General features: G+C 35.4%; 3 protein-coding genes and 1 non-coding gene across 4 annotated transcripts; 3 read left to right on the top strand and 1 right to left on the bottom strand.

Annotated features, from left to right (window-relative positions):
- Positions 1-14: 14 nt before the first annotated feature.
- On the bottom strand, positions 15-99 carry TRNAM-CAU (transfer RNA methionine (anticodon CAU)). The gene is given in 2 exon segments: positions 15-50; positions 62-99. It is a non-coding gene; the product is annotated as a tRNA-Met (tRNA).
- A 14766-nt stretch (positions 100-14865) lies between these two features.
- Positions 14866-19710, top strand: LOC114195388 (uncharacterized). The gene is made up of 6 exons (XM_028085840.2): positions 14866-15343; positions 15472-15595; positions 15803-15929; positions 18024-18060; positions 18201-18468; positions 19330-19710. Exons 1-6 carry the CDS (start codon positions 15161-15163, stop codon positions 19416-19418), a joined length of 828 nt encoding a protein of 275 aa, XP_027941641.2. The 5' UTR covers positions 14866-15160; the 3' UTR covers positions 19419-19710.
- Positions 19711-44046: 24336 nt separating this feature from the next.
- LOC114195032 (uncharacterized) lies at positions 44047-45153 on the top strand. The gene has a single exon (XM_028085429.2). The coding sequence runs from the start codon at positions 44047-44049 to the stop codon at positions 45151-45153; it is 1107 nt and encodes a 368-aa protein (XP_027941230.2).
- A 23951-nt stretch (positions 45154-69104) lies between these two features.
- LOC114193084 (protein TRANSPARENT TESTA 1-like) lies at positions 69105-70565 on the top strand. The gene is made up of 2 exons (XM_028082781.2): positions 69105-69466; positions 69902-70565. Exons 1-2 carry the CDS (start codon positions 69152-69154, stop codon positions 70277-70279), a joined length of 693 nt encoding a protein of 230 aa, XP_027938582.2. The 5' UTR covers positions 69105-69151; the 3' UTR covers positions 70280-70565.
- Positions 70566-72089: the final 1524 nt, after the last annotated feature.

The following is a 72089-nucleotide window of genomic DNA, read 5'->3' on the forward strand; positions in this document are numbered from 1 at the left end:
AAAATTCAATGTATTGGGGTGAGAGAGGCTCGAACTCTCGACCTCAGGATCACTCAGAAGCTATGAGACCTACGCGCTAGCCAACTGCGCCACCACCCCTTGTTGAATGCTTTATTTCTGTATATAAATAAACTATTCCTTATTCAAACAATTTTCTTCCACCGATGCTGTTGTATAGAAACCTTTCAACTTTCTTACTAAATTCTCAACCCTTGCAACTTGCTTAGCCTTTATTTGCTTATGCTAATTCAGAGACAAGGCGTGCAAATAAACCGGAAGATTAGAATTTCAAATACATAGAGTTCGATCTATGTTAATTTTTGAAAAAAAAGGATTGGACTCGAGGGATTAAGAAAAATTTTTCCACACTTAAACTATGAAAAAAATATATGAAAAGTTAATGTAAAACATGTATTATTTTCATCCTTGTCCTTATTCTTTGAAGAGATAATAAATAATGACAATCTTCACCGTTTATATTTGGGTTAAATATATTTTTAATTCATAAAATTTGATTAAAATTATTATTTTTTTATTCGAAACTTTTGATATATAATGATTCATAAACTTTGATATATTAACTCTTTATATTTTGTACATGTGAAATGCTTTTATTTTCATTAGCATAAGAAAATTCATAAAATCAAATAAGTCTTTCTAAAATTTTACAAACCATCTAATAAGGGTTCTTGTAGAACATGCGGCTTACCTTCGATAAATTTTATACAAAAAATAATTTTCTGTTTTTTCTTATTTAAAATTTTTCATCTTGTAAAAGTAAAAAAAAAAAAAAAACAATGATTATGTCTTGGTGATAATCGACCATTATGTCTATGTCTATATCAAGACTTGCACGCCAATAACATACCAATTAGAGATGTCAGAAAAATCCGTATTCGTGTAACAGAAAAGAATAAGAACAGAAAATGAGAAGGGCTCTTAGCAGAGGAAACTGAATATATTGAATAGATGTTACTTGACTTTTACAATAGGGTGATAACATGTATTTATACACAGCAATACTAACAAATTAACAACAAATTGACAATTATATACCAACTAAGCATAACAGAATGACAATTGTTAACAGCTGGCTCTACACTAATAGCCCCCCATAAACTCAAAGGGGTTGAGAATTACAAAAAGAATCAACAATATTGAGTTTGGAACGTAAAAACAGAAAACGGCTAGGAGATAGAGGCTTAGTTAAGGCATCAACCCACTCATCTGTTGCAGGTATATGAAAAACCCGAAGCTGTTGAGTTAAGACTTTTTCCTTGACAAAGAAAACATATATTTCCATGTGTTTGGTGCGAGATTGTAAAACTGGATTGTGAGTGACAGCAACCGCACTCTGATCATCACAATATAAAGCTGGCACAACGGAGGAAACAACTAATTCAGTAAGAAGAGTTTGGATCCAAGTAATTCCAGCTACAACGCTTGCTAAAGAGCGATATTCTGCTTCAGTGGAGGACCTAGCAACAACAGTTTGTTTCTTCGACCATGTCAACACGCAAATTCGTCCGGGTTATTAAAAAATTATTTCCAAAATATCCAAAAAAATAAGTGGTAATAAATTGTCTTATAAATAATAAAATTTATTAAAAAGTTTTTCTTTAAATTTTTATTTTATTTTTATTTTTAAATAATAAAAAAAAAGAGATTTTGTTTTCAAATTAAAGATTGAGTTAAAATAAATCCATTTTTTTTTATGTTTTCTTTATTTAATTAATTGAAATTTAATAATTATAAAAAAGGGGGAAACGATTTTGATTAATGTAATTAGGAGGGAACAATTGATGTTTTGATAGCAATGTAACTTCCATCAGTTTTTAAAGAGCACGTTAATATAGAGGGAGGAACTGCCATTTTGAGGGGGAGAAAAGGAGAAGATTCACTGTAATAGGATCATCTTCTCACAATTTTCGTCCAAAAAAGTTCATCCTCATATCAACATTAATTTACTCATCTCCATTTCAATTCAATTGAGAGCCATAACCCAGAAAAAAGATTCAAAGGTGTATATTAGACAATTCAGCGGCAAGGATAATTAAAGAACAAACACAAGGGAACGAAAAAGATTTGCGCATAGCAGGTTACACAATTTTTGCTCAGTTTCGTTTATTTTGGTAATATTATTTTCATCTCCAACTTTTAAGTTAATAAACCACAATCAAAACTGAAATTGGACCGAGAAGGAAGGGGTTTGAATAGAGAGAAAAGGGGTCACGGTGATGTGTGGTGTTGTGGAGTTGGTGGTCTTTGGCGGCACGTTCTGATGGTGGATGTCTACGACAATGGCTTGATAACATCGGAGTAGCACGATGTTGACCAGGCGGAGAAGAGACGCAAACATGGAGGCCATGCTGTGGTGCTCCGCGCATTTGAGAGAGGCGAAGCCGCCGTCATTGGAAGAACGACGGTGGCAGCGTGAGATAGAAGATGAAGTTGGGGGCATGTTTTTTTTACGGTGCTGTTTTAAAGAACATGAACTTAATTAGTTTAGAGTGTGTTTAGATAGAGTATTTTAATGAAGTAATTCATTTTTTTGAAGAATTTAGATTTCTTTGTAATGAAATGCTTTGTTTGGATACAGAAATTAACAAGCATTTCAAATGTAAGCATTTTTTTTAGGGATTTCAATTAGCTAAATTAGTAGAAATTCAAATACCCTCAAAATAGGTGGAATTTGAAATTCTTCTCACTCAACCTCACATTCTAGACTCTTTGGTAGGCCCGATGACACAAACGGGGCCGACGATTCAGACGGGTTTGACGACCTGAATGGGCTCGACGATCCAGACGGGTTCAACGACCCAGACGGGCCCGACGACCAAGACAGATCCAACGATTCGAATGGGCTCGACGATCCAGACGTGTCTAACGACCCAGACGGGCCCGATGACCCAAACGGGCCCGACGACCCAAACGGGTCCGACGACCTGAATGGGCTCGTCGACCCAGACAGGCCCGAAGACCCAGACGAGCCCGACAACCCGAACGGGCCTTACGACCAGAACGGGCCTTACGACCTAGAATGGCCCGATGACTCAGACGACGCAAACTATCTGGACAAAACTAATGATCTGATGAGCCTGAAAATCCAGACGGGTCCGACGACCCAAACGGGCTCGACGATCCAGATGGGCTCGACAACTCGGATGAGCCTGACGACCCGGACGAACCCTACGACACAGACTGCCCGACGACCCAAACGAGCCCTTCCAAACCTTCTGGCCCGACAACCTGGACGGGTCCGACGACCTGGACGAGCCCGACAACCCGGATGAACCCTTCCAAACCGTCAAGCCCGACGATCCAAACGAGCCCGAAGATTTGGAAGGCTCGTCCGAGTCGTTAGACCCGTCCAGGTCGTTGGCCCGTCTAGGTCATCGGGCCCGTTCGGGTTGTCGGGCCCGTCCGTGTCGTCGGGCCCTTCTTGATCGTCGAGTTTCCAAATTTATCATGAACTCAAAACATAATTAAGCCTAAAATAAATATTGTTAAAGCTAAATTTTATCTCACAATAAATTCAATTTTTTTTCCAAACAAGAAATTGAAATGTAAGGTATTTTAATTTCCTTATCCAAACAAATTATTTAAAAAATGAATGAAATTTAATTACAAGCAATTCAAATGCAAAACATTTCAATTTCTAAGTATTGTTGAAATGCTCCATCCAAACACAAGGTTAGGATTTTTTAGGCAGATTTAATATTTTCTTCGTGCACCCCATAATTAATTCTTACAACACCATCTTAATTGAGTTACTAATTTCAATCATTTGGTATGCACCCCATAATTTACTCTCGCACCACCATATTAATTGGGTTAATAACTTCAAATGTTTTCTTCTGCACCTCCATAATTTAATTTATATACCTATGCATATTTGCATTATAATATGGCCATTTGTTTTGTTTTATTTACTTCATGCACTCCCAAATGTAATAACCCCAAACCCCTTTACATTTAGTTTTATTTTATATCATGTACCTGCGTTTTCACTAAGTACACACCCCACTCCTTTAATTTCCTTTTTTAGTTTAGAATATGTTTACTTTATGAACCACGCGTTTCTCTATGTGCACCTCGTTTCCATATTTGTAGTTTTTCTCATACTCACTTATGCACTCTTATTTTCTATTTCCAATTTTATCATTTTTTAATCTCACATTTCGATCACATAATTTTCAAAAAATAATAGAAGTATTTTAAAATTGAAATAAAAATTAAAATAATTTTCTTTAAAATGATAAAAATAAGAATAAATAAAATTTAAAATTATTTTCCTTATTTTTCTTTTTAGTGTCTAATCGACCGTTCGCGTCACACGACACTTCTTTATAAATATAAAAATTATAAAACTAGTTTTGGTATCTAATCGACCGCTCGCGTCGCACGATACTTCTTTTTAAATATAAAACTCATAAAATAGTATTGGTGTCTAATCGACTGCTTGTGTCGCACGACACACCTTTTCAAATATATAAAAAAATCATCTAAATGTTTTGGTGTCCAATCGATCGCTCGCGTCGCACGACACTTCTTTTTTTTTGTTCTTCTTTTTTTTAAATACAAAAATCATAGAAATATTTTGGTGTCTAATCGATCGTTCGTGCCGCACGACACTCCTTTTCAAAAATAAAAATATAAAAAATGTTCTTTGGTGTCAACTCGGCCGCACGCGTCGCATGACACTCATTTTCAAAAATGTCAAAAGACAACTTTAAAAATTAAATATTCTAATCAAGTTTTATCAAGAACTACGTGATCCTTGATTCTCCATTGTGAATGGAGATACGTAGGAGCAGGGCAAGTCCTTGTCAGGTTCACTTCGCAAAAATTAAAAGGTTTTCTAAATCATTTTCAAATAGTTTTATAAAGAACTATGTAGCCCTGATTTCTCATTTTTAATGAGAATACAAAGGACCAAGGTTTTTACCCTTGTCGGGTCCCTTTCACTCAAAATATATGTTTGTTCAATATTTTCTTATTTTTATGGGAAAAATAAATATTTAAAATAAACACATCTCTTTTGCAAATTTAATTAAAGGTACCGCTTTTGGGTGGGCGCTGTAGGGTGTTAATACCTTCCCTACGCGTAACCGACTCCCGGATCCTAAATTTGGTTTTCGCAGACTTTATTTTATTTTTAGGGTTTTCCATAGTTTTCCAGAATAAACTATGGTGACTACTTCTAATATCTTTTTCTAAATGAAATTTATTTTTAGTTCGTCGTCCCGTCGCGATTTAGGTTGCGACAAACCACCAAGAGAAAAGATTGGGTCCAAAATAGATTGCAGCCCCTGACGTAGAACGACGATCATTAACATCAAAGGCCCAATTCGAATCACATACAACTTTGATGAGAAACGGTTTGGAGGAAGGAGCTGCTTGAATATGTAAGCCATGACTGACAAAGCCTTTTAAGTATCGCAAAATGCGCTTGACAACAACCCAATGTGAATCCAACGGAGTAGCCATAAACTGGCACACTTTATTAACAACATAGCTTAACTAGGGGCGGGTTACAGTAACATACTGAAGGGCACCAACAACTGACCTGTAAAGAGAAGGGTCATGAAAATGATATGTCCCATGTTTACTGAGTTTGTAGTGCGCTGTCATAGGTGATGAGACAGATTGGGCTTCAACCATTTTAGTCTTTTGTAAGAGATCTCTAATATACTTACTTTGAGTTAGAACAAGAGAGCCATCAAGAAGAGACTTAACCTCTATACCAAGAAAGTAATCCAATTTACCCAACTGTTTAAGAGAAAAGTTAGAATGAAGCTGAGATATAAAGCGTTTAACCAGAGAAACACAACTGCCAGTAATTATGATGTTGTCCACATATATTAAAACATACACAGTACTATTGTTATCCATGTAAATGAACAAAGAAGGATCACACTTGCTATCAACAAAATCAAGTTGTAGCATAATCTGTTTTAGATGCTGAAACCATTGCCTCAGGGCTTGCTTAAGACCATATATGGCTTTATTAAGTCTGCAAACCAGAGATTTATCAGCACTATCAAACCCAGGTGGTTGTTGCATATATATAGTTTCTTGAAGAGAACCATTTAGGAATGCATTATTAACATCGAGCTGAAACAAATCCCACTTGTTAGTAACAGCAAGAGTAAGAATCAATCAAATGGTAAAAGTTTTTATGACAGGAGAGAATGTCTCAGTAGCATCACAACCCACAACTTAATGGAATCCTTTAGCCACTAAGCAGGCTTTGTAATTGTTCACAAAACCATCAGCATTTTCTTTTATTTGAAAAACCCACTTACAACCCACTGGTTGTCTATCACTCAGAAGAGCAACTAAGTCCCAAGTATTATTATCTATAAGAGCTTGAAACTCTTGTTTCATAGCAGCAAACCACTCAGGATCAGCAAGGGCCTGTTTCACACTGTTGGGTTCACAGGTTGTTAACAGAAGAGAAGGGTGAATTTTGGGTTTAAAAACTCCAACTTTAGACTTGATCTACATAGGATGTATATTTTGTGGAGAGGAATGATGAAGAGAAGAATGACTCACAAAACCTGGATACTGACCAGAAACAGGAGCAATAACAACTGGCTCATGAGGAATAACAGAAGTAGTATTGGTGGATGGAGAAAGCTGACTGGTTACACCTGGAGTAGAAGGAGAAGACGAAACAATTGGAATATTGGCACTGGGCAAAGTATCCACAATGGGAGAGACAACAAATTTATTACTAGTGGTGGGAAATAAGTCATGAAAAGGATACTTCAACTCATTAAAGGCAACATCCTTGGAAACATATAAACGACCACTAGGTGACAAACACTTATAACCCTTATAAGAAGGAGAATAGCCTAAAAATATACATTCATGAGACCTGAATTCCAACTTGTGTTTGTTATAGGGACGTAGAAAGGGATAACAAGAGCAACCAAAGTTTCTCAAGAAGGCATAATCAAGAGATTTGTGAAACAGGACAGTGTATGGAACTTGAAACTGTAAGGAGGATGTGGGCAACCTGTTGATTAAATAAACAGAGGTTTGAAAGGCAAAGTCCCAAAACTTGATTGGAAGAGAGGCTTGCTTAAGAAGAGTCATTCCTAACTCAACAATATGTCTATGCTTCCTCTCAACAACACCATTTTGATGATGTGTATGAGGACAAATAAGCCTGTGAACAATACCATGATTTTGACAGTATGAAGACAGAGGTATGAATTCACCCCCCAATCTGTTTGAATGCTCTTTAATTTAGTATTAAACTGCAGTTCAACCATGGCCTTAAATTGTTGAAAAACGATGAAGGTTTCAGACTTATTTTTCAGAAAATAAATCCAAGTGAACTTAGAGAAAGCATCAACAAAGCTTATTTTTTTATCAATTAGTTTAAAAAAAAAATATTTTCTTTGTAAATTGTTATTCAACACTATTTAAATGAGTTATTTGGACTTTGTTTAAAATTTATGAATGTTATGTATTGTATTTTATTTGAATTTACGATTAAAATATGTTGTTAAATTTTTTTTTTTTTGTAAATACCCGCGAGTACCCATAGATATCCGTGGATATTAAAAAATTATGCGAGTACCCGCATAATATAAGTACGGGTACATGGCGAATATTTATCCAATAGATAAGGTACGGAGGAGCTACTACCCCTATCCGCCTTATTGACATCCCCAACACCAATCCCTTTTCGTTCTCATACCAAGAATAATTTTTTGTGTTAAAAATTAAAACCGCCAAAAAAGTTCTCCAAAGCTTTAGCAGTTTATAAAATAGTTTTCATTTTTAAAATATGCAAAACATTGAGTAGAAGGGAGAGTTCGTAAAGCACTGGTTTTAGCTCAAGCACAATGCGATACCGAATTTGTAGCATGTCCATTTTGAAACGTTCACAGGCTCAAAATTCACATAATTGGTTCCTCAACAAATGGGCAAATTCTTCCTGCACTCCCATGATCTCGCCCCGCATCTCCTTAAATTTAAAAATTCAAAATTACCCTTCAATTTAATTTTTTTATTTTCACTTACGCGAAACTCGAATTATACAATTTAAGAAAGCTAAACAACTATATGTTTATATATCAAAAAGTATAATCTGAAATATAAAATTTATATTCTAAAATATTAAATATTAAATATGTAATATTTAATTTTATTGTTCATTTCGAAATATAAAATAAAAACTATATTATGAAATGTACGGAAATTCAAAATTTATATTTAAAAAAGTACATATTGTATTACATTACAGATTCTGAAATCCAGCATGTAATTCTATATTCCAACAACTGTTATATTACATAAATGGTGAAAAAATGGGGTGGTTGAAAGATACTATCTTTTTCATTCACGATTTCAGGAGGCATGTATTTTGTCTAGATGCGCTTTTAATTTTTTTTCTTCCATATAATGCAAGCACAAAATAGGAAATGCGTGTAACGATTCCGGAGGAAAAGAAGATGAAAGAATGTGGTCTACATTACTTTTTTTATTAAAGGTAAATTGGAAATTTTATCATTTATATGAAGGTGAAGATTGAAATCATGGAGGTACAGGACGAATTGTCCCAATGGTCCATTTCTTTGTGCACTACATACTTTCCATGTGCACTCCCATAAGGGTGATTAAAAGATCAAACTATCATCACTTTTGTCTATGTGTTGAATCATGGTCTCAGGAAAAGAAAAGTTTTGGTCGAACCTTATTTTTTCATAAAAATTTTCTGATTGTATAATATGAAATTCATGTTACATTATCCTGAAATAACTAAATAATTTTAATGTTATACATTTTGAAATATTTTCAAATTAGACAATATAAAAGCTTTTGTTGTGAAAAAAAAAGAAACTTTTAAATTATACAGTCTAAAAGATTTTTTTTTATTTGAAAAATGACTTCGAAAGTCTATAATCTAGAAGTACTAAAATTTTAAGATAAGACAATTAAAAAGTTAAAAGTGACTTTAGCAATATAAAAATAAAAGAAGTTTTTAAATTACACAATTTGGAAATAAATAAAAGCAATTTTCAAATTATGTAATTCAAAAAAAAATTTATTTATAAAAATATACTTTAAAATTATATAACTTAAAAAAAACGTATTTACGAAATGCACAAAGAAAATATGGAGGTGAAAAAAAAAATTCCTAACTTGTGCCCTTGACTCAATTTTCGCTCATATTACAATACAAACTCATTTTCAAAAGTTATTCTTATAAGTCCAATAGGAAAACAAAAACTAAAAAGCACAATAAATAATATTTTAACGACTATTTATTTTTCTTTTTAGTAAATAGATTGAGCATATTTTATTCATTCAATGATAAAAAAATATTATTTAACTTTTTTCTTTAAAAACAGATAAAACAAATTATTATCTCTAAAATTATTTTGAATGATTGAATTTAATATTTTATGTATCTTTACTCTTTATATTCCTCAAACCTAATTTAAATTTAGTGTCTTATTAAGAAAGAATTAAAGGCACACGTTTTTGTTAGATTGTAGAGATTAATATTTATAATTAATTTTAAAATAAAATCATATTTTATTCTTTTTGAAATCCCACATTGTGAATTTTTTACATATCTTTTTCTTTAAATATATATATAATAATGGTGAAAATGCCATAATATTAATTTCTTGACAATAAATATCTCAGCTTTCAATTAATCACTCTTAAAATGAGTGACTTTCTTTATCTACTCGAATACCAAAATCTTTCTTCAAAACTTTTTTCGTTCAGCGTGCCAAATGACTTTGAGATAAGACTTCTTATTTTGCTATTTTCAATGGGACACATGACTTTGTCTACATCAGACATCTCATATTGTTCAACTATTCCCTCTTTTCATTTTAGTATAAAATAATTTATTCATTTATTTTACAATAAAAACATCTCCTTTCATTCTTAATTTTTTAAGATACATATAAATTTAAAAGAAATTTTTTTTATTTATATTTTTAAATTTGATCTAATTTGAAAGTCTTGCATGTGTGTATAAAATCTATCAGCTGTTTCATTATCTGTTGAACAAATTCGAAAAAAATAAAAGAAAATAAGATCCTATTTTTGTAATTATTAATCATAATAGAAAAAAAAATACATACTTTTTCATTTCGAAATCAATCATGCCCACAAAAGGTAATTTAGGCATGGGACATTAAATTTTGAGTCTAGTATCAATTTTGGATTGATTATGAAGTTGATGGCATGATGCCACACATTTTCTCAAACTTAACATTATCAAATGAAAATATTTTCTCCAAGCAGGAAATTAATCGAATTATCATTCCCATAGAATTCAAATGAGGTGAAAATATTTTACTTTTTTCTTTCCATTCACAAGAATTGTTTTCCTTTGGATTTTGCTGTATATTTTCAAAATTCAACTAAATATTTACAAGAAAATTTTCACAAAATATATATAATTTTAACAGTATCTCTTTTCCTCTCATCCTATATATATGTATAACACCATAGACTTAACCATATACCATATCTTGACTTTATAGTTCAAAGCCAAAGCTGGAAAACAAAGAACAAATCAATAAATTTCTTTTTTATCTTGATACACACAGAGCAACTATGTGTTTATGTTCATATTTAAAAACTACATTTCACATAACTTACTTTCCTTACATTGAAACAAAATAGTTTCTTCTCTATGCATTGAAATGTGTATAACTAAACACATTGTTGATTTTGGTCAATTTCAAATTAAGCTTATTCTAAGATACGATGATTGCTTTTATCATTAATACATCATTAACCCATCAAAACTTTGTTAGGAAGACCAGTATATAAGTATATATGTAAGTATATAATAGGTTAAAATATTCCTTTGGTCCATGTTTTTGTTGAAAATTCTCAAATAGGTCCTAAGATTTTTTTTAGTCTCAATTAGGTCCATATTTTTTAAAATGTGTAACAATTAGACCCATTCCGTTAGTATGGTGTTAACGGTGTTAAGGATATGCCACGTGTCAGCTTCTTATTTTTTTGAATTTTTGAATTTTGTTGAATTTTTTTTGAATTTTTTTTTGAATTTTTTTTGAATTTTTTTTTGAATTTTTGAATTTTTTTTTTGAAAATTATTCATGCCACGTGTCACATCAATATTGTGCCACGTGTCAAGTCAGTAAGGTGACACGTGTCAAGTCATTGTTTGAATATCAATTTGGTCCATATATTTGTTATTTTAATTATATTTCAGTCCATTTTTTTTTAATTTTCAATTTCATCCTCTCCAAATTGAGATCAAATTTAACTTTTATATAAATTTTATAATGATATTTTTATTAAACATTTTAACAATATTATGGACTGAAATGTAATAAAAATAACAAATATATGGACCAAATTGAGATTTAGACAATGATTTGACACGTGTCATCTTACTGACTTGACACGTGGCACAATACTGACGTGATACGTGGCATGAATAATTTTCAAAAAAAAAATTAAAAAAAATTCAAAAAAATTCAAAAAAAATTCAAAAAAAATTCAAAAAAAAATTCAAAAAATTCAAAAAATTCAAAAAAAATTCAAAAAAATTCAAAAAAATGTGGAGCTGACACGTGGCACATCTTTAACACCGTTAACTCTATACTAACGGAATGAGCCTAATTGTTACACATTTTCAAAAATATGAACCTAATTGAGACTAAAAAAAATCTTATGACCTATTTGAGATTTTTCAACAAAATCATGGACTAAGGGAGTATTTTAACCTATATAATAACATCTTTGTTTAGCCCTTTTCCTTTTTGGGCTAGCAAGGACTCTTCACTTCATTAGAGGACCATAGTAAGTTGGTAACGTGGATCATGTCTCAGTATATAATTCAAGCTTTCATTTATTTCCTTTTACTTTTGGTCTGCCAAAAGAAACAAGGAATATGTTTGCAATGGCTTTATAATTGCCAAGAATAACTTGCACATCTTCACATTTTTTATGACCAAATACACAAAAGAGGGTAGAATAGATTTTCACAGTCCCATTTCCTAGAAGGTCCTGTTAATTTTTGTTTTTCAGAGGTAAATGAGATTGAGACACATCAAAAATGTATCTGAATCCCCTGCTATTCATTTAAATTGCATTGTGATGTTGATGTTGCAGCACTACACTATACAAGTCACTGTACTTAAGGGACAAGGCTGGGACTGTGAGGTTGAATATTGAGTTGTGCACCACATAAAAACTTTGCAATAATTAAAACCCTCTCCACATTTGTTAGTTACAGTTGCAATCATGCAAATGCCAACCCCAATTGCTATGAGCCTTACTAACTTCCCACCCTCAAATTCTACTATACCCAGAATCTGTCTCCTCTCCCTAGCTGAATCTCTTAGCAAAATTTTTCATTAGGTATAATCAATTTTAGGCATTATTACGGAAGCTTCTATCTTTAGCTGATTAGATTGAGAAAGGTCTTTATCTTAGTTTGTGACAAAAAGGTAACGATGTTAAGTGTTTGAAAGGGGAGAGAATATATGCATTTATACTTGTAAGTTATGTATATGAAGTAGAGTGAAGTTGACAACTGGTGATTTGGTGGTATGATGAAGAGTGGGTGATTGAACATTGTGGAGTGAATGCTGCGCAAAAGAAGAAAGCATATGAGGAAGAATTAAGGGGAGAATATGAATGCATGCAAGGTGTTTGTGCTAAAACCTAAGACGAGATGATGATATTGGAAGGGTTAAAAATGAAGATTGATTGGTGGGAGTTGGTTGACGAAGGGCAGGTTGGGGGGTCATGTATAAATAATGTGAAAGTTCTTCCCAAAATCCCTTGAGTATAAAAGAGAGTAGATGGAAATCCAGCTCATAGTTCTTCAACACTGATATGACCCCACGTGGAGAGGACTGCCAGTTCACGGACTCGTTTGTTTTGCAGGGTTTTTTTAACATAAAAACCACAGGGTCCTTATAGCTGTCTCCTCGTCCCTAACGCTGGCAACAAGCAAGATAATGACTCCTTCTGCCTCTTTCTTTCTCTATGTGTGTGTATGTGTTTGTTACTCTGTTGTTTGTGGGGGTGTCTTGTGTGTTCCTAGTTGGCTTCTTTCACTGCCATAAAAACATTATACATGATCATTTTGGATGAATTAGGGTATCTTAAACACTAGATCCACACTCAAAACTTAAATCTTTATGTGTAATTCAACCTTAACCACACACCTTCACGTTCATGATTGAATCAAGTGAACACTATCAGATATTTGCAGATGAGATCAGTAGTTAGTGAGTAGTTTCATTCACATAGATTGTGATATAAACTATTTAGAAGATGAAATTCAATTCCATAATATTTTGATGTAAGGTCCAACTAAGACTTTGGAAGTGGGAGGAGGGAGATTTATATAAAAATAAAAGGTAAAAGAAATTCGTAGTTGAATTGAATAAAGTTGTTAATTTGGTGGCAGGAGGTGTGACTTTGAGGGTGGTGGGTTGTGGACAAGATAATGGTCTACCATTAGCTATAAAATAAGAGGGATATTAGCTTGGTATTAACAACTGTTAATGATGCGATTGATGAAGGAATGATACGATGGTGATGGATCTACATTATAGCTCTTAACAGTCTTTAGTTTTGTTTTCATTGTAGCCGGAAAATGGTTTCCAATCCAGCAATAATCACCAACCTTCAACAGAAAATTAAAAAAAAAAAGAAAAACAGAAAAAATGAATTAATAAAGAACAAAAGTATATCCTTTCTTTCAAACCTAACTGTAACTGTTCCCTTTCATTCTGGTTGATTTGCTGGTAATAGCTTATGATTAGCGGATTTGGGGTCATGTGGGATATAGTTTGGTCCCAACATAAAGAAAAAAGGTGTAACCATGATTGGTCCAGTTAATTACCCGAGCACATGATCTATGATCAAATATAATTAAGCAACAAAAGTTAAGTCAAATTGATATTGAAATTATTGTTTTTACTTTGTACATCAATATCTATATCTCATATGCGCATAACTTTTGCTGCAACAAACATTTTGGAAAAAGGAAGCGGACTGAGTAAAAATTTGATCTGCTTCATTCCATGTCTGTAGACCAAAGCTGCCAACGACAGCACGCACACCCTCTTGCTTATTATATACATCACACAACTTCTTCTTTTCATGTAAAAAGAACCATCTGATCATGATCAGAGGGTCCATATCTTTTGTTGTTGGAAAACTAACATTTTAACCAGTACCCTTTTGTTTTTTTGTTTGTTTCCTCACAATTATGCTTTGTATAATCAATATCAATATCAAATACAAAGGTGTGTTCAAACTTTGGTTAGTGAATACTTCTCCTAATAAACATTCATACAAACTGACATTATTGGAACTAATCCTTCCTACCCTTTTGCTTGTTAGCAGGGATAAACATTTGTTTTATAAAGAAGAGAATATAAGATCCATGTTTGAAAGTGAAGATAGGGTAGGGTGGTGTGTAATGTATTGGGAAAAAGAATGAGAAATGAGGGGAGAAGAAGAGAAGGACAAGGAAATAAGAGTTGTTTAAGTCAAAATGGAAAATTGATTGGATGGTGGGAGAGTATATTAATGCAGAGACAGAGGGGAAACACTTCAAGTGAGATAGTAACGCAGCTGTCACTTGTGATATACTACAAAGCCCACACCATCTCTTCCTTCTCTCTTTGGCCAGCAAATTAGAGTTTGCATCTGTCAGATCTCTTTCTCTCTCCTCCACCACCACCCTTTTTCAAACTCCCTTTTCCTTTTCTCTTAGAACAATAAATTATATATATATTTTTATAAAACAACTCCCTCTTTTTAATTATTTTTTTCCTTTTCGTATATTTTTGTTTTAATTAACTAACTCCTCTGTCACAAACAACCATCAAATAATAACGATACCACACCATCATAAACCATACCCACCACCCCTTTCCCTCAGCCTCTCTTCAAATTCAATGATTCTTGTGTCGTGAGGGGGGCGTTGTTGAATGGTGGAGTAGGACAACTACAAGACACGGTCACACGCAGAGGGAGAGAGAGAGAGAGCAGAAAACCAGAAGAGAAAATGGCAGTGACAAGTCAATAAGTAGAGATCAGAAGAAACAAGGACACCCTTTTGAGCTTAACTAGCTTTCATGCATAAACAAGGTCACCCTTTTCTTCCCTTGACACCATGGCTTACCCACATTACCGATCACAGTTCGGAGACACAACGTTCACTAAGGTCTTCGTTGGAGGCCTAGCTTGGGAGACTCCAACCGAAGAAATGCGCAAATATTTTGAGCAGTTTGGTGAGATTCTTGAAGCTGTCATTATCACTGATAAGAACACAGGAAAATCTAAAGGCTACGGATTCGTATGTTTCTCTCTCTCTCTCTATCTCTCTAACTCTTTACTCTGCCTCAAACTTGATTCTCTTTCACTGCAACATGTGTGTTGTTTGATTTGATCCTCATTACACACAAAACTTGTCCCATATAACAGGTAACATTCCGTGATCCAGAATCAGCTAGAAGGGCATGTGCTGATCCAAACCCAGTGATAGATGGAAGAAGAGCAAATTGTAACATTGCTTCTCTCGGAAGACCTAGACCATCACCACCAAGAGGTTAATTATTTTATATGCATTTTCTATCTTTCAATGTGATGAACATCATCATCATCATTATCACAATATCACTTATTATTATTATTATTATTATTATTATACATAGGATAATACATATATATAAACACAAACATATACACATAAATATAATATAATGTTTTGTTCCTTGATCAAATTTGTGGTTGTGTTGTGGGGGTGGTAATGCAGGAAGAGGTACATTCCAAGGAGGAGCACCAGGAACAGCTTCATACAGTGGTGTGCCGGCGGCAGGACCGCCGGCACTAGCACCGCAGCCGCCGCCGCCACCACCACCGCTGGTGTACCCGCCATATGGGTTAGTGAGTTAGCTTTGTACATTTACTGTGGGCATTTATTATTACCCATGTCTGTCACTCACAGTCAAAGAAACTGGTCCATGGCATTAATTGAGAACTGCATATAGACGCACACATTGCTGTCTACATATGTCGCTTGACTGCTCCCCCCCCAATTACAGTAGGTCTTGGTGACAGCGTGAAAATCCTCACGTATCATATCACCATTAAAAGTACACACAAGGCCAAACTTTCAACAACCATCATGTGCATTTCCTCCCCCTACTTTGCTTCCTCTTCCTTTTTTAACTACCACCACACTCAAAACCTTAATCAATTCAATTTTATTTCCTCCAATCTCATCACTTGATCAACTACTACATCAACTGTCAAAATAATGATAAAAGAAAGGTATTTATTACGACAAAAAACATTATTAAAAGAAAGGATATACTAAAGGTGACCGGTCGGATTATCTGCATTTATCTGTGTTTCTGATTGAGATTACTCATTGGCAAAACATGTTTTAAAATAAAGACCAATGTGACTCATTCTATGTATGTTGAAACTTGAAGGAAGAAAAAAAAAAATTACATTTTTCGCACTACAACCTGACATAGGGGTAAAATAGAGATGTGGGGAGGTTAGGTTTTCGTGTCTTTTAAAGAGGAGTGTTGCGATTCAGAAAAAATATTGTTGAGTTATTAATGTCATAAATTAAAGAAGGCCTAAGAAGATAGGGTGCTTGTAGATTTTACCTATCGATGAGAAACATTGCTTTGTAACTTATGTAATTGATGATGCATCTATGGTAATAGTAGAAATGTGGATGACAACAGGAACAGATCAATTAATATTTAATCCGTGGCAATGCATGTACATTTTTTTTATGTGTGATATATAGTGGTCCTGCGTCAATAAATTTGTTTTATAATCTTGTACATAATAAAATCCCTCAGCTCTCGGTACTTTTGCATGTCCTGTACCATCAAGTCATTTTCTCACCAGCAATGTTATTGTTGTCTTATGGGGTGTATTAGTTGGTAAATTAAAAGGTACTCTTAAAAAACCATGAACGGATAAACAAAAACAGAAGGGAAATTACTCTTATGTTAACTTCTTTCATTTTCTGAGGATTGTACGAGTAGGAGACACAGTATACAAACTTAAGTTTTTGGATGATATGTAACCGCAGAAAGCTAGTACAAAGAAATGTTGAAGATGAACAGTGTTACTTTATTTGTTTCTATTTACAACTTTTCTCCTTTGTTCTTTCTCTCAGGTGTTTCAAACCTCTTTTTCTTCGATAGTAAAGAAAAATAAAAAGTAACGTGGTTTTCTTATAGTTAATTAGGTTTATTTGAATTTGATATATTAACATTAGCCGAATCTTTTGTCCTCTAAGTTTCTACTGTAGGGTATTGAATTTCACTGTGTATATATGTTGTCTCTTGTTAATCGTAAAGTTGAAGATATTATTATACTGCAAAATAAAATATTAAGATTTTGAGCGGGTGGTTGAACTTTTTGAATCACCTAGAAAGTTCTACCAAATAATAGTTGATAATTCTTTATACGTTCTATCAGAAATTTCCTTCCTTAAACTCTACTCTGTCAGTTCCAACGAGGATGCATAGTTTATACTTTTATGTGCATGCAAAATTTCATATCATTGGATGCCACCTTGACCATTCTTTATATATATTGCTTTATTCCTTCCTTTTTCTGCTTGATGGGGCAACTACATGTTCATAATTCCTGAGCCACAAAAAAGACCCTTATCACTGAATCAGTCATAACTAATTCAATCTCAAGGACCATGCATACCATACCATGCCATGCCATGCCATACCATACATACCACACGCAATAGCACTAACTCTCATTACACATTGATGAATTTAGGGGTCCCACATGACAACTAATATTAATGGTTTTTTTTCCTCACTGGTTTTTGCTGGGAAAACCTAACATGTTAAGTTCAGTGTCAGTCCACAACAATAGGAGTCTTCCATTTTGAGCATTGCTTCTCAAAGAAACAAATGCACCTCTGCATTAACGTATTTCCTTCTATATTTGCTTGGTGATTAAATTGCTTTCAAATCTCTTTGCAGCTACCCTACCTACACCCCTGATTATGGGTACCATCAAGTAAGCATCTTTTCTCCCTCCAATCAATTAAGAACATGTAGTTTATTTTTTTAATGATGTCAGGTTGGTTGCAAATAATGGAGAACAGTTGTGTAACATTTTTGCTTGGTTAATGATTGTGCACATTTGTGTGAGCACAGGCCACATTGTATAACCCACAAATTCAGCAACCACAATACTACCAACAACTCTATGGACCATCCTCCTCCACCATGGGTTCCCCTTATTACTATGGCTATTCTGTGCAAGCACCAAGAAGTACCTTTTCCTCACCCCAACCACATCGTTTACCAGCTGGACCCTCTTATCTATACTACCCTACACCCATGGAACCCTCATTTTCTGCATATCGTCCACCACCTCAGTTGCAACCACTTCCAATAAGGCAACCCTCTCCTTCCCCTAGTGGTACTATTCCTTTTCTCTTCTCAAACTTTATATATACACAAACTTTTAAATAATGCATTCATTCACTCATAAAGAAGAAAAAAACTGCATTCTTGATTCTGTATTTGGTCTATCTTAACTTGCATTTTATATGTATGTGAGTTAAATGTATGCATAATATACCACACATGGTCACAGAGGAGTGTGGAGTGAAAGAGAGAGGTGCACAGAGATTTATGAATTATGATGCACTTACTGACACACAATATATATTATGATTTGGCTGTAACATGTGGCCATAGGGGTCCACATGGGCAACCCCAGCCCCATGTGAATGAGCTGTCTCGGTTGTGCCATGAACCGTATAATGTATGGGTCAATGTGGAAGAAAGTCATGACAGAGGGAGAGGGTCATCATGTAAAGTAACAGTGAATGCATGTGGTTTCAGTAGGAAAAAAAACATATATTGTGGTGGTTAAATTCTTTAAAGAACCAGTCAAATGATCTTGCTTCCATGCATTGGCCCACACTGCATGTTTGACACATACTACCACTGCTGTAACTTTTATTATTAAACAAATCTGTGCAGTAACCGAAACAAGTTAACTTTTTTCTTGTTCCAGATCACCGTATGACAGTTATATTAAACTATAATTGATCTGTGTTTTATCAAACAAGGAATCAACATGAACTCTGTACTATCTGAGTGTTTTTTAGTTTAGATACCAGTTTTCTTTTCAATTTTCATATTCACTTCTTCCAACAAGCACACACACTGATATGTATGTATATATATATTATTGTATAGAGATTACTAATTGATTAGAATTTGAATGATGAACACAATGTGACAATTGTTTATTATGATTGGTTGTGATCAGACTCACAGACTCAGCAACGTACCTCGTCCGAGGCAGCAGGTGGAGTAGTTATAACTTCGGAAAGTTCAAATAGCCAAGGGAGGAACTGATAAATATATATACCTGCTAAGTTTCAACTGTATAATCTTCAAATTAAATTTTATCACATTAATTCTTGATCTTTTTTCCACATGATCATATCTTCATTTTTTTGGTCCACATGCTGTAGCTTTTAGGAAATAATGGTTCTCATCAGATTAGTTGTGTTCCCCACAGCTATGGCATTCAAAAGTTGGACTAATCTACTTCATGGAGATTGTCTTCATTTCTCTTTTCCTTCTTTTCAAGGAGATCTTCACTTATATCATTTTTCCTAATTAATTCTATTTTCCTTTTAAGTTATACTTTCTCCCACTGTAAGAGCTTAACATGCATGGTGCATCCTCAAATAATACAGAAATTAATCAGAGCTCTTAAATAAGACATTTTGAATTTTGTTTAAGATCCCATGTCTTTAAATCACGGTTGGCAAGATGTTTATTTATGGATAAAATAAATTCTATAAAATGATATTTTTCTAAAAGAATAAAAATTGTACCGATTTTATTTTGAAATTAAATTTGTGTTGTAGGGTAAGGGTAAATATGAGAGATTTGATGTTACGAGCAATTTTCATTCGTCTGTTTATGATTTTTCTCAATCCTAATAGCAAGGTGCAAAGATGTTTTACCAAAGGAAGGGGAAATATGAAAAACAAAACAAAACAAGGGGGTGATGGGACAGCTGGGGCATAAAATGTCAAAGAAAATCATGGATTTTTTTTTTTAAGAAGACAAATGTTTAACCATTCTTTGTAAACTAGTATTATTTATTGATTTTGTTTTCGAAAATATATTGTTAGCAAATGAAACTTTTTTTGAACAAGCTCTTCAAGTATATCTGCAACTCCAATTATTAATGATCTTTTACAAAATTAAAAGTCCACATATATCATAGAAGTTTTCATTTATTTTTTGTCTCTCAAATATACAGGTTTTATTCTCTTTCTCTTTCTAGATATTTCTTCTAAATAATTATGCTTGTGATGTTCTAATTAAAATTGTATCTTCATATATAGAGAACTATTTTTCTTGATTGTAACCTCAAAAATTTTAATGGCTGGAAGAAAGTGTTGATGAACTCAAGCTACTCAGTACAAAAACAATCTAATGAAAGAATTTACAAAAATATGATGGGCCAAACAGCTACTGACATACAATTTTTTCATAAAGCTGATATGCTTTAAACTTGCAGAGATAGGAAGGAATATTTAGATTGTGAGATATAAAGACCAAGTGCAAGAAATTTAAAATTCTTACAGAAAAATCTTGAGTAATTGGTCAAGGATGGGATAGAATAAATGTTTAAAAAATGAATTTGTATACAAAAACTCGATTCTGGATCAGTAGAGCTAATAATTCACCTTTTATTTTCATGTTTGTCTAACTTCAACTCTATTGATTGTTAACTCGTTATAATTACTTCAATTATTTTGTTCAATATTATAAATGTCATCTTCTAATTGGTCATTTGTGACTTACACCACCATTAGACGTTTTCATGCTTTCATTCTAAATCTATGTGGGGAATTTATAAAAGTTTATAATGTAAGTAAGCCATTTTGACCTTTCTCAATGATCCGTATGATAGATAAATATAATCTTAGATATGATGTTTAAGATATATTATGAAAGAATTAATTGATAAATAACAAATGATGTGATCGTGATAAGATAACTTGATTAGAAGAGTCCAAGTTCTATGCTGAATTTAAGTCATTTAGAATCCTTATTTTGTGCTGAATTTTGTTGTGTTGTCTCTTTAGTTCACCTAACATGAAAAAGAACTAATAAAAATATTCAAATTCATTTGAATAACATTTAAAACAAGTAATATGATTATATATATATATATATATATATATATATATATATATATATATATATATATATTCCTTTGAATTGTTAATAATCAATTACCAATTTCTTGGTTAATTTAAGAGTCTAAAATATTGGTTAGAGACATATAATTATGAAATCAGAATAAATTAAAAAAAAGTGTATATGTTGGAAATAAAATAATATTAAACAACTTATATAAGGTTTAAAAACTTGATGAATAAACAAACTTTCATAATGAGTATTAAAATTGCTACATCATTAACAAGGTAATTAAGAAAAATCTTAGTTGATTAAAGAAATACCCGCTGCCCATAAAAAAGAAGGAATACCCTTCACCTTTGTCAAAGTTTGGTAGTAATCCGGTCTGTTTTGGTGTTTTTCAAATGAATAGTAAAAGGAGTGAAGTTAAATGTTTCCTCTAATAAATCTATTTATTGATTTTCTTTTAATTTAAGGAAAGTTGTGATTATATATATATATATATATATATATATATATATATATATATATATATATATTTATATTGATGAAAGTATATGCACAACACTTACATTTATCGATATTCACCAAGTTTGTTAAATTATGTTTTAATCAATAAATGATTAAAAGATATTGAGTCAAAAATTTGGATTAAATATTTTCAATTATGGTACATGAATTGAATTGAGTTTAAGAACAATGAAAGAACTCTACGAAGTAAATTACAAATTAAACTGAATAAAGGCAAATAATAAAAAAATAAGTATAAAATAGAAAATGATAAAAAATTTAGTTTGTATAATTTGAATATGCCTACAATCTATGTTTATAAAGGAACAAAATGATTAGTTAGAATTGTAAATAAAATTCTAACTAAGTAAAATGTATATAATCAGTGGCGGAACTTGACCACAAATTTTAGGGGCCAAATTATATTTTTTATATATAAATTATTTTTTTTAATTAAAAAAAAAAATTTCTTACATAATTTTTTATTCAAAATAAGCACTCATGACAATATAATCCAAACAATATAACAATAATATATATGAAAGAGTAACATAAAGTTTATCATCAACAATAATATATAAAAAAAAAAACAAAAGTTACCTTTAGTCAAAATGCTCCTCCAACTTTTAAAACCTATAAAAAAACATTTAAAAAGTTAAAACATGTTAATGACAATCAACTTATTGCCAATTAAAATTCAATGAAAATAAACTCAATTACATGTAACAATGGAAAACATCTGAGTCAGGTCGTCCGCTTGGTGTTTTACTAAAAAGATAGCACGGTAAGCAATATGTTGCATCTTTTAATGGTGAATACTATAACCATGAAGGAAATAAGCTAAACCATGTGTATTGAAATCTTCTTGGATGATCATATTTCCAGACAACAGATAATTTTCTAGATGCATTTGATATGGACCCCATTTTAGATAAGCCATTCGTACCTCATCAATTTGATTTGGTAGGTATTTCAGATTTGAAGACGTTTCCCCGGATCACGTTCTAAAGTATTTTCAAATTCATTATATGTAACTTTAGGAACCTTAGAGAGTTGTTTTTCGTTTTCTTCAATATTTGGATTATCATGAAGTTTCTCAATTTTAGACGACGTAGATGCATTTTTTTCATCTTCATCACAAACCTTCCTCTTGAAAAAAGAATCAATTCTTTTACTCTTTATCATATTTTTTCTAATATAAATTTGTCAATTCTTTTACAAAAAAATAAAATTATGAATACCTCAAATTAAATCTTAAAAGCAAGACTCAATATTTTAAGAAAACTAATAACTTCTAAATGATTAGCTTCCCTTACCTTAGAGTAGATTCCTAATCTTGCTCTTCCCTTACACAACTTCAAAGCCTAAAATAGCTCTATCTACACAAAGAAGAGTTTGATCAACAATTAAAGCATGATTTTATGATCTCTAACAGATAGAGATATGCCTAGAGCATAGAAAAGCCACATACAAGAGGAAAACAAATTGCTTAAAAAAAAGAAGGGAAAAAATGAACTTACTCACAAGAAGAAATTGCTCAGTCCAACATGTTCATTAACTCTTCAATTTTGTCGTAGTGCAATTTAATTTTGAAAATAATAAGGAAATGATGGTGAAAATTGAGATAAAAATAAAACGAGAGAAAGAAATGGAAGCACAAAAGTGAAAAAACCAAATAAAAAGGTATAAGAAATTATAATAGAGAAAAAAACGTGATTTTTAAATTAAAAAAAATACAAATTAAATTAATATAAATAAAGTAATAATATATAAATAAAGTAATAATATATATATATATATATATAAAATAAAATAAAAATCAATTAATATAAATAAAAAAATAATATATAAATATTATTTTTTAAATAAATAGAAAAAAAAAAGAAAAAAAAAATGGTTGGGGGAGCCATGGCTCCCCTATGTCATAACCTTCTTCCGCCAATGTATATAATGATTAGTATTTGTTATGTGATATGTATCTTAGACCATCTACCTTTAGATATCTACGAGCAGAAGATTTACCTTAGAAAGAATAGCACACACAAATCTATGAATTGCACCTTAGAATGCAATCTTTTCACTTGAAATTATTATCAATAATTGTTGGGAATAGTCCAAGTGTGAGTCAAAGTTCCACATTGGTTAGAATAGACAAAGTTAAACACTATATAAAAATAAAGACCTATAACATCATTGTCTTAAGGTTTTGGGATTAAAGTGGTGTCAAAGGCCTTATATGTGTAAGACTAATGTCATATAACCATATGGAACCATAATCTCTCAATGACTATAACCATATGATGAAAGAAAAATATATAACTAACAGTGGTATATTAGAGCCGATGGTTCGAAGTGATTGATCGCATAACCATAACTATAACTATAACCATAACCCATATATAACCAAAACATATGAAGAAATATAAAACCCAACAATAACATATATTTAACAAGTGTACATGATGCATAAACTTCCTCTTAAAAATTGATTAAGTGAAAACATCTCTTTGTGGCTCAACACCATTTTTGTCGCTCAATCGCGTCAACTCAATTCATCCCAATTTTGTAATGTTTTCTATCAATTCTGTTTGTTTTCCTTTGATTCTCTCCTTTGGTGTTCCATTATGAAAATAAACTAAATTAGGGTGAATTATTATAAAATTATTAACAATCAAAGCTAGATAAGTGCTAAAATCATCTAAATTTTCACTCAATTTGGGCACTTATCAATCATCTTCACATCAATCCTCTCCTTAGTATAAAGAAAGTGATACCATATTGAAAATGATCCTTGACTAAAAAAAATGCACTCAAACTATCACAAAAAAATATTATTGTCTTCCCTTAAGTAAATCTCATATTGTCTATCAAACTCTTCTACTGAATACCCTACTTACTCACATCTACCAATGCCATATACTCCCATTTAGTGGTAGAAGAAACTACTTTTAGTTGGAGCGTAGCCCAAATAACCAATGAGATGTCAATTGTTAATGTGTAGCATGCCATGAATTGTCTACCATATAAGTCTCCAACATAGTCAGAGTTTAAGAGCAGTGCCAAAGTATTTTGTGAATCATCTTTGAACATAATCCCAATGTCCTCAATTTCTTTCAAATATCTTATATTTGTTTCAAAGTCTACCAATGTTGCTTTTAACATAAGAAACATAAGATATATATATATATATATATATATATATATATATATATATATGCTCACAACTTTAACACTTTCCATAACAAAACATCTCAACATCTTTTGTATGTATTTTCTTTGACATAAGAATAACTTATTTTGAGCTCAATCTCTCTCCATCCCTCAAAATCTTCTTAGTTTCACCCATATGCTTCATTTCAAATCCATGAGATGTTATCAATAATGACTTTTTTTTGTTATCTTAACTCCATCATGAGATGTTATCAAGATTTTTTCTACATACTACAGTAGGTAGATGAATTCACCATTCTCCACCTTTTGATGATAGACATATGGGTTATAAGGACATTTGTTATTTCTTTAAGAGAGGATGAACAAATCAAACCATGTATACCATTGTCTAGGGATATGTTTTCAATATAATGACTTCTCTAGTTTATATACACATTTCTCCTCACCTACCACATCAAAACCTTAAGACTAACACATTAGAATATCTTCCTTTAGTTGGCCATGGAGGCAAATCATCTTCACACACTACAAAAAAATAATTAATTAATAGTGGTTTAAAACACCGTTACAAAATTATACAATTTTGACAACAAATTTTTAACCGCTAATATTAATTTAAAAAACATTAACTTTATTGATTATGTTTTTACAAAATTTGAATTCACGTAGTGTTTGAGTTTTCAAATTCCTAATGATTTTAGGCTCTGAAATTCCTCTTTCTTCGTACCATACATCAACACTACCACTACCATCATCACCTCTATCGTTACCACACTCTTCAAGCTTCTCGGATAGACACTTCTTGGTATTATTTGTCATGTCCTTAGTGCTAGGTTTTCGACAAAACATAGGGGGTTACTTGCAGAAAGGGCTACAACGATTAAGTCAACAAAAACTCTTAAAAGTCAAATCTTAGATTATGCACTAATGAAACATACCTTTAATTGCCAGGGTTCATTCTTATTTATAGAAAACTAATCTTGTTTTCCTTGGTTTAGACCATGGTTTAGGCCTTAGTTATCTCTTTAGTGGCCCAATCATTTATTGGGCTTATGTGGGCCTGGTTGGCCCAAGTTTTGGGTTCAACACCATTTTTCACAGTGGTTTAACTTTGTTCTAAGTTAGAGTATATGGCGTTACTTGTTATGCTAGGTGTTTGAGGAGGTCGTGTAGTTAATGAACATGGTTGTCATGTAGATTTTCGTTGTTTCACCATTGTATGTTTAGTTGTTGCTTGTATGGTATTTCTTTAGGCTTAATGGTTGTTTGCGAGTTAGCAATCTTTCCTAAGATGACAGATAATCCGAGTATTATGATTCAACAATGAACTTCGGTTATTGTGGTACATAACGACCAATCTGGCCACTAGTGGTTTATAGCGACCGATCCGGCCACTAGGAGTGCATAATGGCCAATCTGGCCACTAGGGGTACATAGCGGCCAATCTGGCCATTAGGAGTACATAGCGGCCAATCTGGCCACTATGGTACAATTTGATTTATGCTTTTCTACTTGTAATTTAAGTTGAGATTTTGTACTCGTTCAAAATTCTTGTCATTTTACTTTTGTATGTCAAGTTGATGTCTATTTATAGGATAATGACATTCATTGTATTGGTTATTTATGTAACTTCTATTACTCTATTCCTTGGGAATGAATCCTTTCATGATTGTTTTAACATTGGCATAAAACATCAATTGTGCTATTCAATGAATATGGTGCTAGAGCCATAAATGAAAGATACATGCTTTTTAAGAAGGAGTTGCTGAATAACAACACATGCCACATAATTCAGTCTACTCTCCAAACCAAGTTTAGAGCACCCTAAATTGAAAACTAAAGAAGTGAAGATTTTCTCCATTTTTTTCTCTTTTGTATCTCTTTGTGTTTCACTAAGTTCTTGGTAGGTGGTGTTAGTCTAATAAACTTCATTTCCTTTCCAATACACAAATTAGTGACCCTGTGAAAAGATTATCTATTCTATGTTTAAAATATAATTTTCAATGTGGCTTTCTACTTGACTAACTTAACCATATTCTTGTTTAAATTGTTCAGAACCAACATTATGTAGAGTGCGGAAAGAACATTTCAACTTATTAGAGCAAAAAGGACTTTGTTTTCGAATTTTGGTTTCCATAAATAAGAGTTATAGGTATATCATCTAATATATATTGTTTTCATCAATAGACTTTGACTTTCTTTTTAAAGAACCTAAAAGCAAGAATTAGAGTGATGTGGTAATTATAACAATGATGAACCTTTCAATGCTTCAACAACTGGGGTCATGTAAGGTATGGATTACATAGTGGTTATAGTCCTTTATGGATAAAAAAACATAGTAGTTATAGTCTTGATTATTTTTTAAGCATATTCTTTGGTAAGTCTACTTGCTTATGGAGGTTACTAAGTTGCACCACTCCAACCTTAATCAATTCTCCATCAATTAAAATTATCTCAACTTGTGGCCTAAGAGTATTGAATTTCTTGGTAACTTAATACTCACTGCCTTACTTGCAATAGACATAGCAACGTCCCTAGTAAGTTGCCAACTTTGTGTTGCTTTTCTTACTGCTTTCTAGATTGTTATCAATCAAACTCTTAAATTAGAATCACCACCATACTTGTTCCATTCAACACTTTTCTTTTGAAACAATTATTAATTTTTCTTTTGAAGCATCACACAATGAAAACAAAATCGGTAATCTTAAAATGTAAGAAAAAATAAAAATTGGTCAAAGTTGCATAGATAAATTAAAGTACTGTGAATTCATTTGAACAATGGTGCCTAAGTCAGAAAAATTAAAATTTGGAATTAGGTAGTTGATTACTTGCCCTCAGTTGCCTTAATGGAATATAGGCCAAGTTTTGTGATGTATGAGCCCCACGTTTAAAGAGGAGATCTACTAACTCTTTTAAGATATTGGTCCTCAAGTGTGTTAGTGGAAAGTCTCCAATGGATTGGCTCTACATCAGGATTGGTTCTTGTTAAAATGGTTTTAGGATATTGACTATAGTATGCTAAAAGACTCCATTGCTTTAGGTGGACGTGACTTATGTTGCTCTTATTTCCCTAATAGAAAATTGATTCAGGTTAGCTTCCAAATTAACTTTATGGTTCATGTAATTTTAGGTATCATCATTACATAACACATAGTACAGGTCTTCTTGCATTGTGTATATAATAATCACCTAAGTTATAGGAGGAACTGAAAAGGTATTAAAAAAGTATGATTTGGTTGTTTGGGGTTTGGTTTTATGTGGTGAGATTGGTTTATCATCATCTAGAATTGATTTGGCTTTCTGCACAATCTCACCCTAGAAACCAGACTTCTAGTTGTTATTTATGTAAGCCTCAAAGCTCTACATTCATTTATTCATTAATTAAAAGAATTAATAGAATTGTGTTGTTTCATATGTTTTATTCCTTGTGCATAAAATGTTGTTTCTATTGCATTGTTCAATAACTTTAGGTAATCTCTAGCATATTGCAACCTGCAGAATACATGCCAGAAAATTTAACTATGTACTTTGCATGGTTGTGAGGTGCCATACTTGCCAAAGTAGTTTTTCCTCAATATCAACATGTAACTAAGGCAGACTATGATGAAATTGGGCCTTCCATTGTTCACAAGAAATGCTTTTGATGGGATTCAACTACCCAATATTTGCAAACAACCAGTTCCTTTACACTTATATTAGCACATATGGATAGACCCTCATTTGACTTTAGATAATTCTAGACTTGCAAGATGTATATGTGCTTGCCTGATTTTAAAAATTGTAGTGGATATTCATTAACTAAATGAAATCATATTTCCATGTTTAGGTGTATTGGCACCACAAGTGGATGACTTCAGTAAAACCTTCCTTTGCCAAAATCATGTCTATTCTCTAAGCATTTTCAGTTGTGTTAAGAGCATATATTGTATATAAGCATTGAGACCTAAATTTCAATGTATCTGTGTACCATGGCAGTTTTCTACAACCAACAAGAACATGATATCATTGAACAAGATTGTTCCCTCCCTGCTTGTTCTCAAGGAGTTGATCATCCAATAACAGGTTTTGTAGAAACAACAAGAATTAGAGATGGTATTCCAATTGGTAACCAAGTTCCCCTATTTTATACTCTAATTACTGTTTTCATTATGCTATGCTTTCTTTTCTTGAATTTTTTTAATTATTTTATATTGTTAAGTTAAATGTTTGACAAAGGAACATGCATTGAACATAATCAAATTTAATTGCATTGAACACACATTGTACCATGCTCTTAAACTTTTAAAATACATTGAAGTTTTACTATAAATGTATGATATTATGTCCACCAATCTCAAGAATTCTAGTAGAGTTTTTGAGATTTAAGTAGTGAATTTTAGAAGTCTTGTTAGGAGTTAATTTTTGAGTAAATTTTTTGTCATTCTTAGTCCATTAGAACTTGTGTAGACAATTTACAATTTAAAAATATTTTTTGTAATTTTTAATTGTTAAAATATGATATATTTTTTTTGGTTTCTAACCATAAAAAATGATATATTTTGTGGCGATTTTTAACCGTCAAAATATGATATATTTTGTGGCGATTTTTAGTCGTGAAAATGATATATTTTGTAGCGGTTAACTGTTAAAATATGATAAAATATCATAAAAGAAAAGTCAATTTTGTAGCAAGTTTTAATCGCTAGTAATTTTTATTCTTTTTTTACAGCAATACTCGTGGTTAAAACTTTTTTTTTGTGACAGTTTTTAATCGCTAAAACTTGTAATTTTAACCTTCACAAATGTCCACTTTTTTTGTAGTGGCATCGAGTTGTTCAAGCTCTATGTCTTGACTTGATACTAGCACAAAGTAAGACCTTAATGGACATAGACGTGCCTATTGGAGAGTAAATGTCATTGTAGTCCATTCTTTCCTTTTGGTTATAGTCCTTGACTACCATTTAAGCTTTGAACCATATGAATTTAAGCTAAAAGTGAACTTACAACTAGAAACTTAAGTTAAAAGTGAACTATAAGTTATGATCTTGATGTTTTGAGGACTTTCTGCTTCTTGTATCATCATGAGTCCTTAAGATATTTGTTCTTCTATTTGTTGACTCATTGACCTTGTCATAAATGCCCTTGAACTGCCATAGTTTGATGAGGCTCCTACATCGCGGTACTCGTCGGAAAAGCTCTCCAATCGGCGTTCCACCGATTGAATCTCGTGAAAAGCGAGGGAAACACAATGGAAATAATCAGTTATGGTGTTTAAGCTCGGATCTAACTGGTTTGGTAAACCCTAAGAGGCTAAAACCTAATCTAGGGTTTAGGGTGAGCTGATGAATGATGCGAGTAATATCTACCGAAAATATCATTCATCAAAAGCTGGATTACAAACAAATGTCCTGCTCCTTTTATAGTTGAAGGGCAGCCGAAAGAAAACAAAAGAGAAATCTAACGGCAAAGCTGCCGTGAACAACAAATCCTAAAGTTGAAGATGGAATGCATGAGGTTTTGGACGACTCTAACAAACCTTAACAGAGAAATGAGGAAAAGGGTTGATATGTTGTTGTGTATTGATGACAAAGGGCTACTATGTGTGCGAGAAACCCTAGCCCTAAGGAAGAAATGGAACGTGTGAGGCTAAGAGGGGGTTGAATAAAACCCAGCAGTGTGAACAGAAGAAACACGTGAAGGAGCCTAGGTTGGATGTGGACTGTGGTTGGCACCCGTGCAAGAGGAACCCTAACGGTTGAAGATTTCCATGAGAGGAAATGAGGTGGATTATGCATGAAAGAACCCTAGCTTGCCCATATCCACTAAATCTCAATTTGCTGATGTTCTAACTTAGTTTTTGCCACCTATGGATTTCAATAATATATGTCCCAAGCTGGGAATGCTGAATTTATACTCACAACTTGTAGAGGCTCTCGGCTCTAATTTGTTTTCTTTCTCTGTCAGTTATAACCGACCTACCTTTGTAACTCTGTTTGTTATGCCAATGTGTATGACAAATAACCTTTTGTATGAACTTTCTTATTAATCAATCAATAATAAAGTTTTTCTTTTTTCTCTTCATGTTTTTGTATGTTGTGTTTGAAGGATACTCTGTTAAGAAAAAAGAAAATACTTTTCACTCAATCTTTACTTAGTCATTTCCTCGATATTTCTTTGTGCGAAACTACCTACTTCAGTAATATAAAACATATTTGGTTGTTATAAAAATTCTTGATTTATATGTCTTCAATATGGAAAATGATATATTAACAACTGATTTTTAACAACTTCTCTCACTACTTGACGTGGCAGTGGTTTTCTTTTAATTTTTTTTTGCACAATTCCACATAGGCCATGGTTTTTAAAGAAGTGCAAGAGAAGGGAAATTTTGGTGTTCGTGTAAGGAGTGAAGAGTAGTTATTTTGTGTTGCAGAAACAATCAAGTGGGATAACAGTTACAAGTGCTTCGTCTTCCTCTTTCTCTAAAGTTCTTCATCTTCCATTAAAACTCATTCTTTTCACCTCAATTGAAACCCCATTTTCTCGTTTATTCCTTTCATTACATTGCTGGCCACAATGTAGTTGGGGGAGGATGTGTAGGTTGACGGAGTCGTGGAAGTTGGTCGTGGGAAAATCTCGTTGTCAATCTTGTTCTCCTTCTCAATCTTGTCCGAAAGGAGGCATTTTTGCAGTGTTGTTGTAACTCGTGTGAATATTGAAGGAGGTGCATTTGGTTTTTGTTATGAAGAAGTTGTTGCGTGGTAAGTAAATCAGTCATTCGACATTTGTATCTTTGGTTGCCATGGTGGGTTGTGTTGTAGTTCAAATTTTGTTTGTGAAAGGGGATTTCTTTTTTCGTTTAGGGTTGATTTATATCCATGTTCGAGTTTTTTGGTTTTTGTTTTGGAAGAAAGAAATGAGGTTACTTGTTGGGCTTTAATTTTCGTTGGTTATTGCATTTTGGTTTTGGGTGCAAGTTATATGTTATTGATTTGGTTTTCTTGAAAGCGAAATGGTTGAGAAACGAAAAAGAAATTCCTATCAGAGAAATTAAAGATGGATGTGAATAAAGGAAAGGTAGTTGGGAGCACAAATAAAGCATCTGTGAGTGATGCGAAAGCTTGTGATAAGAAATAGGTAAGTTAAATAATTAATGAATATATAAATTAAATTTGGTATATTTGTGACATTACTAACCTTTGTGGTAATTGTAAGTTGAATTATTTGCGTTTTCTTTAGGTTCGCATTGAGCACTGATGCCAAACGAAATACATTGTTGAAGCAAATGCACTACTGAACAGTAGTCACCGTGCCGGACTTGAATTGACACCTTTTTCTTCTTGCCTACGGATGAAGAAGGAGCTTAGCATCAATTGTGCCTTGCTAAAAGAGGTTCCGAGTCGGTGGGTTCCGAACGGGGAATTCATTCAAGTTAGGCAGCAGTTGGTTAAGTTAAGTTCTTTAGATGTGAGTATATGTTTGGGGTTAAGTGCAGCGGGCAATGATGTTGTTTTTGATAGTGACTTGTGTGGGGAAGTGGGGTTGCTTTTTTCTTCAAAGGAAATAAAGGTCGTGACATAATTGAAAGGATGCGTGAGTTGGTTAGTGAGACAAATGATGTGGAGAATGTTTGTTGACTTTATGGGCTTGTATGTCTTGCTGTTTTGTTTTTCCCTAGGACGTCTAAGACTCTGACAAACTTACCTTTTAGGTTATTATATAACCTAGATACACTGAGGAAGTATCGGTAGGCCAATTATGTTCACAATTTTCTGATTTCTTCTTTGAATAGATCATCGACAATGTATAGAGAGAAGTAAAATGAGCACACTATATTTGTGTTTGGCTTAGTGGCTGTGGTTCATGTACAAATTTGTTTGAATTGTAATAATTACTTTATGTCTTTGTTTTTTGAGCTATAATAATAATGGTAAATTTGTTAAAGGTGTGGGCGTGTCAAAGGCTTTCTTTGGGAGATATAACTGGTAGAATTGTCTTCCCTAGATATTTGTCTTGGTCGTTGGTAAGAATGCGGGGAGAAAGAATCAAGAAGTGTATTGAATGTAACCAGGTGCATTATGTTGTATATAGTTGTGCATATAATTGTAATAAGTGTAGAACTGCCAACCTATATGTATTCATTTGTTGAGTACTTGTGTTTTTGAAATTTTTATGCTAAGTATGCAGTGTATAACTACGAAGCCATTAAAATTGATTTTTACATAAAGTTATCCAGAAAACTGTGATGTTGATTGTTGAAAAAAAAGAATTTTGTGTTTGTTTTTATGATTTCGTAATTTAGCACTTACAATAATGTGGCATTGCATTAGTGGAATATATTGAGTGCATGTACAAAATCAATTATGTGGTTGTACAGTAGTACGTATTTACAAAACCATGTAATATTATTTGCAGAATTGACTTGAATTTTAATTTGACGAAATGAGGTTCAATGTATTTAACTGCAAACCTGTGTTTTTGGAACTACAAATCCATGACATGTGATATGAACAAGTGTTTGTTTTGTTTTTGTTTGTTGAGAAATGTGACTTGCCATTTGGATCCAAACTCTTTGTTGGTGTAGGTTCGAATGGATTGGGCATTAACCCAAGAGAAAATGAACCTTCCCATCTTGGCTGATAAGGCACCTCTAGTGCAAAAAAAAGAAGAAAACCAAATTGCTGGACAAGCTGAATGCAAATGTCAAATTGCTGCTAGAAATGAAAGAGGATTTGGAGAGGATGAAAAGAGATTTTTATAGCAGGGCTGCAATAGAAGGATTTGATGAGGAGCACACTACTGCTTCTGATGCAGTTGAGGTCAGTGGTGGCAGAGATGATGGTCCACATGTTAATGCTGAAAAGGGCCACATTGAGACTGAGAACACAGTTGTTGTAGACCCCTCAACAAATGCAATTGATAGTGACAAAGATATTGCCTGATGCAACAAATGAAATTGATGAAACTCTTGAAGTTGGCGTAACATCAGAATTGGAATCTGCTGACATTGGCGTAGCATGTGCATCTAAAATTGGTGAAGCTGATGGAAGTCCTGAAGCACTAAATTTTAGCATTGAGGAAACAATTTGTCCAATCAGTTGTGGGCCTAACATTATAGGTGGAACTGCCATTAGTGGTGAAGGTGGCCTATGTGCTACAACAACCTTCACCCGTGAACCTGAAAATACTGTTGAAGTTGCCCCAAGTCCTGAAGAAGAGAAAACTGCGAAAGAGCATAAGGATGCTCTTGATTCTAGTTTAAATGACGATGCATTGATAATTGTTAAGGCACTGACCTTTGTTTCGGAGGAGCTAGGCGATCTAGAAGCTGACAGCACATCTGATCGATAGGTCTGTTAATTTAATAATTTTTAGTTTTAGTAGGAATGTTGTAACACATATGAAATTTGGTGTAGATGTGTGATGAACAAGCCCATGCTTCCCTTTCTGAGGTGGCAGATGCTATGTTGAAGGAAGAAAAGGTCATGGACATTGAAGTAGGTGATGAGAACCCGAATCGCCTAGCCATTGTGCCTTATGTGAAACCAATTAGTCCTCTTTCTTAACCAAGTAGTCCTCTTGCTCCAATACCTGCTCCTTACGTCACGAAGTTATTTTTGTATCAAGTTGTAACAGCAAAAGAAAAATGGTAATGGGAATCAAGTTGTAATGCGAAATTGATTTTTAATTTCTTTTGGCAATAAAGTAATATGACATGTTACTTGACTTGGTATGTTTAAAGGCCCATAATCTGGAGCTGTTTTTTTCTATGCTGATGTTTCCCACACCGAAAGAGAAACCCACTTTCGAAGTAATCATTAAAGAGCTGCCACAATAACCTAATTTGTAAGTTGTTGTGTTTCTTACTTGAAAGTATTGAGCCATGTCAGAGATGATGAGTAATGTGATACTTAATGTGACTAAATTTGGTTTTCGTGTACAAATTTGACTGTGGTATTATGGTACTCAAATATCTTGAGCATTGGGAACCTAGCAAAAAGTACAATGGCCAAAGTAAGCCTACTTATACTAGGGTAAGTTGATTTTGCAAAGAGGAAAATTATTATTTGATGCATTGATGTCATAAGTAAAGTTCAATGTAATAAAATGTTAATTTATGATTGCTGGCGAAGCTGCAACAGTTTAGGCAAAACTACATTTGTGATTGGGTTCTAGATCAACAAAATATTCACCGCGACGCTGTTCTTTTCGCCATTCTGTACAACACATTTGAATTCCCAACACTAGATTGATACATTTAGAACATCAGATGTTGTGAATGACACACTATTTTTTAATCATCAAGTTCATTAATTACTGTATAGGCCATGCAATTTAAATATTAACACCTTTTGATGGATGTTCAACTATTTGCAATATTTGTTGAAACCTAGGAGCGAATAAATGCTAAACTTTGCTTTAGTTATTGAAATTATGCCCATAAATTTAATATAGATTGTGTGTTATTTAATTATTATTGTTTTTAATATTATGATTCATCATGTTGAATGATGAGATAACTATAAAATTATATTAATCATCATGAAACATGAATTGGTTAAATGGTTGTGCATTGATTTTACATTGGCATGGTTGTGGATTCAAGTCTTGGAGAACTCGAATTAAACTTTATTTTTGCTAAATTTAGTTTTGGCTTGAATGTGAAAAGTTGAAGGAAACCCTAGCTGAATGGGCAGCCTAGAGGTGGCTGAAAAATAGTCCATAATGCACCCATGAATGGCAATAAACACGAACATTAAACCATTTTCGTTTTTATGCCATTAACCCACATTAAGACCCAATTAAAAGGCCAATCAGAGGTAAGAGAGAAGATTTTGGTGGTTGTCATTAGAGAGGACATTGTGAGGAACGAAATTCAGAGAGAAAAGTATGCTACTGGTGTGAAAGAAGGGTTGTTTTGAGAAAGGAATCAAAGGAGGGGCATTGGTGTTCAAGGGGGAAAATCCATAATTCAAACTTTAAGCAAAGGAATTCCATGTTAAGGGAGTCATTCACATTAAATTTTTATGCTAAGCATGACTTGTATGATCTATGTATTTGTTTGATTTCCATGAACCTCTACTGTCTGCTAAATTTCGCATTTCTGCAAAATTTCCAGGAACTGCCTGGCAGGCTATTCATAGCCGCCAGACGGCTCATAATGCTGGTATGTTTTCTAGATTCCTTAGAGGAACTACCTGGCGGTGAAGCCCTCTACCGCTAGGCGACGCAAGTCTATAAACCATTTCTGGATTCTCTGATGCAAGGCCTGGTGGTGGTGATTGAACCACAAGGCAACGCGAGCCATATTGGCTCGATTTGGTATTTTCTGGGTTCTGGTTTGATTCTGATCGGAGGGAAAGTTAACTGTAATAATTAAAGGATGGTTTTGATGTCACACGGTGGGTATATTCACGTATTTGAGGGTGTAATCGAATGGAACAGTGAAGAAATGTTTTAAGGTTTGATGATTCGAGAATTTTAGTTTCTGGAATCAAATAGCGGGAATTTAATTTGAGTATTGCTATTATCGAAATGGAAAAAATTAGTCTATGTGGATTTTTAAATAATTGGAAGTGTGTGGTCAATTTGCATTGGAGGAATCTTGGCAGAGAAGAGTAATGCAGGTGCGGGAATTTTGGGAAATTGCCCAGAACTGTATGCACCGCCTGGCAGCACGAGGCTTGCCACCGGGGGCCATCTCAGGAGATTGGAATTTTTATGGTTGCACGAGTTGCTAGGGATGCTGGCTTTAGGAAAAATGCAGGTTCGTGATATTCTTGGTGTTTGAAGTGGTAATTGGATGATAACCTTGGTGATGATGATATGTAGAATCTAGAGGTGTGAATTTTGGGAATTGAATGGGAAGAGAAGGTCATTACAACATAATAGAAGTTGCAGCGTGAATGGGAAATAAAGGTTGGGTAAACCATTGCAATATTAGTTATAACAAGGAGTTGCTAGAGCAAAGTTGAGACTGAAAGGGGTAACTAGAATTTGTCAATTTGGGAGAAAGGTATCAATGCAGGTAGTTGATGAAAACTGGATGGTTGATTCAGTAAGTATTAGAGCACAAGGGTATGAGACTACAGTCACATGTTGAGTCTTGGAAAGGTTGAATGTAAGCAATCCGTTATTGATAATTAGATAGGTGATAAAAAAGGAATTAAGGATATTGAAATTGGTGAGGGATGGATTAGGATGAGTATGGTTAAATGGTATGAATATAAAGGTATCTATTTAGAAACATGGGAAACGATTCAGTAGTCTAGGAGTATGCAAATTACCCAACTAAAGTGATGGGATCTGTTAGGAGTGTGCCAAACCTGTAAACTCACTTTACTGGTGCAGCGCTTGGTGGTAGGATTGGAACCGCCAGGCGATAGCTGCAGACCCAAGAAGCAACAAAGGGTGTGGCGCCTGACAACGATGGTCGACCCGCCAAGCGATAGATACGAAAATAGTGGGCTCCTAGAGTACGTGCACCTAGCAGTGAGAGTAGTTTCGCCAAACGGTGTCTGTAGTGTTGATGGTTCTAAGGTGCTACGCGCTTGGCGGTACGTGTCCCCTGCCAGGCGATTTTACTACAACAGTATTGGTGTTTCAATCTGGACGTGCGTGATATACAAGGTATTAGTGATGCTTCAAAGGTGGGTTGCTGGTGTTCCTTTAGTTGAGCTTGGAACGTATCCCTTGAGTTGAGCTCGGGATAGGGGTTAAGCACGTGGCATTCCTCGAGTTGAGCTCAGAATGGCATCCCCCGAGTTGAGCTTGGGATGCCGGATGAACATGAGGAACCCTTGAGTTGAGCTCGGGTTGACGAGTGTTGCCGGTGTGAGTGTGCTGGTTGTGACCAGTACGGATGGGTGCAGATAGATTGTCCTCCTTAGTAGTTAGCTGACAAGTTTGGTAGTCTTGGGACGTTGCGAACTATATTTGTATTTGGGAACTCCACATGGCGTTACGGTGTATGATCCGTAGCAATGGTTTCCCGCACGTGCTCTATCGGTTGTGGGCGATAGGTATGGCAGCAAGTCATCTTGAAGTCGTCACTAGAAGATGTAGAACCCAAATAACATGATTGTGACCATGTTGTACGAAATCAAAGGATGTGATTCCTTTGGTGTGATTGTATGATATAAATATATAAGTGTTTTATATGTGTATGTGTATTTATACGCTTTATTCTGTTAAGCTCACTCTATCTGCTTGTGTTTGACGATGATCGTGTGTGCAGATGATGTTGTTGCAGGTGGATCTGGTGAGGCTTAGCCACGGAGCGGGGATAGCTTGGGAGCTTTATATTTTATGATTTGAAATAAATTGTAAACACTATGGATGTTTTATATTATTTTGAGTTTTATAAATTATGGAATTTTGGACTATTCATAAATTTAATAAAGTTTTAAATTTCCCACGATTTTGGGAAATGACGTTATATTAAATGACGAGTATTTATTTATTTTTTCTTATTTTATTATTTAAATCTGTAATATCTTGACGGGATGTTACAGTGGTATGCGTATTAGCCATTGCGTTTTTAAAATTTAACATGTCTGCATCATGGTTAAAGTGGGTTGTAATAAGGTGTACCCATTTAAAGAAATGGTTTTGTCAGTCGTTATCCCACATGTAAGTGCAAAGCAATGAGTTAGGTTCTGCTAACCTACGCTAAATGATTTGAACAAAACCTTTTCCCTGGTTGAGTTTGATTATAAGTATCCTTCTGGACAAACCCCTTGGTGGCATCAATAATTTATAAAGTTTGTTAATTAAGTGACGTTAGAGGAAGTTTTAACGATAAATTTTGCAGATTGTTTTAAACTTATTTGAATATGAAAAACTTCCAGTTTAAGTGCAAAGTTGTGTTACTGTAAGTGTGAAACTGAACTTTTCTGCATTACATTGTTTTCCCTCACCCGCATAAAAGTAGTAACACTTAAGTTTTGAGAATTTAACATGTTTGGTTTTTGGATAAGGTGGGTTGGTATAACATGAACCCATTTCAATAGGTGGTGGTGGGACAAGTGATCCAGGATTTAAATGCCAACCTAGTAGTCTCTTTTTGCTAACTTGCGTTATATGATTTGAACAAAATGTTTCCACTTGTTGGCTTGGATGATAAGTATTCGGTTTGGTGGCGTGAGTAAATTATAAACTTCATTAATAAAGTTAACTCACACCAATTGATAAGGAATAATGTTTATAAATTTTGCATATTGTTTTTAGTTTATTGGATATGAAAAACTTCTAGTTTAAGTGCAAAGTTGTGTTATCGTAAGTGTGAACCTGTACTTTTCTGCGAAACATTGTTTTCCCTCACCCACATAAAAGTGGTAGCCCTTAAATTTTGAGAATTGAACATGTTTGGTTCGTGGATGAGGTGGATTGGTATAATATTAACCCATTTCAATAGGTGGTGGTGTGACAAGTGATCCAGGATTTAAGTGCCAACCTAGGGGTTCGCTTCTGCTAACCTGTATTATATGATTTGAACAAAATGTTTGCACTTGTTGGCTTGGATGATAAGTATCCTGTTTGGTGGTGTGAGTAAATTATAAATTTCATTAATAAAGTTAACTCACACCAATTGATAAGGAATAATGTTTATAAATTTTGCAGATTGTTTATAAGGAATCACATAACTAAATTAGGGGTCATGATTGCCATACATTGCACAAAAATTAAAAAAAAAATACAGATAATGTTTTCCAGAAGTTCACATTTCACCTAATAAAACTAAACTTAACATTCAGTTGAACTTGACATCCAAAACCATAATATATAATGGGTAATATTTATATTGCCCCTATGGTTGTGACTTTGATGATTGCCCTGCCTGAGTGTTCTTGAATTTCTTGAATGCATCAACTAGGCTTTTAATCCTGTCATTAATGCTAATATAGGTCATTTCCTTATCTTCATTGCTATCCTCTAGTGTCTCCAGAAGGATTTGGTCTAGATGCTCCATATTTGGATCCACATTCATTTTCACATTTGGTTGAACAATAATTTCCACATCACTGTTTACAGGAACTTGTTTAGTATGGTTCAAATTTGCCTCAACACAGTGTTGGGCTGGTTCCTTTTCTCCATTAACAGTATGTGAAGTTGTTACCTCTTCCATTGTTGGATCATTGATGTCATGGTTAAACACCTCTGGATTTCATGACAACATAATTAAATATGTGTTTGGACATAACACAAAATAATGAATAATTTATTAAATATCAAACCTTAACAATATTCCTTAGTGTGATGTTTATACGACCACTTCTTTGAGTAAAATGACAGCCCCAATACCAATGAGTGGACCACATTCAGGATGTGAAACTGCTTTTTTTGTGGACGCTGGCCTGGGCATTAAGAACCAAAATATGCTTTTGGTTCTGATAAAATAGTTTAGTAGCATTATAATGTTTATTTAGCAGTTTATGTGGGGAAAAATTCAGGAAATTAAGAACAAAATATAACTTCAACAACTTTAACAATCAGAATCAGATCACCCAACCCATTTGGCTTATACTCCTTGACAACACAGGCCACAAAGGACAGTCTGTCATAAAGATTTTTCGTATACATGAAAGTAACATTTTTCATGTCACCCCCTTCCACCAAACTTGCAATTGGCATTATTTAGGCCAATCATTTTTTATCAGTGATGAAAGACGTACTTCCATTGCACCGTCGCATGAAGTTGTGCAAGTCCACTTCATCTACTTTGAGAGCCTGTCATGGTTCCATTTCCTCTGTTGTAAAAACACACAACATTCCAATTCAGACGAAGGAAACCCATTAAGTAGGTCTTATGGAAAGTTGTTGACCAAAATACCCTTGCAAAGTGGTAATTTAATTGACGTGACATTTTCCCTCTTTAAAGATCGTCCTGTTGCATTACTTTTGTGACTTTTTAAACAAGCCACTCTCTCACAGTTGTCCCGTCAACCATCAACATTTAATTGCATTTGTTGCAATGAAGGCCATGGTCTGAATTTTCATGATTGAAAAAATTTAAAAAAAACAAAACACCTTTAAAGCCATTAAAAGCATATTGAACTTGGAATTAATGTTGAGGTCGTAACAGAGGTGGAGTTATTGGGCAACATTGAAGACGTTAAAGAAGTAGTAAATACCACCATTAACTTCCACCAACAACCACCTCCGAGCACTTTTAATGGTGTGTTTTTCTCTTCTTAGTGTGTTTCATTTACGTTATACTTCATGAAATGAATAGGTATTTAGTAAAATTTATTTTATGAAATCCAATCCTAACCTTCACATGAATCACAAACACAGTTGGAAAATTATTCAAAAAAAACATAATAGTTTTACTCATTTAATGCCCATAGGGATGTTTAATGTATGGATCACGTTAACTCATTGTGAATTTAATTTCATCTGTAGATGCAAAATGGGGAAAATGATGACCTTATATGTTTGGATGCCATTAATTTACTTGATGAAGAATGTGGTCTAGGTATATCAGCTGGGGAGGAAACTTATGATAGTGTTGAAGTGATTAACAACAGTCAGGAGGGTGCTTTGCCCACTGTTGGAATGTGTAAGACCCGTGGAAAAGTACTAGGTCAAGTGGTTGAGTGTACTTTGGTTTGTGTGAGAAGACTTGGGTTCGAGTCCTATGTATGCCTTGTGTGTGTTATTTTTGATTTATTAGTATCTTGATAATATAATTGTGACTGGTGAGTGATATTATAATCATAGGATTATAATAGTTATCACAAAAATCTGAAATTGGCATAATGGTTGTGCTTTGGCCTTATGAGTGGAGGGTCACGGGTTCAAACCTTGATAGACATGAATTAACTTTTATTTTTGATAAGTCTAGTTTTGGAGGGAATGTGAAAAGGTAAAGGAAAACCTAGTGTAAGGAGCAACCAAGGGGGGGTCTAGAAAAAATAGTATCAAACCGTTATGTAATTATCATTGAATACGCATTAAACCTATAATTAAGCCCATTTTCGTACTGTTATTGTTATTTATGGCCAAATCATGCGTTTTAGGGATTCAAACATGTTTACAGTGTGTTTTTATGGTTTGATTGATGAAACAAATTGAATGAGAATGATTGCATTGTAAATTTGGCATGGTTTTGGTGTTTTGGGTGCATGAACAATGGCGAAACTTTGCATGTTTTGCCCAAGCGAGTCCCTTTCGCCTAGGCGAGAGTTGTAGAAATTCATTCAGGGTTTTGGTTTGAGCTTCTCGCTCAGGCGACGAAGTTTGTTTGAGCGACACGTTCACTCGCTCAGGCGAGTGAGGCTCGCCTAAGCGAGGTCGCGATGAGACCTGTACACATTAAGCACGACTTCTCGTCCATGCAAGAATTTTGATTCTGAGTGATAGATACTCTCGTTGAGGCGATGTTTGTGTGTTTTTGGGCACAGGTATGACTCGCTCAGGCGAGAAGAGCTCACCTAAGCGAGATGATCTAGTGAAACCACTATTTCACACTCGTTCAGGCGAGATGGGGTAGCTTAAGCGAGGCTGACGGGCTAGCCTGGGCGAAGATCCCTGGCTTAAGCGAGTGTACTACGAGTTTCATGTTTGTGTGTGATGTTGAACTAGGTTGCTTGCTAGTTCCTAAAGTATAGGAATTATATACTTGCGTTGTGGTGTTTGGGCTTGAACGACTAAGTCTAATAGGGGTCTGGGATGTTCTTGATGGTGGGATGCATGATGGGCATGGAACTGTGTAGTTCCCGTCGGCTGCTAAGTGGTGACGAGTCCTTAGTATGGTGATTACATGCGTCGGACGCACGATGGGCAAGGAATAATTTTGTTCCCGTTGGTTGCTATTGGGCAAGGAGTCCATAGTATGGTGATTCCGTGTGTGCCAGGGTTCGAACGAGGAAGGCTTGGATGGTTTTCTACAAACGAGGAGTCTGTGGGGCAAGACGATGAGCGAGATAGGCTCGTAGGGTTGGACCACGAATGGGTTAGTTTCGTGGGAGCACAGTAAAGTCCCAAGACCTAGTTCATGCATATGACTCATGAAGGACTATGAGATCTGGGCTGCATAATTTGAAATAATTAAATGTTGACGCAAGATTTATTTTCTTTGGGATGGATGACATATTTATTATATATATATATATATATATATATATATATATATATATATATATATATATATATATATATATATATATATATGCATAGCTCACCCAATCTGTGTGTGTGGCGATGATCGGATAACTTGTTATCTGGGAGTAGATGAATTGACAGGTGAGCCTGGAGATGCTTAGAGGCGGAGTGTAGGGTCTACCTGGGAGCTTTTGAAAGGATTTTCATTTAAAGGATTTTGATGTAATTTATAATTATGTTGAACTTTGGTTGATTTTGTAATAAAGTAATTGCGAATATTTGAATTATGTTGTAATTAAAGTTTTTAAATTTTCCCGCATTTTTGGGAAAGCGTGATTATAAATGAGGTTTTATTAATATAATTGTGTTTTATTTTATTTTAGTTATCCATCTATATTCATGTAAAAGTAATATTCTTTAAGGATGTTACAGTTGGTATCAGAGCATAAGTTTTGAAAATGTTTTGTAAAATATTTTGGGAATTCTGGGGAGTGAGCTTACTATGTTGTGCATGTGGTTGTGTGTGTTTACTTTAAGGAGGTAGTAGTTTGTTAAACTGATGAAGTGATGTTTAACAGTTGAATATGTGGCGTATCTAGGCAATGGCGGCTCACAAGAGGAATAAAAATGCTAATGGTGCTGATGAGATTGCAGAAGCCATTCACCGGATGGTGGATGCGATGCAAAATCCTATTCCAGCACAGCCAAGAGCAGCATTGCACCAGTGAGCATGGCGACGGTGGAGGATTTCCTACGACATAAGGCTGTAGAGTTCATAAGTAGAGCCACTCCGGATGAAGCTGATGCCTGGCTTCGCAAGTGCGAAAAGATTTTTGGAGTGATGAATTGTGCGGATGAACATAAGCTGGCCTTTGTTGTGTACCTATTGAACAATGATGTTGAATATTGGTGGGCAGGCACACAACAGCAGATGCAGACTAGGGATGAGCTAGTGAATTGGGCCAACTTCAGGACTCGTTTCCTGGAGAAATACTTCCTAGATACAGCTAAGCAGGATAGGGAGGCTGAGTTCTTGGCCTTGCAATAGGGAGTTATGTATGTGCAAGAGTTTGTTAACAAATTCGAGCATCTGGCAAGGTACTATTCTCAAGCGATCACTGAAGAGTGGAGGTGCCTTAAGTTTAAGCAGGGACTCAAGCATGAACTGAAGAAGGTTATCACACCTTTGAGAGAAAGAAGATTTCCAGTCTTGGTGGAACAAGCCAAGAGTGCAAAGTCTCTAGAAAGAGGACCAAATCCAGTAAGTCGACATCACAAGAATGTCGCAGAGGCTATGCAGATGAAGAAGCCTTACAACCGACCACAAACATCTCTGGGTCCCACTTGCTACCAGTGTGACGAACCCCATCTAAAGAGAAATTGTCGTCAGCTAACAGGTGGTGTAGGAGGGTCAGGTGACCATCGCAAGTGTTTCATATGCGACAAATTGGGCCACTTCGCCAATAATTATCCAAAAAAGAAGAGTTTGGACGTGAAGAAACCAACAACATCACCAATAGAAAGAGCTAGAGCGGCTGGTAGGGTTTTTTCCATGACCTCCATAGAGGCTACTCAAGCAGGTAATCGTACTCTCGAGCCTTGTCTATTACTTGGTCAATCAGTATTAGTGTTGTTCGACTCTAGAGCAACACATTCTTTCATCTCTAATGCATGTGTGGGGAGATTGAAACTGGAGAAACGTGATTTGGGGTGTGAGTTGCTTGTTTCGACTCCTTCCTTGGGTCAGGTAGCTACCAGTTCAGCCTGCGTCGGGTGTTCAATGGTAGTGGCAGTTCACAGATTCAAGGTGAACTTGCCCTTGGAAGGACTGGATGTGATATTGGGGATGGACTGGTTGTCTAACAATCACATCATAATTGATTGTGGACGGCGCAGTTTGGTGTTCCTAAAACATGAAGGGCTAGAGTTGATCTTAACTCGAGAAGCTGTGAAAGCATTGCAAGAAGGGGCCACTTGTTTTATGGTGATGGCTAAACCAGAAAAGAAAAGCACAACGGTGTTGGTGCAGAATATTCCAATTGTTAGTGAGTACGCAGATGTGATTTCGGAAGAAGTACCAGGATTGCCACCGAGTCGAGACATTGACTTCACCATTGACATAATTCCTGGTGCGGGTCTAGTGTCCATGACTCCATACTGAATGGCACCTGCAGAATTGGCAGAACTGAAGAAGCAAATTGAAGATCTGCTAGAAAAGAAGTTCATCTGACCTAGTGCATCACCGTGGGGAGCTCCGATGTTGTTAATGAAGAAGAAAGATGGGAGTTCAAGACTTTGTGTTGATTACTAGCAGCTGAACAAATTAACCATCAAGAATAAGTACCCACTGCTGAGGATTGATGATCTGCTCGATCAATTTTAGGGAGCTGGAGTATTCTCCAAAATTGACCTACGATCTGGATATCATCAGATCTTAGTCAAACTGGAAGATGTATAGAAGGCGGCGTTCAGGTCGAGGTATGGGCATTGCGAATATGTGGTGATGCCATTTGGAGTAACGAATGCACCAGCGATATTCATGGATTACATGAATAGAATCTTTCGGCCTTGGTTAGATAAGTTTGTCGTTGTCTTCATAGAAGACATTCTTATTTACTCAAAGATGAGAGGAGAGCATGCTGATCACCTAAAGGTTGTATTGAAGATACTCAGAGATCACCCGTTGTATGGGAAGTTGTCCAAGTGTGAATTTTGGCTGGAAGAGGTACAATTTCTTGGACATGTCATCTCAGTCAAGGGTATTGCAGTGGATCCAGCTAAGATTGAGACAGTGCTTAAGTGGGAGAGGCCTAGGACAATGACATCGGTGAGGAGTTTCTTGGGCTTAGCAGGATATTAGTAGGAGATTTGTGGAAGGGTTCTCAAAGAAGGTGAATCCATTGACACAACTTACAAGAAAAGACCAGCCATTTTCTTGGACTAAAAAGTGTGAGGAATGCTTTGAGGACATGAAGAGGTGTTTGACTACCGCCCCAGTGCTAATGATTCCTGATATTGAGAAAACATTTGAAGTGTACTATGATGCTTCATATCAAGGGCTGGGGTGTGTATTGATGCAAGAGAGAAGGCCAGTAGCATATGCTTCACGTCAGCTGAAGGTGCATGAGAAAAATTACCCGACTCACGACTTGGAGTTAGTAGCTATTGTGTTTGCTCTTAAGTCTTGGAGGCACTACCTGTACGGGTCTCAATTTCAAGTTTTTAGTGACCACAAAAGCCTGAAATACTTGTTTGATCAGAAGGAGTTAAATATGAGACAGCGTAGGTGAATGAAGTATTTGAAAGTCTACGACTTTGAATTGCTTTATCACCCAGGCAAAGCAAATGTTGTAGCCGACGCTTTAAGTCGTAAGAAGATGCACATGTCTTGCATGATGGTGAAAGAGTTGGAGTTGATTGAGAAACTCCAAGATATGAAGCTGGGAATGTAGTTTGGGCAAGGGTTCATACAATGCAGTCTGTTGAAAGTCACTAGCGAGTTCTTGAATGAAATACGTGTTGCTCAGGGTCAGGATATGGAGTTGCAACAAATTACAGGATGGTTGAGTACGGATAAGGGAAAGGATTATCTGATGGGAGAGGACGGCATTCTACGCTTTAAAGGTAGAGTGTGTGTGCCTGGAGGACCTATATTCAGGAGGCAGATTCTGAATGAGGGTCATCAAAGTCGTCTTAGCATACATCCAAGTATGACTAAGATGAATAAGAATTTGAAGGAATCCTTCTGGTGGAATGGGATGAAAGTGGATGTAGCGGACTTTGTAGCTCAATGTTTGGTATATCAAAAGGCCAAAATTGAACATCAAAGGCCGGGAGGTACACTACAACCATTAGATGTACCTTAGTGGAAGTGGGATAGTATTTCTATGGATTTTGTGACACAGTTGCTGAAATCGATAAGAGGGCATGACTCAGCCCAGGTAATAGTAGACAGATTAACTAAGTGTGTGCACTTCCTACCTGTAAATCATAAATGGTCGATGGATAAGCTAACAGAAACATATGTACGGGAGGTGGTGAGATTACACGGGGTGCCAGAAAGCATAGTGTCAGACCGGGATCCGAGATTTACTTCACGGTTTTGGAAATCTTTACAAATAACCTTGGGTACTCAGCTGAGAATGAGTTCGGCTTATCATCCCCAGACGGATGGTCAATTCGAGTGAACTATCCAATCTCTAGAAGACTTGTTGAGATCGTGTGTGCTGGATCATTTGGGAAATTGGAATGATGTGTTACCCTTGGTATAGTTCACATACAATAATAGTTATCATGCTAGTATTGGAATGGCACCGTATGAAGAAGTATATGGAAGAAGGTGTAGAACTCCGCTGTGTTGCTATCAGGATGGTGAAGCTTTTGTGCTTGGTCTTGAGTTTCTGCAGCAAACGACTAGAAAAGTCAAATTAATTCAGGATCGGATGCGAGCCACACAGAGTCGGCAGAAGTCTTATGCTGATAAGAGAAGGCGGCCCTTGGAGTTTGATGAAGGCGACCATGTGTTTCTCCGGGTCACCCCAACCACGGAAGTTGGAAGGGTTCTTAAGTCGAGGAAGTTAACCCCGAGGTTTATAGGACCGTATCAGATTACGCGGAGGATTGGACAAGCGGCATATGAAATTGCCTTGCCACCTCATCTGGCAAACTTGCACAATGTATTCCATGTTTCTCAATTGAGGAAATACATTGCAAGTCCAGACCATGTACTAGAGGCTGATGACATGCAAGTGCGAGAGGATCTGACCATGCCAATCGGACCGGTTCGTATACTAGATACTCAGGTCAAGCAACTTAGGGGCAAGGAGTTAAAGACGGTGAAGGTACTTTGGGATGAGACAACATAGAAGATGACGTGGGAGATGGAGGACGTCATGAGGAGGTCTTACCCTCACCTGTTTTCTGGTAAGTCTCAGTTTCGAGGATGAAAATTCTTGTGAGGTGGGGGAAATGTGAGACCCGTGGAAAATTAATTAATTAAATAATTAATTAATTAATAAATGCGGGAGAATGGGACTTTTATGACATTAAATGTTAATTGGTGTGACGTGGAAAAGTACTAGGTCATGTGGTTGAGTGTACTTTGGTTTGTGTGAGAGGACTTGGGTTTGAGTCCTATGTATGCCTTATGTGTGTTATTTTTGATTTATTAGTATCTTGATAATATAATTGTGACTGATGAGTGATATTATAATCATAGGATTATAATAGTTATCACAAAAATCTGAATTGGCATAATGGTTGTGCTTTGGCCTTATGAGTGGAGGGTCACGTGTTCAAACCTTGATAGACATGAATTAACTTTTATTTTTGATAAGTCTAGTTTTGGAGGGAATGTGAAAAGGTAAAGGAAAACCTAGTGTAAGGAGCAGCCAAGGGGGGGGGGGGGGCTGGAAAAATAGTATCAAACCCTTATGTAATTATCATTGAATAGGCACTAAACCCATAATTAAGCCCAGCTTTTAAATACATCACCCAAACACATATAACAGGGCCAATTTGGGGGAAAAGAAGGGTTTTGGCAGTATTGATAATTGGCTTTTGAGAGGAACACGAATTTTGAGAGTGTGAGAAGAGAATTGAGTGCTATTGGGAGAAGACTTGAGAGGAAGAATTAGGCTGATTGGAAAATTGGAGAAGAAACCCCAAAAGTTACTAGTTTTGTGTAAGGACTCAGGTTTTGGGTGTTGAATTTATGTGTATACGAATCTTACATGTGTTTCTACGTTTTTGTCCTCAATTGGATTCTATGTGGTGTGATTTTTTGTATTATATGCATTGTAATTGAGAATTGGTGGATGGAATGTTGGGTACAAAGCCTTTTTGGTGTTTTATAAGAATTGGATGAGGGTTTTGGTACTATTATTGTTATTTATGGCCAAATCATGTGTTTTGGAGATTCAAACATGTTTACAATGTGTTTTTATGGTTTGATTAATGAAACAGATTGAATGAGAATGATTGCATTGTAAATTTGGCATGGTTTTGGTGTTTTGGGTGATGTGGTGAAGCCACTGTTTCACACTCGCTCAGGCAAGATGGAGAAGCTTAAGCGAGGGTGACGGGCTAGCCTGGGCGAAGATCCCTAGCTTAAGCGAGTATACTACGAGTTTCATGTTTGTGTGTGATGTTGAACTAGGTTGCTTGCTAGTTCCTGAAGTATAGGAATTATATGCTTGTGTTGTGGTGTTTGGGCTTGAAGGACTAAGTCCAATATGGGTCTGGGATATGCTTAATGGTGGGACGCATGATGGACATAGAATTATGTAGTTCCCGTCGGCTGCTAAGTGGCGAGGAGTCCTTAGTATGGTGATTACAGGCGTCGGACGCACGATAGGCAAGGAATAGTTTTGTTCCCGTTGGCTGCTATTGGGCGAGGAGTCCATAGTATGGTGATTGCGTGCGTGCCAGGGTTCGAGCGAGGAAGGCTTGGATGGTTTTCTACAGACGAGGAGTCTGTGGGGTAGGACTATGAGCGAGATAGGCTCGTAGGGTTGGACCACGAATGGGTTAGTTTCGTGGGAGCACAGTAAAGTCCCAAGACCTAGTTCATGCATATGACTCATGAAGGACTATGAGATCTGGGCTGCATAATTTGAAATAATTAAATGTTGACGCAAGATTTATTTTCTTTGGGATGGATGACATATTTATTTCATTATATATATATATATATATATATATATATATATATGTGTGTGTGTGTGTGTGTGTGTGTGTGGCGATGATCGGATAACTTGTTATCAAGGAGCAAGATGAATTGACAGGTGAGCCTGGATATGCTTAGAGGCGGAGTGCAGGGTCTACCTGGGGGCTTTTGAAAGGATTTTCATTTAAAGGATTTTGATGTAATTTATAATTATGTTGAACTTTGGTTGATTTTGTAATAATGTAATTGCGAATATTTGAATTATGCTGCAATTAAAGTTTTTAAATTTTCCTGTATTTTTGGGAAAGTGTGATTATAAATGAGGTTTTATTAATATCATTGTATTTTATTTTATTTTAGTTATCCATCTATATTCATGTAAAAGTAATATTCCTTAGGGATGTTACAAAATGCAATTTGAAACTGCAGAAGACGTTAAGAGTTTGTACAAGCAACATGCTGTCAAATGTAGTTTTGGTGTGTGAACTCGTACATAGAAAAAAGATGATGATAACCAGTTGTGTTACCTGAAATTAGTTTGCTCAAGGGAAGGGAAGTACGTGTCCCAAATCCCGCCAGAATTGAAGACCCACCCTACCCAAACAACACAATGTCCAGCATGCTTAACAATAGTGAAAAAACCACAAGCATGGATACTGAGCACTGTGGTTCATGAACACAATCATGACATTAGTCCTACAAAATTGAGGTTAATATGTGAGAATAGAAGGTTGAATTTGCAGGCAAATTGAACACTTGATATTAATGACGAGGCTGATGTACGTAGAGGTGTCAATTTGACCCAGCCCACAGGGTTTAGCCCTGGCCCATGTGGGCTAGGGCCAAAAAAGCCCACATTGAAAAAAAGCCCCCAACAAAGAAGCCCAAAGGGCAAAAAATCCTACAAAAGCCCTATGGGCCAGGGCCAACCCATGGGCTTTCATCTTCCACATGAAAAATATATTATTTTTTAAAATATATTACTATCTGTGGGACAGACCCAACGAATCGGACAAGCACGACGACCCGAATAGGTCTAACGACTCGGACCTGCCCGACGACCTCGACAAGAACGACGACTCAAACGGGCCCGATGATCCAAACGGGCCCAACAACCCGAACGGGCCCGACGATCCAAACGGGCCCGAATACAGGACAAACCTGACAACACGGATGGGTTTGACAACCCAGACAGGCTCAACAACCCGGACGGGACAAACGATATGAACAAGCCCGACAACACATATGGGCCCGACGATCCAAACGAGCCCAATGATCCAGACAGGCCCAACGACCCCAACGGGCCCGACAACCTGTATGCACCTGATGACCCAAACGGGGTCGTTGGGCTCGTTAGGGTCGTCTGGCACGACTTGGTCGTTGGGCCCGTCTAGGTCGTCAGGCCCGTTCGGGTCGTCGGGCCCATCTGGGTCGTCTGGCCTATTCGAGTCATTGGGCCCATTCTAGTCGTCTGGGTCGTCAGGCCCGTCTGGGTCGTCGGGCCCGTCGAGGTCGTCATGCCTGTCTGGGTCGTCAGGCCCGTCGAGGTCGTCCGGCCCGTTTGGGTCGTCTGGCCTATTCGGATTGTTGGGCCTATTTGGCTCGTTGGGCCTATTTGGCTCGTTGGGCCCGTTCGGGTCGACGGGCCCGTTCTGGTCGTCGGGCCCATTCGGGTCGGGTCGTCGGGCCCGTTCGGATTGTCGGGCCCGTTTAGCTCGTTGGGTCTGTTCTGGTCATCGGCCCCGTTTGGATCGTCGGGTCCATACGATTCGTCGGCTCGTTCGTGTCGTTAGGCTTGTCTGGATCATTGGGCCTGTTTGAATCGTTGGGCTCGTTCGGGTCGTCGGCCCGTTTAGATCGTTGGGCTCGTCTGGCCCGTCCGGGTTTTCGGGTCCGTTTGGGTCGTCGGGCCCGTTCGTGTTGTTTGGCATGTCCGAGTTGTCAGACCCGTCCTGGTCGTCGGGACCATCTTGGTCGTTTGGCCCTTCTGGGTTTTTGCACCCGTCCATGTTGTTTAGAATGTTCGGGTTGTCAAGCCCGTCCGGGTTGTCAAGCTCGTCCTGGTCGTCGGGCTCATCTTGGTCTCGGGTCTGTCCTTATCATCGGGCCTGTTTGGGTCACTTAACTTAATTTTTGACTCTGGCTTAATGTAGTATTATTTGGGGGGTTAACCCACCTTAGCCCTAGCCCTAACCCATTAGAGAGGGGGCTTTGGGGGCTGGGGCTTTTTTTTGGCCCCCTCATTTGGGGGCCCCCTAAAAGGGGGCTTTATGAAGAGTGGGCCAGGGCTGGCCCATGGGCTAGGGGCCAAATTGACACCTCTAGATGTACGTTTGAACAAGACATTTAGGTCATTGGTAGGTCATGCGAGAGGTTTTGAGAACTTACAGTTTGGTGAGCGACACGCAAGGAACTACATCGGGTAACAAAGACGAGCATATTGCAAAGAGGGAGATAGACATGCTTTGATGCAACATTTCTTAAGAATGAGAGAGTTGAATAATTCCTTCTATTATGAAATTGACACTGATGCTAAAATAGAATCATTAATGTCTTTTGGGAAGATGCAAGGAATAGAGCCGCCTTAGTGGACTTTGATGATGTCATCTCATTCGATACTACATACCTAACCAACAAATACGACATGTCGTTTGCACCCTTTGTTGGTGTTAACCATCATGGGCAATCAATTCTACTTGGATGTGGACTGTTGTCTTCAGAAGATACATCAACTTTTACATGGCTCTTTCAATGCTGGTTGAGGTGCATGGGGAACAGGGCACCAGATGGCATCATAACTGACCAATGTAGAGTAATGAAAATGCTATTTTTCTTGTATTTCCCAAACCAGGTATCAGTGGTGTTTGTGGCACATCATGAAGAAAGTCCACGAAAAGTTAGATGGATTGACAACCTACAAGACCATAAAGCATGCTTTGAAATAATTGGTATACGAGTCCACCTCCACTATTGATTTTGAGGTAGGTTGGGAACAATTCATATCCAATTTTGACTTACAGAATAAAGAATGACTTTCAACGCTTTACAAGGAATGAAGTATATGGGTTCCTTGTTATTTGAAGTCTCAATTTTGGGCTGGTATGTCCACAACTTAGAGAAGTGAGGGTATGAATGCCTTCTTTGATGGCTTCATAAATTCTACCACAACATTGAAACAATTTGTTGTCCAATATGACAATGCACTGTGATCGAAGGCCGAGAAGGAAATTGAAGCCGACTTTGGTTCCTTGAATACCACCCTACCTTGTGCCACCCAACCTTGTGCCACTCAATCATTTATTGAAAGGCAATTCCAAGAAGAATACACTCATACAAAGATAGCCGAAGTTCAGCAAGAGTTAAAGAGTAAAATTAATTGCAATATCAAATGTTGTGAATGTGATGGAATCTATTCAAAGTACATGGTTAAAGAGGAGTGCATACGTGATGGAGAAAGTGATGATAAAATGCATGAAGTTGTATTTGATAAAGTCAATCAAGAAATTCAATGTACTTGTCTTTTGTTTGAATTTAGAGGTATTATATGTCGACACAACTTTCTTGTTCTTGCACAAGAGGAGGTCAAAAGTGTACTACCCAAGTACCTTTTGAAGAGGTGGAACAAACACATTCGACGACGACACACTTACATAAAAGTGTCATACAAAAATAATAAGGACGATCCCTATGTGAAAAGGTATGACTTCATGTGTAAGAGATTTTATGAAATTATAGAAGTTACGTGTCAATCTGAGAATGGGACAAAGTCTGTGTTAACCCAACTTGACTCCATGTATGTAAGTCTTTACTTACCTATATTCAATATAGTAAGTATTCCTTCACACCAGGTCAAGGAAAAATTAACCCAAGATCCAACGCCCACTATGGACAACATGGTATGAAGCCCTTCACATGTTAAGAGGAAGGGTCGACCTCGAACAAATAGGTTTCAATCAACAATGGAGAAGGTTTCCAAGAAACGAAAATGCAGGGCAGCATCGAATAAATCGACAAGGGATCTTGATGTAAGTCATTCATCCACATTTTAATTATATTTAAATGGATTGTCTTAAAATTACTTCATTACACCCCATTTACAATGTTACATTTTGCAGCAGGTAAGCCTTAACATGGAAAGTGGAGCGCCCACAATTCAGGTAGGCACGATCACGACTAATTCACACAACCTTTTCTCACCCACACCTTCCACATGTTTTATGTCTCTCATAACGTCATTATAACACAATATCGATACACAAATGTCTGCAAATGAAGACATCATTAGGTAATATATCACGCTGCTGTTATTTATTAACATCCAAAACAGTCAACATATGTCATGACTTTAAACATTCCTTATAGAAATCACTGACATGATTTGGAGGCTTCTTTTGTATTCTCTTTTTGGACATTATGCAATGTAGAAAGACAACTTTTGGAGCTCTTGTATATCTTTCATTATGACATGGTGAATGAAGGTTGATTGTGCACTTTTGTTGTTATGTCCACTTTTTGTATCAGATAGTAATCCCAAACATTATTGTCAACCTAGGTTAGCACTTAGGTTGCTGTAGGATTGCAGATATATCCTATCTGCACTTTGTTTGTATATTTTGGATTAACGATTTCTTAACATTGTATGGTGGTATACATCACATCTACAAACGTTTAAGGATACATGAAAAAAGTTATTCATAAAAAACTTATTATATTTAAGTTCACATAACCCAAATAATTGTAAACCAGCTTAGCAGTACCTTATGCATAGGTTCGCAATTATTTTACAGCAACTAATAATGCTAAATAAAAAGTGTCTCATTTTGGTCAGAAAAAAAGTTTCTTATTTCACCTAATCCACATAAGACAATTAAAAAATGTTTAAGCTTTTTTTTGTCTTTTCATTTTTTTAAACTCCAATATGGATATGAATAAAAAAAAACCATACAAATTGGAACTTACGCACGCACGAGTTAGCAAATAAACTGCACACTGTTATTTGGCAGCACAAATAACGTTTCTTTAAAAACCAATTGCCTGAGTTAGCAGTACTTATGTCATTGCTTTGCACTTACAAATCCAATAAAGACAAATATATGCATGCGCATATATCACTCTAATGTATTGCAGGATGGAGTACTATCAATATTAAAGGCCTCCTGACAAAATCAATATTACTGAGAACCAAGTACTATTACTTAGTAGTTATGCAGCCACGGGTTAGCATATAAAATATGTTGTGCAATTTAACAGTACTTAACAAAAAATCAAATATTCTTGTAGAAATTTTTCCTATCTTATAAAGATACTGAAATACGCCACATTTTTTGTACAAAAGATTTGACATGGGTTACCACAACTTAATTCATTGATTAGCACTTAGGAACCCATGCCTTAACAAATACATGACAGCAGAATTTGACATTGCTCATTTTGAATCTTTATTTCCTTCATTACACCCTTGAACCTAGGCACCATTTATAACATGCGCACTTCAACATAAAACAGAAACCAAACTACATCATTCTCATCCATTCAACTAGATTCAATAAAGTACCAAAAAAACAACCAAATAGTAAGGTCAATGAACAAATTAACAATAATATTTAAATTGGTGTTCCAAACTTAACTTTTATAAATTCCTAATTCATCCACAACTTACACAAGGGTAGCAGAATTAATTCACGCTTTGTTTAAATCAAATCAAATCTAACATCACTGCAAACATGCAACAACTTCTAAGTAACCCGCTTCCTCCTCCTCGCATAAGTCATAAATGGAGTTCGTATAGATATGCTCTTGAAACGCTTCCTCGGTTCTTCCTTCAATCGGTGGTACCAATTACTACTTTGAGCTTCATTCCTGTGTATGTTGGAACCAACCTCTTGGCCATGTTGCTGTAGAGGAGTATTTCCAACAACTTCAAACTTGTCTTGTTGCCCATATTCATCAAAGTCTTCTTGTCCCCCATAATGATGTGGTTTGGTTAGACACTTCTGTTTGAAATTCTTCTTTGACATATATTTCATTATGGATTTAAACTCTTTCATTGCCTTCCGTAGATCCAAAATCTTAGCTTCTTATTTATCTATTTTTATACTTAAATGTTCCTCGTCTTCGTCGTCTTCATCGTCCTCAAATCTTGTACCATATTTATCAAAACCTTCCTTCACAAAAGGATGACAAAGCTCGAACTTTGATACACCAAACTCCATGACAACCTGAAACATTAGACCAAAAATTACTTCAAAAAATTTAAGTCAATACCTAAAAGTAACTAGTCATACTAAATTCACTTTCATACCTTGTTATTATTCAAAGCACTAGTTATTTTTTCCTCAGCCATTTCATATCCATCCATTGTAATACTCGGGGGAACATTTTGCTTGACTTTCCAATATCACATTTTGGAATCAAGAAGTGCTCAAAAGACCATATCTAAAACATCTCAAAAAAAAATTAACTTAATGCATTTCTTCCTATTTCAAAGAAAACAAATTTGAATTCAAACAAATTAATTACAATTTACATGTAACAAGTACACACAACCAACAATGTGGAAGTGTTTCTTCTTTCCTTTCTTCTTTAAGAACATGGATGCATTGCATATGCTCCCAACTAAGTATTCATAAATAAGTCCACTCCATTTGTATTTCTTAAGACTACTAAGGTCATCCACAATGGTAAATAAGATGGGGAAAATTGTTCCCTTGCGACTTGGACAAAGGAACTCCGAAATTCCCAAAATAATATATAGCCTACAGTATTCCTCCAAGCTAACCTCGTCCATACATCTTCTTAGAAAATCATATAACATTTCAACATCAACACTTTCGTTATTCAATAGTTTCTTACACTCACTCTCCACACAAACCTCATCTGAGTTAATACTCTCACCATCAACCCGTAATCTCAATTCCAAACAAACGATAAACGAACAACTTTATTACTTATTAAAAAAACCCCTCTCCTTTCAACCCACAAAGTAATTAAGGAACTAAGAAGTTTCCTACTAACTTTTAGACTTCCTTTCAACATATTGAACCATCCAAATGGTGTCCCTTCAATTACGGAGCTTTGTTCTCTAGTTAAATTTTTATTTAAGGAAGCAATGTACTTCATCCGACAGTAATGCCTAGAAGTCTCCACATATTCATCCATAAAACTTATGAAATGTCATTCTATAAATTAATGAATAATAACCAAAATTTAAGTCTTCACACACCTTAACCTCATTCTTCTTCTAACCATCGCATTCACTGTTGTCACTATAATTAGCCATTAGACTATCACTTATGTAAACAACTGTTGTCACATCTTATCATATGTGCTAAAACAATATCCTGGCTTAGCACTTACAAACTAGGTTAGCATAAATGCAATCCATATCACCTATCCATATATGCAACCACACTGGACATCACATGTGCAAAAATAAAAGCATGGCTTAGCACTTCAAAAATAACAACTTACCAAATATTTTTTTTCCACTTAACATAAAATCCAACCAATCAAACTAATAAAGTGAGGAAAAGTTGTCATGTGCGAACCCTATAAATATACCATGAAAACTCATTAATAATTCACAATCCATATAGCCCATCCCCATATCAACTAAAGTGGACATCATATGTGCAAAAACAATAACCCCACTTACAACTTAACATGTAACAAGTTACCAAATTTTTTTGTTTCCCAACCTACCTAAACTCAATCAAATGAAAGTGATTTATGCTCAAGTATTAAAGCGAATACTAGCTCTATGGTGCGAACAATATAAATATTCATTTCCAACTCATTACTACAAAGTGGACAATGTGTGTGCAAAAATAATACTTTGGCTTAGCACTTATATAATAACAGGTTAGCATAAATTTGCAATCCCACATTACACACATTCAAACCAATCTGACTTCCTATAGCAAATCAACCTTGCAAACCAATATCCCAATAAATGAATTCCAATTCAATAAATCAATTCCAATTCCAATAATAAATTTATATTACGTAAAATTTGTTTTCATTACCACACCACCCACCAATGGGTTGGCTTCAACAATGACTTTTCTTACCTCTTCACCAATGTAGACCACAACATAACGAAAAATACCAATCTTGCGTCACCAATCCGCTTTTGAACAACATTGTTTTAAAAAAAAAAAAATCCAAACTTTATCATATATTAACCAAAAACAGAAACAAAAATGGCTCATTTCCACAAGTATCAACGAATACAAAAATATTGTTGCAGTGGGTAAACCCAAAACTTTTTCTGCTCCACCAAAAGGGAAATGACGAACACAGTTCGACAATATCTTCAGAAATGGAGGAACAACAAACTTGGAGAATGACGGAAGAAGAAAACTACGGGCATGGAGGAAGAAGAAAATTAGAGGGGTGACGAATAATACACTTTGGAGATGGAGGAAGAAAAAACTTAGGGGAAGGAGGAAAATCAAACCTAGGGATGGAGAAACCACAAACTGCTCTTTACTTCTCTCACCACTTCACTTTGTTCTCTCTCCTTGCTTATCTCAGTTCTGTCACTCCAATCAACCTCTTTTTCTCTCTTGCACTCAAGCATCCAATGTGGAATTGTGCAAAAAAAATAAAAAATCACTGCCATGTCAGATAACGAGAGAAGTTGTTAAAAATCGATTGTTAATATATCATTTTCCCTTCAATATACGGTATAAAGTTATCGATGACATGTAGATGTTTTCTTAAATGCATTCGGGACTAAAATCGTCTAATCATTTTTTTTTCATGTCATATATGTTTTGAAAATAAATAATATTATTTTAGTTCTAGAAAATTTTGTGATACTTGACTGTGTCATTTGCACTTTCACTACAAAAAAATATAATTATACTGGGGGTTAATTATTGGGGGTTATAATAACCTACACTAAGAGATATACATAGGAGAGGTTTTATAAACCCTCTCTAAATAAAAGGGGTTTTTAAAGAAATCCTAGTAAAATTTTGTAATTTTTTAAAGTTTTAATTTGATTAAGCATACAAAACTCTTTCGCTCTCAGATAGAAGGTGTCTTTGACGCAGTGGCTCAGCGACTTATGTTCGTTCAAGAAAAAAAAATATCACTGGTAAAAGGAAGAAGCGGGTGCCTCTCGTCACTCAAGGTAAACCATGTACCTCTCACTCCATCATTTTCATCTTTGGCTTCGATTTCATTTTCGTTTTTGTCTCAATGGCTTCCGATTTCATCTTTGTCTCTGATTTCATCTCTTTCGATTTCAATTTCAATTTCAATTTCGATTTCGGTGGCTCACTCATATGAACGTTGGATTGTCCCTTGGAGGAAGACATTCTCTCTTTGATTTCCTCGTTCTCCCTAAAATCAAGTAAAACTACCACTAGTATCGGCACTTTGCTGCTACAACTGTGGAGAGTCAGGGCACTTTGCTAGAGAATGCCCAACTAATGCTCGTTGAATTTTAGGGTTTTATGTTTATGATTTTCTTTTAAGTTTTACTTGAAGATGTTTAGGGTTTCAGTGGCATGTGTCAAACTATTTTCATTAGTAGAATAGGTGTGTCAAGAATAATAAATACTCACCTGGAGATATTCCAGATAACCAATTCCATCGTCACTCCAATAGTTCCAAATATCATTGTTGTGACCTGGTCTCTCTTCCCATGGTCCAATTGTATCTTTCCACTGATATTTATTTTGCAGATGATATCCTTCAACGTAGGTGCCACTTAATTAACGCAATGGACAAGGATAAATAGAGTTAATTAGATTTTATAATTTTTAAGTGAATCTTATATATTGCTACCTCAATGTATATCTAATTACATAGAATTTGAACATACCAGGAAATCTCATAAACTTTGGTTTCAAATTTGCCACCATTTGAAAAAGATCCTTTCGGAAGCCATGACCCTGTTTGAAGAGAAGATATTTAATTCATGTGAAGAAAAAGTAGAATAAAACAAAATAGATTAACAAAGGGTCATTAAGGGATATGTTAAGCATAATTACTCATTGTGATTTGTTATTTAGCATATTCTTATTCATTCTTTAGATGATAACAAAGAATTACTCTATCATTATTGATTTTTTTTTTAATTGAATAGCTGCATCTGTTGATTTATAAGGTATGTTTGTCTGTTTTACTAACCATGTAAGTGTCCAATGGCATGACTGAGATTTGGTCAAACAGGTCAAACAGGTTTACAAATGGAGTCTCGTTTTACCTGAGAGATAACAACTTCCATTTTCAACATTTCTAGTAGAAAATCACTACTGAGTCTATTGAACCTGTGATTATACATTAAATTACAGAAAAAATTAAATGGTAAATCTAATTAAGAATTTAGTCTTTAGATGAAGTCTTTTTTAGGAACAGATGAAAGACCTTCCCTTCTCAACGTTTCTAATAGAAAATAAGCCAAAGTGTCTATAGGTCCTGGTAAGCACCAATGCACACAATCATTAGTTAAGTTCTGGTGTGGCGAGTGGCCATAGTTATTGGGGTGACCATCTGGCCTCAGTAACATAGCCTGTGTGGTGTCAAGTAACATGAATTTCAAACCTCTCTTCACACCTTTTTTCTCAGCACATTTGAACTCCTGCACCTGTATTGTGTGTAACTCAAGATTGTAACCCTCCAACCTTGTTTCACTACTCTTAAATGGTGTAGTTCTTATCATTTTACTGATTCATCTTAAATTATTATCCTTCATTGTTTAATTTGATGTGTTTATCTTATTTGTAGACCACCTAAAGATGAAGAAAATATCAACCAAGAAGAAAATGTCAACCAATAAATCTTCTACATGGGGACATGTAGTTACACCTGCAGGTCATCATCAATCTCATTCAGGTAATTATGTCACTTCCTTAATAGGCTTAGTTTATGTATGGTTTGTTGGTCCTCTGCATTCACTAGGTGTGTAATCAAATATTGTAAGCTTCAATATTTGGGTTCCTAAGTTGTTTACTTTCATGCAGTTCTTGACTTTATTTGGTTTTGTTTCTATGCATAAAATTAAAACCAACCAAATTGAACATTATAATTTTGGTAAGAACAAAACATAAGAAACAATATCTTTGCTTTTTATATGGTAGAGATAGATACTAGAAAGATTGAAAGGAGAATCTGAATGGACATGAATCACTTGATAATCATGGGAGGGAGTGAAACAAATTAGGAAAAAATTAAGGAAAAACACTAGAAAGACTAAAGAAGACAATGGTGATTTGAAACTTTCATCAATTCTTTCAGAGCTTTGGAAATCTGCTCCCGAAAACCTCTCTCTCACCAACCATTCATAAGTTTAATCATTAATAATTGATGATTTAACACCCTACACCAAATAAACGACTTATGTCGGAGCAACCCATTAATTTAAGAAAATATTTCCTTTTCTTATCAACCAAACATGTAAGAAATGAAATGAGTTATATTTCCTTTCTTCTATTAAAGTTCTTTCTCTTTCAACCAAATATAATTCCCCCTTTCCCTTCTCATAAAAAAGTTACGTATATTATATTTATTACCTTACTTTGTTTATAATAGATTTACCCTTCATATTGCAAAAACACATGTCAAACAAGTTAGCTTTGGCAACTGCATTTGACTTTAGTCACACGCTTTTCACACATTTTTCAAACTCAAGTCCTTTCTTCTCTAATGTGTGGAACTGTTAGCACTTTGTTAGACAACAACCCATTATAGCCGTTTATAGCTGTTTATAGCCGTTAAGAGTACAATGGTGAGGAAATGTGGGTCTATAAATATAATGTATTGTAAGAACAAATATAACACAAGAAGTGAATAAGGTTTGTTCACAAGTTTATAAAGTTGTTGTCTAACAAAGTGCTAACAAAGTGGTATCAGAGCCAGTTAGCTTGAGTGTTTGAGTGGAAAAAAGAGAGAGCTAGAGAGTTTGAGTGTTTGAGAAAAAAAAGAGTGAGATGGCCAGTCTTACAAATAGTGTCTCCCTACCCAAGTTGACAAAGGCTGTCAATTATGACAATTGGAGTCTCAAAATGAAGGCCCTTCTTGGATCCCAAGAAAATTGGGAGGTGGTTGAAGATGGTTTTGATGAACCAGCCAACACTACAGGTTGGTCAAATGCCCAGTTGAAAGTGTTGAAAGACGCACGTGTGAAGGACAAGGCAGCTTTGTACATCCTGTACCAAGCTGTGGACGAGTCTGGCTTTGAGAAGATTGCAAGTGCAAAATCTTCAAAAGAAGCGTGGGACATATTGGAGAAGGCGTATAAGGGAGATGACCGAATGAAGCAGGTGCGACTTCAAACACTTAGAGGCGAATTGGAGAGCATGAAGATGAAAGAGACAGAAGGAGTAGTCGAGTACATTACTCGGGTTGAAATTGTGGCGAATCAACTTAGTAGAAATGGAGAGACGTTGCCCGTTAGCCGAGTTGTGGAAAAGATTTTGAGGTCTCTAACGGATGACTTTGAGAATGTGGTGTGCGCGATTGAAGAGTCCAAGGACTTGTCAATGCTCATGGTTGAAGAGCTTGCCGGGTCCTTTGAGGCGCATGAGCAGCGGAAGAAGAAGGAGGTTGAGCCATTTGATCAATTACTCCAAACAAAGATGTCAATTAAAGATGAGAAAGCTCAGAACACTCAAGGTAGAGGACGATATCGAGAAGGTATAAGAAGCGGTCCTAGTGGTAGAAGCCGAGGACAAGAAGAGAAAGAACAATCCGGTCAACAAAATTGGCACGGAAGAGGACAAGGTCCATGGAGAGGAAGTCAATCAAGCAACTCAAATGTTGAGTGCTTCAAGTGTGGCAAGTATGATCACTATGCAAAGGAGTGCTACTCGGGCAAGTGTTTTAGTTGTGGTAAGTCTGGACATTTTGCCAAAGATTGTAGATCTGAAAGTAGAAAGGAAGAAATAATCAACCTCACAAAAGATGTTGAAGAAGAAGCGACATTGTTGATGATGTCGCGTAGCTCGGGAGCTGAGCATAAGCAAGTGGTGAACTCGGCAAGAAGACCGAGTAGCATGGAGAATTCAGCAAAAAGGCTAAGTATAGTCGATAACTCGACAAGACAGTCGAGTAGCGTGGATAGGTCAACAAGACAACCAAGTAGGTTGCATAGGCTGGTGAGACATGTAGATAGCCCAAACAGGGTGGTGGAGCGTGTAGATACCCCAGACAACATGGTGGAGCATGAGACCAACTCGGTTAACTTGATGGAACGCCTACAAAGCTCGGATAAGTTAGTGGAGCAAGTGGATTACTCAGATAGCTCGGTGGAGCATGTGAAAAGCTTGAGTAGCTCAGAATTTGAAGAAGAAAAGCTTCTAATCTAAAGGTTAGAGATTGCAAAAGGAGACTTGCAATAGAGTTTTGAAAAGGAGGTTAGAGACAATTTAATTCTACAAGCAAGCTTAGAAAGAAGGAAACAGGCTTTGCAAAAGCGGCACTTGGAATTTGAAGAAGATGTTTCAAGTTTGCAAGAACAGTTACAAATTGAGAAGGATCTGAGAACTGCACTGGAAGTGCAAGATGAGAAGTGGCGACTTGAAATGGATGAGGAGATTGAGGAGATTGAGCACAACAATACGAGGGTGTGGTATGATCTTTCAAAAGGAAATCAGCCTATTGATAAGAACTCAGTTAACGACAAGTCGGCCATAAAGACAAAGAACCCAATGAGTAACAAGTCGGTCAAAGAGAAGAACAAGTTTGCCAGTAAGGATGCAAAAACTGAGAGAGCAGAGAACAAGTTAGTCACAGGGAAAGCGAAGTACAAGTCGACCATAGATAAAGTGAAAGGGAAGTCAGTCATGAAGAAAGCGAAGAACTTAACTATTCATGAAAGGGACAAGCACAATGTGAGAAGAGTTATTGCACGTTGGAAGCCGTGATGAAGAATAAAGGAACAAAGATGGAGAATAATAGAAGCATTTAAGTTTAAGGGGGAGTTTTGTTGGGTTTTTAATAAACTTAAATGTATTAACCACGATAGGTAACTAGCTATTGTAAGAAACTAGCCGTTGTGAGTGGTTAATGCACTAGCCGTTGGAGTCTAGGTAGTTAATGAGTTAGCCGTTAATAGCCGTTTATAGCTGTTTATAGCCGTTGAGAGTACAATGGTGAGGAAATGTGGGTCTATAAATATAATGTATTGTAAGAACAAATATAACACAAGAAGTGAATAAGGTTTGTTCACAAGTTTATAGAGTTGTTGTCTAACAAAGTGCTAACAACGGAACGACTAGTTTCTTACAACAGCTAGTTACCTATAGTGGTTAATACATTTAAGTTTATTAAAAACCCAACAGGAACTTCTTCTATTAAAGTCAGAACATACAATGCCCTAAATCGGGGTTCAACTTCTACTTTTCTTTCTCAGTTCTTCTTTTTTTCAGTTTTCTGAATTAAACCTAAAACTTAAAAATATTGCAACGAAAATTTTGTCAGGAGCTATTACCATTATTTCGAAATGATTTTGTTAGGTGAAATTTCATTTCCCTTTCATTCATTATGGTTTACCCTAGAAAATAAGTTTCATTTCATTCAATTCATAAACTTGTGGATGAACTTACACTTTAACTTTCAGCAGTGTTCCCCTGTTGAATTTCTTACTACTATATTCATATTTCCATATCATGCACTTTCCAAAACAATGTTTTTAGATTAAGACTATTATCCACTTCATTTGAAAATTAACAACGATGATAATTGTGCAAGACTTTCTCACTTGCATAGCCTATGATTTCAAAATGTACACTGCACCATGATAATTTAGTTTTAATTTCCAGAATATATGGATGCGAACGAAAGTTAATTTTTTTTTTGAAAATATGAAGAATAAGAAAATGAAAGATTCTATCATGCTTCCCAAAACACTTAAATGCGTCTTTTAATTTTCCTCTTGTTAACCATAATTGATCACACACTAACTTAAATGTTTTAAGACAAGCTTGAATATTGAAAATCTAATTAGCTGCTCTTAAATATTTTCTTTTCTACATGGCTTTGTGATTTTTCTAACTTTATCAATTTTTATCCATTCTCAAGAGACTTGAAGAAAAACTTTTCAACCTCAAGTAAGTCTAAGTCAAAACCTAAAGTGAGTACTCATTCTTCACTACGTAGTACTCAACCTCCAAGACTTGAAGTACAAATTCCAACCCCAATTACACCTCAAGCAAATATTCAACAAGGTCCTTCATTTTCATTTTCCCCTCCACTTCCATCTGCATCTCAAGCAAGTATTCAACAAGGTCCTAAAAATGCTTGTCCTCCACCTCCATTTGCACCTCAGCCAAGTAATTTGTTTTGTCATATTCTATATATATTTTGTATATATTCTGTATTCTGTTTTATATTCTGTATTTTGTATATATTTTATTATACATTAGATTCTGTATATCAATTTGATTTTATATTCATTTTTAGAAATATCTAACCAATGTATTTTCAGGAACCTTGAAAGTAAGGATATCTTCAACTAGCCAACCCCGAATTGCACCTCAATCTAATTCTCAGCCACCACATCAATCTTTTCCTGTATCTGAACCAACAATATCAACTACATTCATATTCTGAAAATGAAGAGGAAGAAAATGAGGAGATTGAGTTGCAAGTAGATGAACAAAGGCCTGCAACCCGAAAAAAAGCATGGTTTGTTAATGTGATTGGTAAGCAACTATGTACAAAGTACTACGTAATATATTATACATATATTTGTCTTTATAATAAATTAGTAACAATTATTTTCTCACATTCCGTAGATGATCAAGGAAAGAGAATTACAAAACAACTACGAACCAATGATGTGTGGCATTTACCTCCTAATGAAAGGATTATTGTGCAGTTGAATAATGAGGGTCAACCAATTGCAGATGGGGGAGCATTATTGAATAGGTTCTTAGGTAGCATTGCAAGAAACTCTAATTCTCTTCCCATTAGCTATTCTAGTTGGAAGAAGATTCCTAAAGATTATAAAGAAGATGTACTTAAGAACACTATCCAGGTCAACATTGTAAAAGCTTAATGTATAATTCAATTATACTATAACTCTTGTTAATTTTAATTGTTTTATGTTTTGAAGGCTAAGTTTGATGTCCATTCTGATGTTCATATAAGCCACATCCTCAAATCACTTAACATAAAGTAGAGAGACCACCGACAAGAATTGTGGCAACTTAGAAATGATGGAACACGTACTAGAGATGAATTGATTGCAATGGCTCCAGCAGGAATAGATAGAGATCATTGGGCTTCTTTTGAGGATTATCGACTAAATTCAAAAACGAAGGTATATTGAAACTATTTTTCATCAACTCGTTCAAATTAATGATTATTAATTTTATACTTTGATGATTAGGAGCATGCTCTGAAAAATAAAGATAATAGGGCAAAGCAAACCATTGCTCACACATGTGGATCTAAGAGCATTGCAAGGAAAAGAGATGAAATGGTGACAATACTACATATCTTAATGTGAACTTTATGTTTCAATTTTTGGCTTTGTGTCATATTTTTTTCTTCAATTTTATAGGAAAAAGAGTGTGGCCATAGTGTTAGTAGAGGAGAGGTATGGATAGCAACACATAAACATGCTAATGAAGCCTTTGTGAGTGATGAAGCGAGGGAAATCAGTATAAGTTCAATTCTAATATAGTCTATAATTGTCAACCATGCTTTGTGTTATTTGAATTAGTTTCCTCATATGTTCTTTGTAGGAAAAAATTCAAGTATATGAATCAACATCATCATCATCTTTATCAAAAGTAATATCAAGTATTGATTCCTTAGCTTTTGCTTTTGGAAGCTAAGAACATTGTGGACGTGTTAGGGGTTTGGGTTTGGGTCCTTGCCCATCTAAAGTGTTTGGCTCCAAGGGTCATTCATATAGTGGAACATCTTCAAGTTATCCTTCTAATGCTCAGTTACAAAATCAGGTTAGTTTTTTAGTTTTGATTATGATGCATTACTTTGATCAATTTGATGTTTGAATATGTTTGAAGTAAGTCGATTGTCTATGTTATGTAAATCAAGATTGTGAAAAGAGCTTTATTTTTTTTATTCAAAAGTAGAAAATAAAAGATATTTTCTTTATTTTGATTAATTTTGTGTTTTAAAATAGGTTTCTACATTGACATCCCAACTCAATGAAATGAAGGCAATGGTTAATTTTTTGGTACAAAATTACCAAGGAGAGTTGCCTCATGATTTTACTGTGCATCATGCACCAACGGTAATATCTAAATCTTCATTAAATTTATATATGTTTGATACTATTATTTGGAAAGTTATTAATTATCATTATTTTTTATGTTAGGTATCTGATCAAGGAAGTGTTCCTAATGAAGAAACAAATGATCAACATCAAGCCCCGCATTAGACGTTATTATTTGTTTACTTTTAGAATATGTCAACAAATATGCCTTTAGGAAACTTTTGGTTAATTATGCTAATGGGGAACAACTATGATTTCCTTTTACATTTTGGTTCATTGGTGCACTTGCTTATTATGTCATTATCATTCAAATGTTATCTCTCCAACACTTATTATATTAAGAGCATTATGACTCCTAGTCCATTACTAGTACCATTTGAATGAATATTTGTATTGATTGCTTATTTTGAAGTGGTCTTGGAGTTTTTGCTTTTTAGTTAATGAGATGTGTTATGAAAATGAATGCTTTTATTGAAACCTAGCCTCTAAGAGTATTCAATTTATTTAATTAGAGTAGGGTCATACAAAATGGTTAAGTTACTTTTCTTTTTGTTTTGGTTGTATTGTCAAATGTAATCATCCTCCAAAATAATAATGCAAACCAAAATGTTAAGCCATCAAATAAGAAATTTCATAAAATAAGGTTCTTTTCATACTCAAAGAATTAACTAAAAAAATTAATTATTAGGAAAGTACAACTTTAGCATTATAGCAATACCATAATAATATAAGCACAAACTTTTTGGTACTAATGGGGTTTTTCGAAACCTCGGGCATTAGCGGGGGTTTTCAAAACCCCGGGCATTAGCGGGGGTTTTCAAAACCCCCAGTAGGTTGTGCTATTTCAGGGGTTGCTAAAAACCCTCGGTAATCCGTTAGCCACGTTTGCTCTTCCAAGAGAATTACAAATCCCTGGTAAAACCATTAGTGGGAGTTAAAACCCCAGAAATGTCAAATAAAACTCCCACTAAAAATAATTATTTTTGTAGTGTTTGATCTTCATGCCAATTGCTTAAAATTTAGGTTTTAAAAATATCTTACAGAAACATTAGTATTTAAAAACTAAATATTATTTTATTATCAAAGTACCAAATATTAATTCGTCAAAACTCTGACTTGTTCAGACTAGCTTCCCTAAATATAACACACACGCATATATATATATATATATATATATATATATATATATATATATATAATTTATTGCCCCTTTTCTTATAATTTAATTTTTTTGAGAAACAAAATCTTTAACTTTTTAAGTTCACTGTCACAATGCAAGGCAAAATCTCTAGGAATCTTTTATTTTGAAATCATAAAACAGAATATTAGATTTGGTAAGTAGTTAAGCTAGGACATGGAGCAAGAGATACAAGTTTTAGATAGAGGGAATCCCTGTCCCCACAAATTTTGAAGATTATAGACTACTACTATATGTAGTTTGTACTATAAAACTGCTAATTTTGTTGATTTGCCTATGCTGTATTATTAAGTCATTAAATTACCGTCCTTGAGATTCTCGAATGCAAAACAAATTTTAAGAACTTATAATTCTGAAATATTATTTCAACAGTAGTTGCAATCATAAATATATAGCTGTGTCAAAAGTATAACATTTTATGTACATAAACCAAATTTCTTCTGCTGTCACGGGCTGTGAATTCTTTCTAATACCCAAATCGTTAAATGTGATTTACAAAATGCAAAGCAGTTAATAAGAACTATAATTGTGTAGAAGTAGCCTCATTAGTGATAATTTTACAGTTGTGTAACAAAAATAAATCTCCTTAAAAAGTTTGTTTAGTTTTAATTAAGGCTCTTTTGGATTTGGTGCGTGTCTGACAGAGAAAAATGGGTTTCCCTCTGTTTGAAAACCACTGCTTGCAGTTCTTTCTACGTTTAGGGAGCATGGGCCACAGAATTTAAGGTATATCCTAATCAAGCTTAAAATAGACAAAGTGGAATTGCAGGGGAAAATAATAACCCACACAACAAAGGGTATTTTCATATTCAACTGTAATATTCTCTGGCCACCTATCACACAATTTCTTTCACTCTTCTTCCTTTCCAAGTTTCACTACATGCCAATGTATTTAATGTGGCTCCAGTCCTTATTAAACTCCTCAATTTTGATAAAATCTAACTTGGCCCTCATTAATTTTTTTATTACACAATAAAGAGTACCATTGACCCCAGGAATATATATATATATATAATGTAAATGTTATGTAGCTATTATACCCTGCCTCATTCACATGAAAATCATATCACTATAGTTTCCTTCTTTACCTAGACATGAATCAAAACCAGCTTCAGCCTCTGCCTCTGCTTAGTAGCTTCCTAGGTTCATCACCCCAAGAATCTTTGCTACAAAACCAAAATCCTAAACCACAACATCATGGTCAAGTTGAGGATGTCACTGTGGCCTTACACATAGGCCTCCCCAACAATTCAAGTGCTGGTTCCACCAATGATCATGGATTGGTGAATGCCACAACTCATGCTCCTACCAACTACTGGATTCCAACTCAAGAACAGATCCTCATTGGGTTCAGCCATTTCTCTTGTCCCGTCTGCTTCAAAACCTTCAATCGCTACAACAATCTTCAGGTACAGTTATTTCTTATCTGTTTCAAATATATGGAGATTTTTGCATGGTACTCTTCATGTGAAACCTTGACAGTGTTAACATGGTACAGTGCTGTTTCTGGATTAAGTAATGAACTATGTATTATAAGCGTAGCGTGTGAAATGGAATAAACCTTCGCTTTAGTCATATCGTATGCACATAGCTTTTGCTAAACCTTCATATAAGGTTTCCAATTTTAGAAAATGTCTCATGTTTTTCTGTTTTCCACTTACTTTATAACAGTGGTAAGGTTTGAGGGGAATGATGACATGTTTTAGTGAAAGTTGATGCGGCTGATAGTAGCTTTTAGTTAAAAGTTAAGATCTTTAGTTCTTACTTTTGAAGATTTTGTAGGAAAAAATAAGAGCATAAAAGAAGAATAAAAAAGAAAGGTTTTTGTGAACGTTATAATGCAGATGCATATGTGGGGGCACGGGTCACAGTATCGCAGAGGACCAGACTCGCTGAAGCGAACCCATCCACGACCGTTGTTGGACATTCCCTGCTACTGTTGCTCGAGAGGGTGCAAGAACAACATCGAGCACCCACGTGCGAAGCCACTGAAGGACTTTCGCACGCTTCAGACGCATTTCAAGAGGAAGCATGGCGCCAAGCCCTTTACGTGCCGCAAGTGCGCCAAGCCTCTGGCCGTGAAAGGTGACTGGCGAACCCACGAGAAGAATTGCGGCAAACGCTGGCTCTGCATTTGTGGCTCCGACTTCAAACATAAGAGATCCCTCAAAGACCACATCAAAGCCTTTGGCTTTGGTCACACCCCTTTCACTTCTTCTTAATGCCATGTAGTTAATAACCATGCACGTTATTACAATCACGTATTGTTTGTTTCATAGTTAAGGGTGATCTATGTTGTTCTCTATCAAATGTGGTTTCGTAGGTTATTTAGTACAGAGAATAAAGACAGAGACATGAGAAGTGAACTGAGGGTTTGGTTTCGATTCGTTGATTCCCCGGTTCTGCATTTTCTGCTTCAGTATGTAGCTGATTTGTTCTGTGTGTTAATTAAGACGTTGCCTAGGAATAAAATCAGAAGGAATGAACAAATCCTGAAAAATTTTGCTAGGCTTTTGTTTATTTATTTATGTAATATCTCAATTTGCCTATAATTTAATCTGGTTGGATCATAAGTTAGTTAAAAAATACTGTCACCTTTTAAATTTTATAAATAAAATACCTCAAAATCAACGTTTTTAATATTTGTTAATTCATATAAGTGGTTAGAAATAATACTTGTGACACAAACAAATTTCTCAAAATACCTTAAGGTCAAAATAATATAAATATGTTGTACAATTTCAAAATACTATATTTTGTTTCTCTGGTTCGTTCTATTCTTTTACTTTATTTGTTTATCTTTTTTTCAATCTCTAGATCAAATAATAACTAACCACTAAGAATTTTATCTTACGTAAAGAAGAGAAAAAATAATATAACAACATATTAGGATTGAAGTCTTGAACAGCAATTTTATAACATTTGTTCATTTTCTACACCTTTGTTTTTAGACTTGAGAAAATGGATTTAGTTTGATTGGTCAATCCGAAAAACTCCAACTTAGAGCTAAGCTTGGCTTAAAAGTTCGTAGTTGGGCTGTTTCGGCCTCTTTCTTGTTTCTTCCCGCACCCCATAAAACTTCATAGCCCAATTTTACTCTTCATTAAAATTATCAAATTATATACCTAAACTAGGGGCGGCCATAGATTGAATTTTTAATGATTCAATCCATATCCATTTTAGATCCAAATAATTGGATCAGATTTTCGATCCAAATCCATTTTTTAAGCAAACTAGTTTGGATTTTTTTTTAAAATCCAGATCCTAATATTTGGATCAAGTTCAAAATCTAGAAAATACTTTTTATAAAAGAAATTTAAATTGAATTTTCTAAAACTTGTGTCCTTAAGGCCAACACAATACAATTTGGCTAGAGTTATCAATTTGGCCCAACCCACAAGGTTGTGGGCTAGAGCCAAAAAAGCCCGCAGGAAAAAAAAAGCCCTCCATTAAAGAATCCCACAAGGCCAAAAACCACACAAAAGCCCTATGGGTCAAGGCCCACCCATGGGCTTTCTTCTTAAACATGAAAAATATATTATTTTTTAAAATACATTATTAAACTTTGCGTCGTCGGCTCAAGGTCGATAGGGTATGCCTGGCCCATCAGGCTCGTAGGGCCTACTCGATCCGTAAGGTCGTCTAGCACGTCCAGTCCGAGTCGTTAGGCCAACTCAGCCTGTATGAGTCGTCGAGTTGACTCAGCCTATTTGGGTCGTCGGGCCCACCTAGTCCATTAGGGTCATCGACCCTGCCCAGTCTATACAACACGACCAGTCTGATTCGTTAGGCTAGCCTAGCTCATCTGGGTCTTCGGGCCCGCTTAGTCCGTTCGTGTCTTTGAGCCCGCTCGACCCATTCAGGTTGTCGGGCCCAATGACTTGTCCGAGTCGTTGGGCGCATCCATCCCATCCTAGTCGTCAAGCCCGCCTGAACCTTTAGGTCGTTGGACCTGTTAGGTCCGTACAAGTCGTTAAGCATAACCCGAGTTTGGATTTAGCCTAGTCCATCTCAACCTTTAGCTTAGCCCAA

Source organism: Vigna unguiculata, chromosome 8, assembly GCF_037176805.1.
Source record: "Vigna unguiculata cultivar grain cowpea cultivar isolate G323 ecotype 2 chromosome 8, ASM3717680v1, whole genome shotgun sequence".
Lineage (NCBI taxonomy): Eukaryota > Viridiplantae > Streptophyta > Magnoliopsida > Fabales > Fabaceae > Vigna > Vigna unguiculata.

Excerpts from the sequence above, each read along its gene's own strand:
- LOC114195388 (XM_028085840.2), top strand. The coding sequence starts at position 15,161 with ATGGCTTACCCACATTACCGATCACAGTTCGGAGACACAACGTTCACT. Across the intron at positions 15,930-18,023 it reads CTGGTGTACCCGCCATATGG|CTACCCTACCTACACCCCTG; the intron begins GTTAGTGAGTTA and ends ATCTCTTTGCAG. Across the intron at positions 18,469-19,329 it reads ACCCTCTCCTTCCCCTAGTG|ACTCACAGACTCAGCAACGT; the intron begins GTACTATTCCTT and ends GGTTGTGATCAG.
- LOC114195032 (XM_028085429.2), top strand. The coding sequence starts at position 44,047 with ATGTATGTGCAAGAGTTTGTTAACAAATTCGAGCATCTGGCAAGGTAC.
- LOC114193084 (XM_028082781.2), top strand. The coding sequence starts at position 69,152 with ATGAATCAAAACCAGCTTCAGCCTCTGCCTCTGCTTAGTAGCTTCCTA. Across the intron at positions 69,467-69,901 it reads ATCGCTACAACAATCTTCAG|ATGCATATGTGGGGGCACGG; the intron begins GTACAGTTATTT and ends GTTATAATGCAG.